This window comes from Tenrec ecaudatus, chromosome X (assembly GCF_050624435.1).
Source record: "Tenrec ecaudatus isolate mTenEca1 chromosome X, mTenEca1.hap1, whole genome shotgun sequence".
Taxonomy (NCBI): domain Eukaryota; kingdom Metazoa; phylum Chordata; class Mammalia; order Afrosoricida; family Tenrecidae; genus Tenrec; species Tenrec ecaudatus.
In genome coordinates this window covers 125720444-125792532 of record NC_134548.1, presented here as the reverse complement: position 1 = coordinate 125792532, position 72089 = coordinate 125720444, and the positions used below count along the sequence as shown (strand labels likewise).

Below are 72089 nucleotides of genomic sequence, written 5' to 3'. Positions count from 1 at the left end.
CAGGCTTTGGCTGTTCTTTCTTAGGCTGTTCCTCTAGGGCTTTCATTTCTTGTTCTTTCTTTTCCACTAAGTTCCCATTAATTAAACTCCCAAAAGTCTTTCTGAACCAAGGAATGAGTTGCCTCACAATAGGTAGCTTTGCTTCAGTGGACTTCAAGTTCCCCCACAATAGGTAGCTTTAATTCAGTGGATTTCAAACATCACGAAGGTCCTCTTTTTGCTAACCGTTCCATAAAACTTAAACTACTAAAAGGAACTTGTACACCTTCTTTGTTAACTATTCTATGCCATTTTCATTACAAGCCCCTGAATAAGGTAAATCAGTGCCAGGAACTTTATTTCTCTTTGGGTTATTTCCTGGAGGGGGGTGCCATATTTTACCCCCTACGTGGTAATAAATATAAGGAAAGAGAAAAACCTTGGGAAGAGGATGATAAACTTTTTTAGAGTCTTGCACAAAAACTTCCAAACGAGCCTCTGAGGTTTCCGTGGGTTTCGGTGGCAATAGCTCAGCCTGCTCAAGATCTAACGTAAATTCCTTAAGGGGGGTTACTGGCTTCCAGTTTCTAATTTTATTATACAGTACACTTTGTACGCAATCAGGGCATGGATCTTTCAAAGCTATAGGAAGAGGAGTAACCTCAACTTCTGAGAAATATTCCTCAGTTGACATCAGTTGTTTCCTAAAAGGGAAGTGATCAAAATGATCAGGTACCAGAGAGCAGCTACAATTATCAATAATGATATCAGGCCAATAATTTCAAAGGGTTCACGGAAGAGACCTTACTTGGTAGAGCCTTCTTTGAATGCTCCTCCTCCATGTGCTGACTTTGTCAAGGCCCATAGTTGGACGTGGTCTCGGCACTCTTTCATCACAAATTCTACATATTTACATTTTCCCTTATTAACTTTGGCAGTGGCTTGGCAAGTTTGTGAATTCTTTCAACAATGCAACTTCTTGTCTTGTTGATTTCGATCCATTGTGTTTTCTGTTTTCCAGTTTGTTTCTGCTCTAATTTTCTTTCATTGTTGCAGAATTCATGTTGTTGCCCTTGTTCTAGTGTATGCAAGTGCTGTGTGTACATGTTGATTTTAAATTTCTCCTATTTTTTCTGTGGATATTGATTGCTATAAATTGTCCCCTCTGTTTATGCTGCGTCCAAAACATTTTGGTATGATGTGTTATCTTTCTCATTTTATTTCAAGTAATTTATTAATTTTATCTCTGTTTGATCTATTATTTTAAAAGATCAGTTCTTAAAAAGATAACATCTTGTTCAGTCTCCCTGTGTTTGTTTTGATGTCCCTGTTCTTTCTGTTGTTGATTTGCAATTTTATAGCATTGTGATCTGAGAAAATGGATCATAGGATCTCAATTTTAAAAAATGTTGAAGCTTTCTTCGTGGCCTAACGTGTTCTATTCTAGAGTGTATACCATATGTGCTGGAGAAAAATGTGTACTCTGTTGTTGTTGAGTTATGATGCTTAGCTCTTTTGTTTCTTTACTGAATTTTTTTTGTGATGCTGTTTTTCCTTGACAGTGCCATGTTGAACTCCCCTATTATTACTGAGATGTTTATTTCTGTTTTCTATTCTTTGAGAATTTGATTGAAGTACTTCAAGGATCTTTCATTGGTTGCATATATGTTTTCTAAAGTTATATGTTTTTGTTGTGTTCCTTTACTCATGAGGTAGTGGTCATTCTTGTCTCTCATTATATTATTCGTTTTGAAGTTTATTTCATCAGAATCTGTATTGCCACCCTTGCTTTTTTATTATTGCCATTTAGCTTGGTAGATTTTTCACCATCCTTTGATTTTTAGTCAATTTTTGCTTTGAATTTAAGGTGTGTCTCTTATGGCAGCATTTAGATAGGTCTTGGTTTCTAATTCAGTTTGCTATTTACTGTCTTTTGAATGATACATTTATTCCATTTACATTCAGTGTCATTCTTTTATACCAGTTTTTTTGCTATCATTTTACTGTTTGCATGTTTGGTTGCTAACCCCCCTCTTTTTGTATGGTTTTATTGATGTTTTTGTTCTTCCTCCAATTCTGTGTTGTTTTGAGTGCTACTTTCATTGAATTGGTTTCTGGGTGGTGGTGTGTTGTGTGATGCTCTTATGTTTGTCTGCTATTGCTGTTGATTCTCTTCCCATAGAGATTTGGTTTATATTTTATAATGCTGTTATTTTTTTAAAAAAAGAATTCCTTCAGTTTTTCTTTGTCTGAGAATATCTTTATTTTTTCCTCATTTTCAAGGGATAATTTTTCTGAATATACAAACTTTGATTGACATATTTGGTTTTCCAATTTTTATTCCATTACTCAGCTCTTTTACTATGTTGTCTAATTCTGTTTTCCTATTCTTTCGTTTCTGGACACAGAATATAAGAAAAGGAAAACCAAATTAGTGAACTTTGGTGTAGGTTTCCTAATTTTTTAATTATTTTCTCCATTCATTGAAAGGTTTGTATTAGGTCTGGTTCTCTAGTGAAACAAACCAGTGACAATCATCTATGTACAAGAAATAACTTTATATCAAGAAGCTATTTTACATCAAGAAGGTGCCCCCACCAAGTCACACTCAAGTCCACAGGTCCAATGTTATCTGGGTTCCTCTTCAGACTTTTGTAGCTGCAAGCAAATAATGCCAAAAGATAAAGCAGGAAGCAGTGAAATCACAGGTCAGTAGGTGCAGAGTCATGTGAATCCAAGGTTGTTAGTAGCATGCAGGTGCCTAGAGCTCTTAGGTTTGGGCAGTCCACAGGACTACCCCGGGAGGCAGACACAGACTCCCTGCAAGGCTGAAGGCCAAGGACAAGACAGAGAGAGGTAATTAACAGTTTCTCCTGCATAGGAAGGCCATACCCCCAGGGAGGTATTATCAGACTGTGACCAGATTAGCAGGTTGGATTCCACCCCACACAAATTCAAGTTGATATAAAATCCAGTTACCACAGGTATCTAAATATCATTTTCCTGAATTGTATTTCTGGTACTTCCAGGACCTCTCTTCTTTTGGGTCTGGTTGTTGTTCAGTTGCTTGTGACTATTTTTCTAGATTGTGTGCGTGTGCTCTGTGAATGGCTACTGTTTTACTGGCATCATGATGCAGCTATTGATCTTGGCTGGGCTTCTGGGCCATAAGGGGACAGGTGACTTTTGCTGCATTGCTTGTTTTGCCAGGGTATTCCTTGACTGGGGACAGGCATGGTGGAGACCTTCTTTGCTAAGTATGCTATGGCCATCCTTGCTGCGATGTGGGGCTGCTCAAGACCATCAGTGCCATGTTGCTGGGATGACCAGTGCCTTCCTTGCCTGGGGATGGGGAGAGCCAGGGACTTCCTTGTCAGCTCACAGTAGCAGCTAGGGACTATTTAGCCAGGTCCTGGAGACAGCTGGGACTACCTTTATGGGGTTTGACCAGATGTTTGGGGTCTTCCAAGAGGCAAGGATGGCTGAAATCTACCTGGAAAAGGGGCAAGAATTCCCAGGGTCTTCCTTGATGGGTTGCTGTCATGGCTGGAGCTCCCCTTTGCTAGGGGTGGGGATGTGGACATTAAGGATCTATCTTGACAGGGAGTGGGGAAGATTGGGGGTTTCTTTGTTCTTTATCACTTTATTTCTCTTAAAAAAGACTGCTTAGATTTTTGTGTAACATGACTGATTCATTTCAAATTCCTTAGTTGAATGGAACATACAAACACTGATATAGAATATTTACAGTGTTAAAAAATCAAGAAATGGAATGATAAACGTGTTTTTTAGAGACATAGAGGTAAATGTTAGAGGAAATAGAAACATTTTAAGTGATGGCCTTTTAGGAATGGAGATTGGATAAAGCTTGGTGATATTTTTATGTTCTATTTGATTCTAAGAGTTCTTTGTCTCACTTCAATCGAGACTGGTTGGTCTTTATATGTGCTGTATAGTTGCTATATTGAAGTTTTCCTTCATTATCTCTTGTGGTTGTTCTTACTGTTTTCCAGCAATACATATTTTTTTAGTGTTGCTTTTTTGTTTTGGTTTGTTTTTTGGTCTTCCTGTTTTTTGATTTACTTTCTTATTCTGGTGGTGCAACTATACCCAGGGCCTGACTATTTATATTATCCCACAAAAAGCTGCTAAGGCGTCCACTAAAGTGGAACAGGGATCTATTTAAACCTTAAATATATGAAAGAATTTTGAGCTCCTACTTAACCAAAAGTTCTGCACCTAAGAACAATCAATTTTACTGATGTAGCCCTGTTTGTTGATACTAACCCTCATGAAGGGATCACTGAATGTGTGCTAGAGCAAAGCGTGGTGAAGAAATAAAATGGTGCCTGGCTATCAACTGGGATCTCACAAGGTTGCCTCAAAACAAGCAGCCATCTAAGTGAAGTGTCAGCTAATTCCACATGCAAGAAATACACAAATCCTGTGATCCAAGGATTGCAAATAATAATATCCAAGATCAGAATTATATTATAGTTCAAGTTCTGAGTACTCAATTTGCAGAATACTATGTATGGATACTACTGAAAGCCCCAAAATGCATTTGAGGAATCCCCAGATGGATTAGACCTCCACTGAATTCTCCCTGACCATTGACCAGGGTTGTGAATTGTCTTCCCCTAATAAAGAGTGTGTGGAAGTTACATTACTTCATGTCAAAGTTGAGTGAAGGGGTGGAGTTTAGCTTGGCATTCAAGTCTTGGCCTGATTGTGCCTCCCTGTGGGCTTGGCCTTCTCATGAGGATTCTGGGACTTCTTCTGTTCTTCCCTGGAGGCAGGACACATGCGCTCTCTAATTCACATTACTGTTGACAAACCACATAGAACCATGCTGATGGAAGTCAGAGCCCTGGAGGTGCTTACACCACCACTGGATCCATCAGATTTTCTACCCACAAGCATGTGATCTTCCTACATTCGGCATAATGTATTGTATGAGGTATCCAACATATGGCCTAATATCAGACTTGTGGACTTGGTCTGGATTGGGTTAGGATTTTTTAATATATAATTACTCTTTGATATAAAGCTCTCACACATACAAGAGTGCCTCTGGATTTGTTTCTCCAGTCAACACAGAGTGCATCAGAAAGTAAATGACTGCTGATATAGTGAAGTTAAAATTTAACATCTTTGTCACTTGTTTTCCCTCTTGACCTATTTGTTCTAGTTTTTATTATGTTCTGTTTTAATTTGGATTGGGATTTTTCTGTGTTTTGTTATTGTTGTTGTGGGCTTGTACAATTTATTTATATGAAATCCAGAATGGCTGGTTTATTGTTTATAGGTATAGCTGAGTCGGTTCCAACCCACTGTGACCTTATGCAAAACACTGCACCATCCTTACAATTTTTCCTGCACTTGAGCCCATTGTTGCAGCCACAGTGTCAATCCATCTTCCTGAAGGGCTTCCTCATTTTTTCTGCCTTGATACCTCCATTCCCAGTTTACCAAATGTGATGTCCTTCTGCAGGTACTGGTCTCTCCTGGCATGCTCAAATTATGTAAGGCAAAGCCTCACCATCCTTACCTCTAAGGAGCGCCCTGGTCTTACTTCTTCCAATACAAATCAGTCTGTCCTTTTGGCAATCCATGGTCCTTTCAACCTTCTTCTCCATCACCACAATTAAAAATGCATAAATTCTTCTTATGTCTTCTATATCTAATGTACAACTTTCACATGCACCTGAAGCAACTGAAAATATTATGGCTTGGGTCAGGAACTAGATGAATGGTTATGGTTGAGGGGAAAAGAGAAGCTAATAATAATGAATACAAAAATGAAGAAAATGTTCCCAAATTAATTGTGGTGATGATTGCACAACTCTATTGAATATATTCAGACCACTGAAATGTATAAAATGTGAATTATATGTAAAAAAAACTTTTTACAAATAATATTAATGGAAGGTGGGGGGAAGTGTTGTTTTTGCTTCTGAAACATTGTTTATGGTAATAGTAATGACATAATTTAGAGAAAGATAGTGAGACTAGGTATAAAACTTGAACAACATCAATGTAATTGAATTACACATGCAGACATTGTGAAATTGGCATATGTTTTGTGTATGCATATTTCATTACAATTAAAAACAACAAAGGAAAACACATTAAAGAAGCATACAGAAAAAAGTTTAAACAAAACAAGAAAAATTTTCCCTGGGATTTTGAGAAAGTTGTGTAGGAGGTAATTGTATTAAGACATACATAGCATAGCTGAAAATACCTCTATAACTTCACATTTGATTATTAAATTGACAGGGTATAATATTCTACATAGTAAATAGTCTTCCCTGAAAAATTTAAAGATACTCATTTTCTTAGAATTCCAGGATTGTTGTTGAGAAGGATAGTGCCATTTTGATCCCTGATCCTTTGTATGTGGTTTTTACAATCCCTGTCGGCCACCTATGGCCCACTGTCAAGAGAGACCAGTCCCTGGAGAAGGACAGCGTGCTTGGTAAAGTGGGGGAGGGAGGGAGTGGAATGATAAAGAAGAAGTCCCTCAACGAGACAGATTGATTAAAACAGTGGCTTCAACAATAGGCTCAGGCAGAGGAACAATTGCGAGGATGGTTCAGGACCATATAATGGTTCATTTTGTTATGCATAGGGTCACTATGGCACCTAAAAACAATGACCTGGGGATTTTAGGGTCTTCTGTTTATTCCATATATTCTAAAATTATGTGATGACATGTCTTTTCCTGTTCATTGCTGTTTTAGTTAGTTAGGATTTGCGTCAACTTGGCTGGGCTAGGATTCTCATTAGTTTGGAAGTAATCTTTCATGATATGATATGACCTAACATAACATAATTAACTTTATGATGGGATCAGCTTTAAATATCAAAACAGTTATTGGAATATCAGAGTAGAGTGCAACCCTCTTACTCAGGTCACAGCCCTGATGCAATTGGAAGGAATTTCCTTAGGGTTGTGACCTACTTCTCATATAAGTTGAATGTGTAGGGAAGCTAGCTTACTCCGTGTTGTTTCTGGATCCAGAATCTGGCTATTTGACTTCAATATTTTTGGCTTGCCACATTGTGAGGACCTTAGGAGCTATTGAATTCATTGGATTTTGCTGTCACAAGGCTTACTTTCTGACCTTTGATCCGTCTATATTGTATCATCTACCAGCCTATGGTCTTCCTGCTTCATATTCCTTCTTCTTGGTTTGCCTTCCTGTTTTCTGGCTCAACAAACTCCGTAGCTCTGTAGTACGGAGACATTTATGACCTAGAGACTTGAACGGAAGTGGACATACCCACTTCTACATTTATGTGCACAATTTTCTTGCTGTAACTATCTATCATTCTATCATTTATCTATCTATTGTTTATTATCTATATATCATCTCTTCCTAGGCATTTGATGAGCCTGTTACTGTGGCTTTTAAAATAACATACTTTAGTTATGGAGTAGTTTCTTGAGTTTTTAAAAAATGATTTCTATGAATTTTCTCCAATCTCTTTTTCTTGAAACATTTTCTTACTGGACTTCCTGAATTATTTTTTGAATTAAATTTTTTCTTTCCACTTTACAACTCTTTATAGTGCTTTCTATGTTTTTGTACTAAATGCTGCTAATCTTTTCACTTGAAAAAGGTGAATTTTATGTTACAGGAATTTTGTCTCAATGTTTTCTATTTTTAAGATGTTTCCTCTGCATTTCCCTTTTAAAAATTTCTCTATATATCTTACTGAAGTTTTTAATTTCTGAAAAATCTTTTATTTTCTTGTGTTCCTTTTTATAGCATCTTGATATATATATATATATATATATATATATATATATATATATATATATATATATATATATATATAATTCTCTCTCTTGTTGCTGCTAGGTTCTGTCAAGTTGGTTCTGATGCATACTAGCCCTGTGTACAATTGAAAAGAGCACCGCCTGGTTCTGTGCCATCCTCACAAACTTTGCAATATTTGAGCCCACTGTTGCAGTCTAAAAGTGGATCTCTCCTGATAATATGTCCAAAGTTTGTTAGACTGCATCTCATCATCCTTACTTTTAAATAAAATTCTGGTTGTACTTCTTCCAAGCCAGATTTGTATATTCAATATTCTTCACCAGAACTACAATTAAAATAATCACTTCTTCACTTTTCTTTATTCATTGTCCATTTTTCACATGCACAGGAAGAGATTGAAAAGACCATTTCTTGGTTCAGGCCCATCATATCCCTCAAGGTATCATGTTTGCTTGTTCTTTAACACTTTAAAAGGTCATTTGCAGCAGATTTTCCAAATGCAATACATTGTCCTATTTCTTCACTGCTGCTTTCATAGGCACTGATTGCACATCCAAGTAAGATAAAAATGCTTTACAATTCCAATACTTTCTCCATATATCATGATGTTGCTTAATGGTTTACTTATGAGAATTTTGCTCTCCGTACATTGACGTGTCATTAATTATAGCATTCATATACTACTTTACTACTCCCTGTATTGTTTCTATTAGTTCTGTGTTTTCCTAACCCATGTACAGTGATTCCTGGTCATCCTTTTATACATTAGAGTAAGTCATAATTAAATATGAAGGGATATGAAAGGGTATGCACTTGTAGATAGGAGTTTTCAACTTCCAGAATCACAATTGGTCAGGACAGAGATTTTTAAATAAGAGGACCCTATTGATATCTGTAGGGTTTTTGTTGTTGCTTTTAACGGACTACTCTGTATCCCCAAAGAGGTATCTTTCAGTTTCCTGCTTGAGGGTATAGTCACGTCTGCTGATGTTTAGGAGACGTTTGAGAGAAAAGGACTAAAGTTTCCACTATTCACTCTGTGGTCATTTATTTGAAGCTTTCTTTTTTTTTTTTTTTTTAGTAGTATCTTTCACTTACATCGTCAGTTGCTCCTGGTGTTCAAGACCAGATTACTTTTGGTTCAACCTTAATAGAAACGGAGATGGGAGTAGGAACTAGTTTGTTACCAGCCCCATTCTTTATTCTTCCTTGGATCTTGTATTCCATCTTTGGATCTCTAATTCTTGAGCCTTTCTAACATTTTTCAGTCTCATGTAAACTTCCTTCTTGATGATTACTCTTATTATGGAATTAGATTTAAATTCACTATGAGATTAGTTTTATCTGACATTACACTTCAGTTACTACCTAGTCATCTGTTTTCCATCTTCCTAAGATATTTACTTATCTTGTCTGCTTTCTCATTCTCATTGTACTTATGAGTTAATGCCTTTTGTTTTTTATTAATTTATTTTCATTTTATTTTAGTTTCAGTAGTAAATGGAGATAAACATGTAAGTCTAATTAATTATGTCTAACAGTATAAACATTTAATTTTAAGAATTACCATTATGTAAAAATGGCTCCTGTTTTGAATCAGAATTATCTTAATGACGGTGGGTGTGGTTTTTCAATGAATCTTCACAGGTGCTTTTTAACTATCAGAGGGTCAAGCATATCTCCTGTGTGAGTTTTGATTGATACCCTGTGTATTTAAAATTACAGCGCTCTCTTGAACTATGTTCTAGAGAAGAACAAAACCAAAATTCAAATATAATTTTTAGAGACATAGTTTTCAAGTTTTAAATGGGGCATAAACATGACAAAGACAAATCATTTGAATGAAGGAGATCTTTAGCATGAGGTCATAATGGTGTCCAAGAATTCTCAGTGATACAGCCTTTGAAATAAGACACAAACAACAAAAGAAACAACCACACAATCGTGAATGACAGCAGATCAATTCACCAGTTTCGGCCAAGACTACGGAAGTGGGAAATGGAGCACTAGTGTAAGTTAGAAAAACTTGTAGGGTTGGTTCAGGATCCTCTAAGCAAGGCAGCTATGCTATGAATCATTACTACAGGATCGACTTTCCATCAAGGACACAGTCAGGCAAGTTCTGAAGGATGAAGCTGTCCCACTCAATGATAGCTAGGGGAATCGTAGTAATCTACATGCAAACAGTGTGTCTGAGGGAAAAGCTTTTCACATTGCTGGTTAATTTGTCAGACCATATTCAATAAAGGCTGGATCTATGTAGAGACTGACAAGTGGATTTAGAAGCCTTACTGTAAGTAGTAGTTTTCTGTAAAGCTAGTGCTCAGAAGTTAAACTCTCATACATCCTTTCCTCTGCTAATGGATTTTATTAGAAATTCTTTGACCACACTTAGATTGATTTATTAACTTTTGCAGCGAGTGTTTGGTATCCTCTTCAGATAACCACTTGTTTTATACTGAGCGTTACTACAGCACCCACATCATCAGTGATTCCTCACGAAGGTAGTTCGTGAATAGCACCACATCTTAAGAATTAGTTGTTCTTAGATTGGGGCATAGGTCTTAAGGTGTGTGATCAAATTTCATTAAAGCACATGCCCTGTTCACTGCATAGGCTGCAAATTAGCTTCCAGAGAAATAATAATTAAACTCCATGCAATATTTTATAATTATTTAGCATTAATTCTAGTGATTGGTACAGATCTGGGTTACTAATAAGAAAAATATAAAAGAAGATTTTTTTGCTAAAACACATGGAAGGCTTCACTTATATAAATTAATAACACCTAAGTAACAGAATAACATTACTTAAGTAAACAGGGTTAGGCACAAAGCAACAATTTCAATAACAGTTATTCACTAAGACAAAACCACTAGTCAACAGAATGCAAATGCAGGTAGTAATTATATAATAAACCCAAACTGCCAATGACAGTTAACTAAAAATCAATAGAGATCTGAACAAAGTTCAATGACCATAAGGCCCATGACCTTGGAATAGCTGACTTCTCATTCCCAGTAAGGGTATTTCAGCTTCAAATCAAAAGGAGCATTTCAATCCCTTTAGTCTATGACAAGTCTGTTTAAAGTTAAACACAATAATGTTTGATTTACTCAGATGAGATTCCAATTGAATACTTTCCATATCTCCTGCAATATAAAGTACTTGGGGGTGAAATCAGGTAGACCTGGAGATGAAGTCTCATTCACCTTTGAAAAATTTTGTGACACTTTGTAAAGACAAATGTAAAATCCAGCCTAAGTCATGAGGCTTGGATCACCACAGGCAGAAGAAACAAATTTGGTTAAAAAAATAAATGCATAGCAAGATAATACAGGGTAGACCCTTGTGTAGGGGAGGTCTATATAAAACATCTGAAGTGTTTTTTCGAAAGCAAAGTGCCCCTTTAGCTCAGCCCTGAAAGTTGGATTTATACTTCTCATGCATAGAGGCAAAATCAGGGTGTGCCTTTTCCTATAGGGTTGCTGTGAATTGACTTGGACTCGATGATAGTGAATTTGTTTTTTTTGGTTCACGGATCTTCTACTCCTCTGATGATGAGTCTTTGTGGAAATTCTTTGAACACCACTGTAGGAATGTCTTACCAAAATAGGGTAACTGCAGGGCAAAGCCACATTAGAGGAACCATTTGGTTCACTCTCACACTTCCACCAAAATAACAACTACAACAACAACAACAACAACAACAACAAAACCCATCCAACTGACTTATGATGAGGTGGGACCTCCTCTGAAGAACTAGTATTAAAATAAGTACTAAGAAAGTCGCAGTTTCAATACAACTATTGCACTAGCCTATCATCACATTGTCTTGGAGTGATTACTGATTTGACCTAAACCTAACTAAACACCAAGTATGATTTTCCCCCCTTTTAAGCTTTTTTTAAATTATTAAGCAGATGGAATTCTTCAAAAGAGCACAATTCTCAGAGCAAAAGAGTCTCTCTCACTAGTGGTGAGAAATGACATCCTTGCCTAGCTCCTGTTAGCAATTCCTTTAAGTGCTCTCTGTGGAGAGTAATATTGGTTATTAACTTTGAACTTTTCCTTCTTAGTGTTGTTTTGCTATCAGATTTATGCTTGAATCAGAAAGTGAACTTGGTAGTTTTCAATCATTTTATATCTTCTGGCATAGTAGAGTTGGTATCTGCACTTCTCTGAATATTTCGTAGAATTCACCAGTGAAGCCTTTTGGGCGTGGACTGATTTTGCTGTTGGGAGGGTTTTAATGATATGTATTTGATCAGGTTTTCTACTTCAGCTTGTGCTAGTTTAGATAGAATATTTTTCCATTTCTTCTAGGTTATCAAATATGTTGGAATACAATTCTTCATAGTATTGTGTTTTTATCATTTTCCTTTCAGTTGATTCTGTTTTAACATCAACAATTTCATTTCTTATTTGTGTAATTTGTATCTTATTTTTATTTGTTTGAACTGCCAATCATTTGTTTATTTTAATACTTTCAAAGAACTGACTTATTGTCTTGTTGATTCTATTATTTTTTGTTGCATTTATTTCTGCTTGTAAAAGTTAAAAATGGCCACACCATAGCAAGCTTGCCAACTAACTAACCCACCTATCTCCTTTCACTGTTTTTTTTTTTTCAGTATCTTCTCTGAGTCACATCCACCTCACCAGGCCCTTTCTATCTTTGCTGTTGAGGGTCAGTGGTTCAAACCTACTAACTGCTCCACAGGAGAACAATGAAGGAGCGGGAGTCTATAAAGCCACAGAAACTCTATGGCACAGTTCTGCTTTGTCCTATAGGTTCACTTATGAGTCAGAATTGCCTCAATGCAGTGAATTTGGGTTTAAACACTTAAAAGGAAGAAACAATTTCAATTATAGTAAAAGGGGTTATACTCCAAATTTTTCTATGAAGCCAGCAAAACATCCATAACACAATCAGATAAGTATAATTAAAGGAAAATTCCAAGTCAAACTCTCTCAGGAAGACAATCCAAAACCTTAAACAAAGTATTACAAAATTAAATGTAACCAAGCATAGACTAGAAAATTCTTTATTAACATGAGTTATCCAAAAAATGTAAGGCTAATCTAGCATTTAAAAAAAGCAATTAATGTAATTTACCAATTTAGCAGAGAATAAAACATCTTAATGGATATGAAAAAAATAATAGACAATATTCAAATCCATTGATTAAAATAAAAACAAACTTAGCAAACTAGACAAAAAGAAATTTCTGTATCCTGATACAGGGAATCTGTCAACTTACTGCTTCAAGCATCATTTCTGATAGATAATGTGGTAGTTACATAATCTGGTGTCAATATGAGACTATTAATAGTAGAGGGGTGGAGTATATCCTGTCAGTCAGGTCACAGCTTGATGACCTCATTTGGAGGCACTAGGGAAATAAATTGCTCACTGGAAATCAGACCCCCACTCTCTGCTACACATTCCTGTTGACAAGCCACATGGAGTTACACTGATGGAGTCAGAGCCCTGAAGCTGGAGGGGTCACGTGGAGACCCCTGCCAGCTCTGAGATGCTTCCACCTCCTCTAGATCCATGAGGCTTTCTACCCAGTGGCCTGTGATCTTTCTGAATTTGGCGTCATTGCATGTGCTGCATGAGTCAGAAGAGGAATTTATAGATTGGTATCAGACATATGTGCAAATATCAGATTTATGGATGTGATCTGGACTGGGCTGGTATGTTTTCTTAATATACAATTACCCTTTGATATAAAGCTCTTTCATATACACATATGAGTCTCCCTGGATTTGTTTCTCTACTTCACCCAGTCTAACACAGATGAATATTGACAGCATTCTGTGTAAGTGTAGAAACAAGACAAGGGTACTGACTTCCAATACACTAATTCAGTATTGTGATAGAAATGTATATTAATATAAGAAAAGAAAGAAAAGACATGATCATCGAGAAGGGAGAAATAAAGCTGGTATGTGTAGATCATATGACATTCTACATCGAAGACAGTAAGATATATAAAGCTATATTAAAACAAATCAGAATTTAGTGAGATTGGAAAATTTTAAAAATCAATTTAGATAAATCAATGGCATTTCTATTCAACAGGAGCACATATAAAACGGTTAGAAAGTATTGTAAAAAGGCAACATTCATTAGCAACCACAAATATAAGGTAACTAAGAAGTTTTTTTAAGTTTGCAGCAGTTTATAGAGAATAGTGTGAAAATGGAAATCTATAACATACTCTTGAGTAGAAAGACTCAACAAGAAATAAAGAAATTCCCTCCGAATTCATCTTTTGATTCAGCAAATTTCATTCGAATTCTCACTAGGATTTTCAATTAGTTGAGAAACTAATTGTAAAATTAATATGGAAGAGCCAAGGGCGAATAGTAGCTAGGACAGTGACCCAGGACAAGAATCTGTTTGGGAGGAGTGCTTTAGCATTCCAGAACATTCGGGCATATTATAAAACTACTGTAGTTAAGAATGTTTAAGGAGACCCACTTTACTTAAGTATAGTTTACATACCATAAAGGGTATCGATTTTAAGTCTAGAGTTCAGGGGATTTGGGCAATTATATGTGCCTGTTGTGAGGATACTGGGAGAAAAATTGTTAAGTGCTTGGCTGCTAATTGAAAAGTCAGTGGTTACAGTACCAGCTGCTCCATGGGAGAAAGATGCGGCAGTCTGTTTCCTTAAAGAGTTTAACCTTGGATACTCTTTGTAAGTCAGCCGCTCTTCCCAAACCTCTGTCCCGGACAACTGTTGCTCTAATTTCTGACACTACATGTTTGTTTGAGATAACAACCCAGGCGGCATTATGGGCTGAGCATTGGGCTGCTAACCACAGACCCCCCAGCTGCTCTGTGGGAAAAAAGACGAAGCTACCCCACCCCGAAAGAACCCTATATAATTGATGTGGTGGCAGTAGGTTTTGTTTGTTTGCTTTTGGTTGAAACTCAGTTAAAGTTGAACTTTTCGTACCTTGTGATCCATAACCTTTATTCTTGGAAGTACACTCTAGGGAATCTCTTGCACATGTACAGACACCAGGAATATGGGAACCCATCATGTCCCTGCTGCTTACATTGCTCGGCTGCTGAAATATGTGGACCCTGCTTTATGCTCCTCCTTTTCAATGTCAAATTTGATCGTTGTTGGTCCTACTAGTGCGTTTGTGTTCTTATTTTATTTTAATTACCACGTAAGCTCCCTGAAACATTTTTCACTTTGAAGAATTTCATTTGACACATGGGAAGTTTTAGGCTCTAGGGAGCTCTGGGAGCCTAGTGGCTACGTGTTGGGTTGCTAAGCAAAGGGGAAGCAGTTGGAAACCACCAAGCTCTCCTCATGGGAAGAAGATTTCTACACTTGTAAAGAGGAGAAGGAGGAGGAGGAGGAAGAGGAAGAGGAGGACGAGAGAATTAGGCTCAGAGGCCCACAGCAACATTTCTACTCTGTTCAATAGGGTCAGTATAAGTCGGCATGGCTTAGAGTGAGTTTGACTTTTAGTGCTTGGATGAAACATACAAGTAGAGATGTCTAGTAGGCAATTGAATAGATTTAAGTAAAATGTGCCCGACACATAATATACACTCACTACACGTTAGCTGTCAACATTATCACCATTAAAATCAATAATCAAAAAAGTAGTTCATTATTTTCAGTCACATGTCCTCATCACATCAAACAACCAATTCTCTTATCCAAAATAGCTCTGTTAGCCTTCTTGAATCAGCTTGCAAAGAGTCAAGAAACTGAGGAATTTTGCAGCCCCCCAGGATTTGTGTGCCAGCAATGACTCCTTAAAAACAAAGCAAAATGGGACAAAATGGATCATCTCATAGTTGGCTTTGATTTCCCTCAAAAAAATGAACTCAGAAATAATTTGTGTGGCATTTAACAGCTCTCTTCCCACAGCTATGTCCCTAGCAGACCGAGGGAACAATGTGCTTGGAGGCTGTGCTTCTGTTCTCCGTAGGCAGTGGTAACTTGTAAAGGATGTTCCTTTCGCAGATCTTGTTAACACTTATAAAATTGCTGTCAGTTTGTTCCTGCTGCTTTCAATGACATCTTATCTCTCAGTTGGGTTGGTGACGCCTACATGTATACGAAGTGCTAGATAAAATGTGAAATGTATGGATGCGTCAGGATGCTTTCCATGCTTTAACACCAGCTGATAAATTCCAGTAAATTTGCCCTCTCCCGTGACATTTGTTTTTATGTGTAATCCATTAATGAGTAATGACGTTTCATCTTTCTCTCTCTATCTTTCTAGGAAGAGTTGCTTCAGAACATCCTTGAAAACAGAAAGAAAATACTTTATGTACTCATTCTGAAGTGTAACCACTCATGTTTACCTCCTTTTATGCAACACAGAGGCAGAAATGGATAGGTAGAATTCAGGGGATAGAAATTTTGTAGGCAAAATTCCAAGTTTTGTTACATAATTTGCTCTGTGGGCTTAGGAATGATTTTTAGATTCTCTGGACCTCAGTTTCCTTATCATGAAAAAAAAATCTTAACTTCTTAGATCTGGGAGGGTAGATGACATGGTGACATCTCATAGGTGCTCTCTGAGAAGACTTTTCTACATCTGTCTACTGAGCTCTAAGATTTTTTTTTCATGAACTGCCTCACAGGTACCCCACAGATTTTTCCCTCTATTATTAGGTATATGGTCAGTGCAATGCTCTATGAAAGTCTTCTTTATTCCATCTTAGCCAATTAAAACCACGCCTTTGATGTTATGAGTTTTGAATCATTTCACCTCAGTGATCACAAATTTAGAATTATTCTTCTTTCACCACAGCCTGTGAGCTTTGGGCTATCCTATTCAATGATTCACACTGACCTTGCTTTTTCCTACATCCCAATTCTAGTTACTCAGATCTTCCTAGCTTTCAATGTCCTTCTAGTCAGTCCTTACCTTCCCATCAGAGATCCCATGTTCAACCATATTAGTAATGGTGGCTCCACTATTCCTGAAGTCTGGACCATTTACCTTGGCTTATACTCACCAGGTAATCTTCTACCCTTGATGTTTCCCATGTTCTGCTTTCTCACTATTGGGATGGCAACATTTGGAGAAGAAAGGTATGGCCATTTGTTGACTAGATGCTTTGCAGAATCATCCCATGTGCCTTTATACCTTTATGTCACATCTTCCCTCTACTTTACTGCTCAACAGCGATTTTCATTTCATCTTGATTGACATCCTGTCATATTTACCACAATGAATGTTCCAGAATTTTAAATGTGTACAGCTTCTCAGCAAATAATCTTGCCTGGTACCTCATGAGAAAGAAGACTAAGCCCATTCATCTATAATACCAGATTTTCCTTTTTTCCATGTAGTTTTTAGTAATCTTTTTACCTACCCGGTTTTTTTTTTGTATCCTTCATTTCCAATAAATTTCAAAGCCAAAGTCATATTTTTTGTTCTTTATAAGACTAGTACTTCTACCTGATTTTGCAAAATTTCCTATCATTCCTGAGATGGGAGCACACTCCATCAATTTCTGTTCATTATATAACATTGTCCAGCTCCCTCTCTTCATTAACTTCTACTCAAGTCTTCAGTGAGGTGGAATATAAGTCCCTCAGTCATTCTGAGCTACTTTCTTATATGTTTGCTTCCTTTTACTGCCAACTTCTGAAAATACAAGTCATAATATCTGGCACTATTTTCTTAAAACACACTCTTTGACCCTTTAATGTAACTTCTTCACTTACTGTTAGTTTTCAAATACAGGTAGATGACAAGTTTCTGCACCACTCTCTCTCTAGTTTCCATGCAATTGTATATGTGTTTGGTTGTTGTTGTTCTTGTTTTGGGTGCAGGAGAGGTTTGAGATATAAGTAATACAGACGGACCTGTACCTTAAACAGAACCTTGTATATCATCAAACTAAAGATTTTGGAGGTGAGCAACATAGATAATGAATTTGCAATTATAGAATGAATGCTTACTCTGTGCAGGACCTGTGATGAGCATTTTGTATTGGCTCCCTTATTTAATTCTCATTGGTAAGTACTTTCAGCATTCCCACTTTTACAGTTAGGGAAACTGAGGCAGTAAGGGGGCAAATTACTCACTTTCTGCTGTAAGTAGAAGAGCTAAACTTTCAACAGAAATCCACATTTTCAGCCAGCAGGAAATACTGTCTTTTATTGTAGAATATCAGAAGTGAAGGTACCTAGCAAGTATTTATATGTGTTAATCTGAAGTTCATAGGATTGATCTGAACTCGAGAGGTACATGCAAGAGTCATAACCAAATAGGTATGTACTTCTGGTGGCACCATGGCTTCCACATTGTGCTGCTAACCACAGCTTTTAAACCACCAGCAGCTCTATGGGAGAAAGATGAGGCTTTCTATTCCTGTAAAGATTTATACTCTCAGACACCCACAGGGGCAGTTCACCTCTGTCCCATATGGTCACTTTAAGTCAGATTTACCTCAATGGCAGGGAGTTTAGTTTGAAGCAAATAGGTGTTAGTAGACTCTTGGGGAGTTGACGTGATTTTCCTTGCAGAATAAAGTGAGAAGGGAGCCATGTATGTAATCTCAAGGCACCCTCATATTTAAATATACAGGGAAGCCAGAAAGAAGATGGAAAAAGGGTAGCCAGAGAGGTGGGAGGAGAACCAAGAGTGCGATACATCATAGAAGCCAAAAGTAGAGAAGGGAAAAAATGAATCTGTCAAACATCATATATTGCTAAGAGGTTAACATAACAATAGAGAGGGTACATTTATTCATTTGATAAAACTAGAGAGACAGTTGTGACCTCAGTGAGAACAATTTCAGGAGATCAGTGCTAGTGACAATCAAGTTCAACCAGGTTAGAGGTTGAGAAGGGAGTAAGTGATAAGGAAGTAGAGTTAACAAGTACAGGTTACTTTGTTTTGGTTATATAAGAAAATATGAGAGATAGTGTCAAGAAAGGAAGAGGATCAAGGGGTGGTGGTGGTGGTGTAGACATTTTGTTTGTTGAGGATGAACACGTGATGATTTTTAAATGCAGAGGGAAAATAGCCAACAAAAATTTAAGACTATGGCAAAGATACAGGATACTCAATGGAATACAGTTTCTAGGGTGCTGGAGGATGAGTGTCACAGCCTAGGTGGATGCTTGGACTGAGGGAGGAAGGACCCCTAGTATAGATATAGAAAAATCCTGAGTGTTTGGAGGAGCTAATACTTGATGGATTTTCTTTTATCTGTGCTAGGACACAGACCATCTGCTGAGAAGTATATATTGGGAGAGGGTTAGAGTGTTTTGTACTACAAGTCTTCAATATTAGTTTGGGATCAAGGTTTACCTAACAGCTTAGCAGGGGCCCCTTAGTGAACAAACAGAATGTGATTGAATGATCAGACTGAGTGATCAGACCATCTGGCCAGTGTTGATCAAGAAATCGACTGCTTTCTGATCCATGAAGACAGTCATCGCTTATTTTTGAGGTAAAAGTACTACCAATCTTTAGCTGGAGAATTTTTTAAAATTTAAATTATTTTTTTTAAATCTTAGTTAACCAGAAGCAAGTGTGGAAATCTTAAAAATTAAAAAAAAACTGTGGTACATACATACAGTGGAGTACCATGCATTGCTAAAAAGCAGTGATGAACGCATGAGGCAAAACGCTGCATGGGAAGAAATGGAGGAAATTATGCTAAGTGAAATTAGCCAAGTGCAAAAGGACAAGTACAACATGAGTCCGCTGACATAAGTTTATAAAAGAAAAGAAGGAAATAAAGAAAGAAATGCAAAAGGAGCACAGGGAAAAAGCTACTGCATACAAACATTCCATAGGTAAGGTCCAGGTAGTATGACATGGGCCAGACCAAATCCAGGGGTAGACATCTTGCCAACTAAAAAAGATGGGGGGGAAGAGGAAAGGTAAAAAAAGTATTGAAATATGTAGTATGGGCATGGGACACTAACCCACTCAAGGGGAGGGTATTGTTCATGTCTCCACAGGGAAAGGGACCAGACTGAAATCTAGTGTTCTCGGATGGAAATGCAGCGTGCCAGCATGGAGAGGGGAACCAGTGGAGGGGTCTGAGAACCTGGCCCCAATCCCAGTTACTTGGACAACTGCACCTCCCCCGAGAACAATTTACTTTAGAGGACAGAACTGAAGCTGCAGGTCAGAGAGAGGGACATGTCTGACTGAAGCACACAGGAGCAAATGAATGGGGAGGAAGAGAGAGTGAAGTATGTCCTGGTCCACCAAGCCTGGAGGACACTATCCCCACTTAGAACAGCCAATGCACAGAGTGGACCATATGGCAAATCCTACTATGTGGCATGACATCCCTTGCTGGCCCATGGCTCTATGGGGGAAAACACTGGAGACTCAGTGTGGGTTTGGGCCCGGTCTGACCCCACCACACTGAGGCAAAACACTAAGGGCATGCAGCAGAGCAATGGGGGGAGCAGAGCATGGAGGTCCTGAGGGAGTGCAAAGGATAGATTTTGGGGCCAGAGTGTAGCACCCCCTTGACTGGAGGACACTCGTAGAGGTCAATAAATGGACCTTGATATATTTACAGGTTTTTCTTTTTCTCTATTTTTTAATTTATTATTATTTTTGTCATTGGTTTTCTTTGTTGCAGTCATTATTGTGTTCTCTTTTGTCACTTTGTCTTGGTATGCCTTGTTTTTTTTTGGTGCATATTATACTCTCTGCTGGTCTGTCTAGATAAGATAGGCTGAATGAACAGTATGGAAGAAAAAAACAATGGACCAATGGTTCCGGGGGGATAAGAGAGGGGGTGGGTGGGAAAAGGAGGTAGCCCCAACCCAGGGACAAGGGAACAACAAGTGATCCAAAATTAGTGGCAAGGAGGGTATGAGAAGCCTGGTAGGGATTGATCAAGGGCAATGTAACCGAAAAAATTACTGAAACCCAAATGAAGGCGGCGCATAATAGTGGGACAAGAGGAAAGTAAAAGGAAATAGAGGAAAGAGCTAGGAGGCAAAGGGCATTTATATAGGTGTAAATATAGTCATGTACATATGTAAATATATTTATATAGGATGATAGGGAAATAGATCTCCCTGCATATATTTATATGTTTAGTATTAAGGCAGCAGATGGACATTGGACCTCCACTCAAGTACTTACTCAATGCAAGAACACTGTCTTCTATTAAATTGGAATTCCATGATGTACACCTTCCCAACATGATCACTGAAGACAAATGGGCGTATAAGGAAATGTGGTGAAGAAAGCCGAAGGTGCCCGGCTATCCAAAGATATAGTGTCTAGGGTCTTAATGGCTTGCAGATAAAAAAGCAGCCATCTAACTCCGAAGCAATAAAGCCCACATGGAAGAAGCACACCAGCATGTGTGACCACAGTTGTCGAAGGGATCAGGTATCAGGCATCAAAGAACAAAAATTCATATCATTGTAAATGAGGGATGTGCAGAGTGCAGACCCAAAGCTCATCTGTAGGCAACTAGACATCCCCTTACAGAAGGGTCGCAAGGATACAAGCCAGTCAGCATGCACTCTAGCAACAATGAAACATACAGCTTTTCTCTAATTCTTAAATGCTTCCCTCCTCCCCCCCCCCACTATCATGATCCCAATTCTAATTTACAAATCTGGCTAGACCAGAGGATATATACTGGTACCGATAGAAACCAGAAACACAGAGAATCCAGGACAGATGATCCTTTCAGGACCAGTGCTGAGAGTGGCGATACCAGAAGGTTGAGGGAAGGTGGAGTAGAAAAGGGGAACCGATTATAAGGATCAACATATAATCTCCTCCCTGGGGGATGGAAACAGTAAAGTGGGTGAAGGGATACATTGGACAGTGTAGGGCATGACAAAATAATAATAATTGATAAATTATCAAGGGTTCATGAGGGAGTGGGAAGTGGGTAGGGTGGGTGGACAAAGAGGAGCTGATACCAAGGCCTTAAGTGGAGAACAAATATTTTGTGAATGATGAGGGCAATGAATGTGCAAATGTGCTTGACACAAGGAATGAATATATGGATTGTGATAAGAGTTGTATGAGACCCCAATAAAATGATTAAAAAATACAAAACACAAACAAACACACCAAACCCACTATTCCAACTGACAGCAACCATATAGGATAGAGTAGAACTGCCTCACAGGATTCCCAAGGTTGTAAGTCTTTATGGAATCAGACTGACACATCTTTCTCCATCAGAAGAACTGGGTTTGAACCTGCCAGCCTTTTAGATTATATCTGAGTACTTTAATGCTGTGCCACTGAGTCTCCTGATTTCTTCAAAAGGAGAAAATCCAACGGGAGTCAACTCACCTGCACCTAAAAACAACAGGGGCAGGGGCCGAGAAAGAGGGAAAAGCGACAGAAGTGAATGGCTATTCAGAATATACAAAGAGATTTCTCACCTGAACTATGTGGTGCAAAAGACTGACTAGTCTCAGATACCCCCCCTTCCTCCTGGTTCTTTCCTACTCCTTTGGTTTGAACATGCTGGATACTGTGAGGGTGACACAGGATGGGATATTGTGTTACATTAAAAGTCATCATGAGGTAAAGCCAACTCGGTGGCAGCTATTGATCTGGCACATTTGCAGCTGTTCAGCGGCGCTCTGGAGTTCCACTGTACGTGGATCATATTAAACAGCCCCATCTTCTTCACGATGAGATGTATAATCTTCAGTATATGTCGTGTTCCTTCATGTTCTTTTGTTACCCACACTAGAAAGCCCAATTCTTTTTCCTATGTAGCCAAAAAGTTGCTTATCAATCAAATCCCAGTACACCATTAACCTTCCCTCAGAAGCCTTTCTGATTATGGCTACCATGTGCTGACTGCTTCACACAAGTCTTCAGATTGATTTGATTCTCTGTTGAGAATTTACATTTCTACTCCAAATACAGCGACTCAGACTCAACATTTTAATAAGATCCCCAGGTGATTCCTATGTATACTGGAATGAGCCAGTTTGAAGGCCTGGCTGAAAATAATATAGTGCCTTACTCGTTGAAATCATATAGGAAACAAGTCCTAACACCCAGGGTCCACTCCAGAGATTCTGGGGGTAGTTCTTGAGCATTGGAGCATGTTGATTTGAATGGTCAGCTATGATTGAGAACCTCTATTTTAAAAGCTCTCTGTGGAAGAAGAAAAAAAGTAAACTGGAAAAAGAACTAGAAAGCCAGAATTGTTTCTTAGGCCTCCAAGTGACTTAAGCCAATCATCTTGACATATATCTTCAGCTCCTTTTGGGGAACTTCTGTCTGCTGCTGTGGCTGTTCCCTGTCGTCCAGGCTAATCCTTTGCCTGGTTTGCCCTTCCTTGAACTTTTTGGTTCTTGTTATTATATTTGTTAGTTTCTCTTTGAACAAATCTCCGCTATCGCTAGCTTTCTATGACTTTCTCAGTTTCCAGTCTTGTCTTCACCTAGAGTTGGATTCCAGCTTCTGATCCTGCCATGCCAGAGCAATCCCCTCTTTGGCTAGTCTTGTATCCACTAACTTGACCCTTGATAACTCCATGTGATTTTATTACCTTGGTCTCTTGAGACATTGTTTGGCTCTTGGGGTTCACCCTTACTCAAATGGTGCATTAGAACAAATCTTCAGTGTTTGGCACCAAGTATTTGTATTTCTCTCACCTCTACTTTAAGCTATTTGAAGGCATATCTCTAGCTTTTGTTGACGTGTTTTTCCTTCTAGAACCTAAAGTGGAGTAATTGCTTACTAAGAGTACAGGTTAATTCACAGACTTGTAAGTAGTGCCAAGTTTGTGTTCCATACATGGAGAAGAAGCTGATTGGTTGTCTTCTCATCAGGATATCTTAATTGCTTTTCCTCTAATTCTAGTTTCTGTGGAATTACCTGATCAGGATCGGCTACTGTTTGGCTACTGTTCTTGTCAAGTACTGGTCAGATGATTGCATCAGCATATGAGTGTGCTGACATGAGGAACCTGGTTCTCTTTCAGAGAAATATAAAAGAGTGCACGCTCTTCTTTTATTTGGTAGCAGGATGTTGGAGACGGCCTTAGTTAGCAGGAGCACAGGAAACCCTCTAATCTTCTTGTGCTATGACCAAGCCCCTTGCCACTCTTTTGCTGACCACAGGCCCTCTAGCTAAGGTTTATACTATGTGGAAAGCTAGTGTTCCCCCTTCCATTCCCCATTCTTTACAATAAACTTAAATCTTCTTTGTAGATTACACCTTAACATGCCACCCCTCCCAGAGGGATATGTAATTTAGATGTTGTTGCTTAGAGGCAGCAAAACATCTTGAAGTCAAAGCACTAAAGCAAGAAAATAACAGGACCCTTTTGTAACCCCTAGAAGGAGGGAGAAGTGACATTCCTAGTCTCCTTAGATCACATTAGATTTGGCGCAGTTCTGTAGTCCATTTTGTAAAATCTAAACGTACATGAAAACAAACACCACAATCCTCAGCCAAAGAGCATTTGGGGACCACAGACTAATTTTTCTAATGTAAGCTAAGCATTTTGATTTTACAATGAGAAAATTAAGACCCAGAGATTGAAAGTGGCTTGCCAAGTATTACTCAAAAGAAAGTCTAGAACCCAGTGTCTTTGAGTTACAGCTAAAGAAGAGTCGTTGTGCATCAGTTCTCAGATTCTCTACCTTTAAAAGTTGCTATGGAATTTTTAATATTATTTCACAGAATAAAGAGGCCCAGGAGAGTCGTGTTTTGCAGAAGTGCCTACTGGAATTCAGAGTAAACTCTCATAGGAAGGTCTCCTAATAACCAGGATAAAGTGGAGCAAGGAAGTGGGAGAAATAGGTTAAGCATGGTGGTTGGATTAATGCAAGGCCCACAAAGGTGTGAGAAGACTGAATTGAAGAGGAAGTCATGGTTAAGTTTACTTTTCAAAGTTTCCCAAGTAAGCACTGTTGGCTTTCGCTTAAGGGATATTTTAAGGAAGGCTATCTCTTGAAATCAGATCCGGGTAGCTTGGGCAAAGTTTCATTGTATATGAGTGCCCAGGAGGCTCATTTCCTGGTCATTATCATCTTCAGAAGACCAAATAGCCTGAATTGTTGTTCAACAAATTTCTGAAGCCTCCTCATCGTACTGTGGGTCCAGGCAGGCCAAGCCTTCTCATGCATTTTCAATTTATTGCTGCAGAATAGGGCAGAAGCCAGCGACTGTTTCTCTTACTGTGGAGGAGTAGAATAAATTAGGAGAAACCCATTTCTTCCTCTGCCTTCTTGCTTCAGGAAGAGGATGGTAGTGGTGATAGGACACTAGAAGTTCAACTTTGGGTATGATTTTAAAAATTCAAAATGTGAAGTTTGTAGGGAAGGTTCTGTTGAATGTCCAAGGTCAAGATATTAGAAGATTTAAAAGTCTTTGGTACTGATACTACACAGAAATATCTGAGGATTTTGCGCTACCACTATCCTTCTCTGTGCGTTTGGGTTGACTTTTCTTGCCCATCATACTTCCCACAAAATCTCGTCTTCCAAATGACTGCAGACAACCTCTGAAGGCTAACTGTCTGCCTTGAACACATATGTGTACCTCCCTCTGTACCTCGCATTCTCTCATTTGATAGTTGACAGGGTGGGTAAGGGTATTGTACTCACGGAGTCCATTTCCAATCAAAGCAGATTGACCCTGAGGCTGAGATTCAAATCTCCTCTTCTTGGAAGCCAAGAGAGCAGGTCACTGGTTTGCAGAGCTTTCACACTTACAATCACGTGTTCCTGACTTTCTGGCGTCAGAACCGTTTTGGGGGAAACTTGACTTCCTAGACTGGATCAAGTAGCATACCACTTCTGGTAAGTCACTTGATAGACAAATGGAGTAAGGCTGGAGTAGGGAAAAGACAGACTTGTGTCATGGAATGCAATATACCTCGCTGAGCAGAGCTTTTGATGCCCAGCATCTCAGTGGGCATGGAGTACTGGCAGTGCTGCCACAAGGGAAGGAGCAGATGGGACTGTGACATCGCTCTTAGCGACCAGGACAAGAGATGGGACATCTAAAGATGGGGCTGGGGAGAGTGTTTTGAAGTCAGTATAAAACAGTTTATTCAGAGGCATTCCTGAACATTCTGAAATTTCCACACAGATGAAGTAGAAAAGATGCTGATAGTTGCCATAAATTGTTGATAATAGCGAGTCAAACTTTACTCTGTATAAAATCAGAATGCTGTCTATAGCCTTGAGGCTGAGGCTGATCTAAAGTGTAAATTCAGTTGAGTTGCTTGTTCTAGACTTTTTTTTTTTTTTTTTTTTTTTTTTTTAGCTCTCAAGCTCTCAAGTTGGCTGTGTGTTATCCCTAGAATTAAACACTTTGGTAAAAGTAGAGTCTTCCATTTTCTGTTCCTTCTTTTTATGGCTCTTGGCAAAGTTGATAGATTTAGTGTCAATTAAGTAGGAAATGAGCATGGAATCGTTGATTTACATCAGGACCATCCATTAGTATTTTTTTTAATTTTAAAGCCTTTTGGATCCCAGTAAAATATAAATCATTGGGATGAGAATGAACCCTGTAATCTATATGAAATTTTAAGGAGTTCTCGTGCAGTTTGTCATATTTCTTTCAATGGAAATGCTCTCTGAAATTATGAATATTTGGCATCTTTAAATGAATAATATTGACCAACCCTCCAAGTGATATATCATACTCCAGAAATAGGGTTTATCACTATGAATTGGGGCGGTCGAGTATACAAGGAAGGGTTTCTAGGAATAATCCAGCAAAATCTTTAATGACAAGGAGAGCTGAAACAAGTGTCTGAGGTGGAAATTGTGGGAATTAAAGCGGCATAAATAAAAAATGACAATAAATAAAAGAAATGTAATAGAGAAACAGAGACAGACCCCAAAGAAGAGGATGGAAGAAGTGCATTTGGTTCAAGGATCACCTTAAGGTTCTAATGCATTAACTTTCTTTCCCTTGCTTTTAGATTTTTGGAAGCAATTGGGGCTTGTAACTATGCTAGGAATCATAACGTTGTACACATGTTGGTAGCATCAATCTGGCATCGGACTTAAAAATATCCATGGCATCTGCCACTTTCTGTCACCACTATCACCTAGAATTGGTTTATTCATTCACTAAACAAATATGTGTTGGGTTCCTATTATGTATGCAGCACTCTCAGAGAGGGTAGGGGTATAGCATTGAGATGGGGGAGAAGGTAAATATCCATCCTCTACTTAGTTGAGTTTTCATTCTGGAGGGAGAGAGAAAATAATACACATATAACAAAAGATAATTTCAGATAATGACAGATGCTCAGAAGAAATAAATTATATAACAGACGACCAGGGACAGTGTGTGCGTGTGTGTATACTTACACTAATTTAATGTGGATGGTAAGAGAAGAGATAACAAATGAGGTGACATTGAGTTGAGCCTTTAATGACAAGAATTGAATGACTAATTAACAGTCTGAAGGGTGGGCCTGACCCAGCTGCCAGGGGTGGGGGGCACCGTGGGCACGGGGAGCGCCCCTCAGAGTCTGCGAACCAGGGTGCCCAGGAAGTGGTCTTTCTTCGCCACCAGGGGTCCAGCCGGCGCCTGGCCTGCAGCACCCGTGGGCTCGCACTACTCCCAGCCGTTGTCCTTGATCATGTGGGCGAGCTCAATGATAAATTTTCCTTCCTTATATTTCTGACTGCTCTCAAAGGCATGTTGGTATTTCCAGCCCAGGACGGTTTTGCAGTTTTCACAGTAAATGTCCGAGACCGCGTGCAAGCCGGTGAGCAGGACTCGCTCCTCAGCCGGGCCGCAGCCCACATTCACCACAGAATTGAAGAGGTAGGCACGGCCCTGGCTTCCCTGGAAGCCCTTGGAGATGAGCTCATCGTGGTTGGCCAGGTGGGCCCTGCAGTGGAGACAGCTATACGTGCGATGGCAGTTTGGCAGGTAAGCTTGGAAGGTGTTGGATTTGCTCATCTGTACCAAGTCCGCCGGGTTTGCCTCGCTCAGGGCAGGGCCTGCACCGGAAGAATGGCAGTGAGCGGAAATGTCACCCGGGACGCCCTCTCCGCTCTGGCGCGCATGCCCATCAGCCCTGGCTGCTCGCGCAGCCCGGCTCTGGCGACCCCGGGCTAATGAACTGATTAACCCCAGGTGAATTTGCTGCGTCAGCAGGATGGTGTACCCCCTTCAGAAATAGGTTTGGCCTACTATGTTTGAGACAAAGAACAAAGATTTCCCAGAAATTGCCACAAGACTGAAGAAAAAAATTATGTCATTCCAGTCATTTATTATAAAACAATGAAGGATTTATAATTATGACCTGGTAGATATTGGGAATATGGATGAAACTGCCATGATTTTTGATCTTCCAAGCAGCAGAACTGTGGCAAGTTTAAGAAAAAACACCATTTTTTGCAAAACCACAGGAAATGAAAAAACACTTCACAATTGTCCTATCATGTTTGGCTAATGGAACTAAGCTGCGTCCTGTCATTATTTTTAAAAGAGATACCTTGCCTAAAAAGATCAATTGTCCCACCAAGAATTACTGTGTGTGCACATGTTAAAGGCTGGATAGATGAAGACAGAACCAAAAAAATGGCTGGAAGGAATTTGGAACCGACGACCAGGAGCAGCCTTAAAGAAAAAGTCATCGTTACTTGTTTGGGATATGTTCAGAGACCACCTACCGGATGGCATAAAAAAATTGGCAAAATCTAGTAAAATTACGGTACTTTAGCCATTATTCCAGGTGGGCTTACATCTGTACTGCAGCCCCTGGATGTATCTTTGAATAAACCTTTTAAAGACTGCGTGCGAAGGATGTGGCATGAATTGATGTCATCTGGTCAAGCCAGATTAACAAAAGGGGGAAATCTCATGAAGCCTGACATAGAGTTAATAGCAAAGTGAGTTCGAGATGCATAGGAAGACATTCTAGAAGACATGGTGCGACGTGCCTTCCAGAAATGTATGGATGGCAGTGAAGACTGCACTTTGAAAATGACAGCAGTGATTGTGATGACGGCGATCTCAGTGAGGACAGCGTCTATGATGACCTCACACCAGCTGAAGCTCTGCATTGGGATGCGGATGATGATGATGTATCCAGTTTTCAAGGATTTTAACTCTTTATATTTTAGCTTGGTTGCTGATTGAGCTCAAGGAATAATACTCTTAAGGTATCATTTTTGATACCTTATTGTTTTTGTTGAACCTATTTTCAACTTACTGTGCTGGTTTACTAATGTTAAATGACTTGTCCTTTTATTTATGTTTCTTATTTAAAATAAATATTTAAACACATTACCCCACTGATGTCTCAATTTTAGTAATTTTATTTTCATTTGTTTTGATTATTGAAATTCACCAATAGCTTCTGCATTTTCTACTCTAGGCTTATACTCGAGTCAATGAGTCTTTCTGGTTTCCCAGGTAATAATTAGGTACCTCAGTTTATACTCAGGTTGGCTTATATTCAAATATATCCGGTAGTTCTCACAAGGAATCAGTGGCTGAAGGTGTCTTAAAGCAGACAGTCTTATGTCACAAATAGATATGAAAATAAAATAAGTGTGTCTAGTAAGATCAAATTTTTATGTGGTAATTTGTGATCAAGGATATTTGAAAAGTATAAACTGGTTATTCACCTCAAGGATTTGATATAAGAGTGTGTTCTATTTTGTTTGGGGAGTGATGGAAGATTAACCATTATTTATGGTCCTTCTTTGTTTCTGTATCAATATATTAGGATACTGAGAACTTTAAAAGAAATAAAATTCATAAACTTTATTCAAGTCTTTATTTCTAACCAGCCAGTTGTTTCATTTAAATGGTGTTTTATTCACTGTTTCAATACTAGCTCTGGCCTTTAACCTATCCTTGCTGGGGGCTTGAAACATTTCTTAACCTGTAGCAATGTCATAATATGTAGATGCAACAATGACTACTATCAAGTTAATTCACGACTAAAAGTGGTTCTTAAAACACTTCTAAATAACATTTTAGGCACAAACACTGCAATAGTTCTATTGTTGAACTGGAGCAATTTTAAGAGCTTGACTCACTGGAATCTTTAAACACAATTTTGAGCCTGTTGCCCCATTTTGATAATGTCAGCTTGATGTCTTCCCAATTAAGTGTTTTCATGACATGTCAGATCTATTGTCTTATCCAGATTTTCCCCCTTTCCCATGTATTAGAAGATCATAGCTATAAAAATTTCATCCTATATAGCATTTGAATGTTTTGTAGTGCTCAAAGATCTACTTTCTCAGAATCTCTAGGAAAAGTCGATTCTAGATATAGTGCTCACATCTTTTCCCTGTCTACCTTACTCTTCCACACAAGCACCACATCACACTGCAGCCTTCAAACATTATCTGGCAGAAAACAATCAGAATCTGAAATTTAATTTTTACAGCAGTAACATCTCTTTCAGTGTCTAGTACTAATAGAAACATTGTAGTGTTGACTTATTAATTCCTATGTGAAGATTGGGAGAAAGATGAGGCTTTCTACTCCCATGAAGATTTACAGTCTCAGAAACCCACAGGGGTAGTTCCACACTGTCCAATAGGGTCACTATGAGTCAGAATAAATTAAATGGTAGTAAGGGAGGGAGTGATGTGAGTATTTCACATGGCTTCTACTTCCACAAGGAGAAATATGGAGCTTTCTACTTCCATAAACAGTTACAGTATCAACAACTCACAAGAGAAGTTCTACTCTGTCCTACAGGGACACTATCAGTCAGTATTGACTCAATAGCAATGAGTTTGATTTGTTTTTCCTGCTTCCAGGAAGGTGCTGTTCATTAACAAACAGTATCATGACTAAAGAGGCCTATTGAAAGGATATTTTGGATGTTGTCAATGTGAAATCTCACCCCAAATACAAAAAATGGGGGTTGGTTTTTTTAAAATAAATTTTAAAGAGTGGCCATTAAGAATGTTGTTGGTGAATTCTGCTTCACAATGATAGGAAGAGCCGACATCGAAGGATCAAAAAGCACCATTGCTATGAACGCTTGGCCGCCACAAGCCAATTATCCCTGTGGTAACTTTTCTGACACCTCCTGCTTAAAACCCAATTGGTCAGAAGGATTGTGAGGCAAAAAAAAAAAAAAAAAAAGAGGACCTGATGCAGAGGCCTTAAGTGGAGAGCAAATGCTTTGAGAGTGATTAGGGCAAAGAATGTACGGATGTGCTTTATACAATTGATGTATGTATATGTGTGGATTGTGATAAGAGTTGTATGAGCCCCTAATAAAATATAAAAAAAGAAAAGAAAATGATTAGGGAAAATAATGTACAGATGTGCTTTATACAATTGATGTATGTATATGCATGGATTGTGATAAGAGTTGTATGAGCCCCTAATAAAATGTTAAAAAAAAAAAGAATGTTGTTGGACTGACCCCATCACACTGGGGCAAACGCCAGGGGCAGGCAACAGATCAGCAAGGGGAACAAAGTAATGAAGTCCCCAGGGAATACAAAAAATAGACTTGACGACAGAGTGTGACACCCCATCAGATTCAACTGGAAAACGCTCCTAAAGGTCCGAAAACAGGCCTGGAACTATTTATAGGCTTTACCTTTTTTGTCATTGGCTTTCTTTTTGTTTTTAGTGGTGGTGGTTTTCTCTTCCTTTGTTGTTTTGTTTTTGTGCTTATTAGTGTTTCTGCCTGTTTATCTAGATAAGACAGGAAAGATAAACAGTTCTGAGAAGAAAACAACAGCAGGACCAACAGTTCCAGGGGAACATGGGAGACAGGGAGGTGGGAGAAAGAGGTCAACTAACCCAGGGACAAGGGGATGACAAAAGAACTAAAATCGGTGGAGAGGAGGGTGTAAGATGCCTAGTGGGGCTTAATCAAGGGCAATGTAACAGCAAGGAATTACTGAAACCCAAACAAAGGTCAAACATGATAGTGGGACAAGATGAAAGTAAAAGGAAATAGAGGAAAGAACTAGAAGTCAAAGGACATTTATATATGTTTAAATACAGGAATGTACATATGTAAATATATTTTATATAAAGATAGGGGAATAGCTCTAGGTACTTATATTTATATGCTAAGTATTAAGGTAGCACATGGACATTGGGCCTCTACTCAAGTACTCCCTGAATACAAGAACACTTTGTTTTAATCTGGCATTCTGTGGTGATGCTCACCTTCCTGAAATGATTACTGAAGATGAAATGGGTACCTAAGCAAATGTGGTTAAGAAAAATTATGATACCCACATATAGCATCTGGGTGTCTTAAAGGCTTGAAGATAAGTAAGTGTCCATCCAGCTGAGAAGCAGCAGACCACATGGAAATAGTACACTAGCCTGTGTGATCATGAAGTATCTATGGAATCAGGTGTCAGACATCTAAGACCCAGAACAAAGTCATACAAATGTGAATGAGGGGTGTGTGTGCATATGACAGAGTGGAGACCCAATGTCCATCTGTAGACAATTAGACATCCTCTTATAGAAAAGTCACAGGGAAGAGATGAGCCAGTCAGGGTGTAGTATAGCACCGAGGAAACAAACTTTCCTCTAGTTCTTTAATGCCCCCCCCACTATCATGACCTCAATTCTACCTTACAAATCTGACTAGACAAGAACATGTACACTACCACAGCTAAGTGAGCCTGCAACACAGGGAATCCAGGACAGATAAGCCCCTCAAGACCAATGAGAATAGGGATACCAGGAAGGTAAAGGGAAGGTGGGGGAGAAAGGGAGAATCGATCACTCGGATCAGTATATAACCCCCTCCCAGGAGGATGAACAACAGAAAAGTGGGTGAGGGGAGACAGTGAATGATGTAAGATATGAAAATAGTCATTTATAATGTACTGGGGATTCATGAGGGAGGGAGGGTGGGAGAGGGAGGTTGAAAAAAGAGGAGCTGATCTCAGGGGCTCCAGTAGAAGGAAAATGCCTTGAAAATGATGATGGTAACATTTATACAAATATGCTCGACACAATGGATGACTGTATGGATTGTGATAAGAGCTGCAAGAGCCCCCAATAAAAGTATTTAATAATAAAGGAAAAGAAAAGAATGGTGTTGGATGTGTCTGTGTTCACATCTCAGTTTAGCTAGTTACCAGCTATGTGACTAGGCAAGTTATCTGAGTTTTTGAACCTCAAAATCTTCTTCCATAAAGGACTATGGTAGGTCCCTCTGATGGGCAATTGTGTGGTTGGTTTTGATAATAAATGTAAAGTAACACATTGTGAGGCAAAATAGACATATTCCATAAATAAACTAAGTGCCAGCATGTCAAGTCCAACTCATAGCAGCCTAAGTAGGACAAAGTAGAATTACCCCTGTGTGTTTTGAGAGAGTAACTCTTTCCAGGAGAACACATCTTTCTCCTGCGGAGCAGCTGGCAGATTCAAAATGTTGCCCTTGTGATTAGCAGTCCAATGCGTAACCCACCAGGGCTCCATACTTATACGCCAGTATTGCTGCAGGTGGAATCCCAGATCAGCCAAGGCACCTCAAAGGGATAGAGCCTCATTACAATAAGGGAAGCTTAGTGACCTTAGAATGACAAGGAGACAACAAGGATCATCTCTATAAATTGCCCAGTGTTATGGTTCCCAGGGAACTGACTCATTCCTCATGGCAAGAGGTGAAGTGGGCTCAGTGGAATGCCAGGACCTAGGCCTCAGGGACTGATTTAGGTCTTAAAACGTTTTGTTTCCAAAGTGAGAAAAAGCGGGGGTCGTGTCCTTATTAAATGCCAAAAATCAAAACAAAAAAGACAAAGACCATTTATTGAGTTTAAAGTGTGAGAACAGAATCTGGGACAAGAGATGAAAAGAAAGAGTAGAGTAGGGCAAAATTTGGAGCTGGGAAACAGGAGAACAGGAGAAAGGTGAAAGAACTGAATTGAACACTAGAAATAGAGTATTCACAGCTTATCGTATGAGCTTTTGGCCGTGGATTACTGACATGATCTAAATGTGTATGGTTAGTTGCATAGCACGTGCTTAGAAGGGTCATAGTCATGTCTTTGCAAGATGCCTCATCGCCAAAATCCAAGCAAAGATGCTATTTATGAAATGGGTACAAGAGTCTGTTTGTAGAGGAGATGTAGTTTTGCCAATGACATCAAAACTCTCATAAATTAAAGGTATCCACCAACTTCCTACTTCATTTTAATGTCTTGTATTGGATCCATAAAACTATGGAGTTTTTTATTGAGTTCATTAATCGTGATGGAAATTAGTCTCTTCTCCCCCTCCCTTCTGTTCACATTTTAAAAATGTGATTGGCTTTTAGTTGTTGTGGGAGAAAGGAGCCAATTCAAGAAATAGCCCAGTTCTTATTTCTGCTAACTCTGCCTTTCATGGTTTCTGCGCTTTCATCAAGTGTCCTGCTGTTCATAATGTTTTCACTGGCCAACATATTTTAGAAGTATATCACTAAGTCCTTCTTCCTAGGTTTGTCTTTGTCTGGAATCTCTGCTGAAAACTGCCCACTGTAGTTGATCCTACTGGTATTTGAAATATTGGTAGCATTGTTTCCAACAATATTCAAGCCAGTACAACACGACAAGCTGTGCACTGCCAGAAGACTGAATCAATCTGTCTTGGAAGTCAGAATATGCCTGAGAAGTCAGAGTGGCAAGACTTTATCTCACTTTTTTTTTAGTTATCTTCTCAGGAGAGATTAGTCTCTGCAGAAGTAAATCATGTTTAGGAAAGTAGACAGTCAGCTAAAAAGAGGAAATTGAAATGGACTGGCACAGTGGTTTCAGCAATTCACTCAAAAATAGCAATAACTGTGTGGATAGCACACGTTGGGCAGTGTTTCCGTCTCTTGTACGTAGGGTCCCTATGAATCGAAATCGACTCAGTCACCTAACAACGATAACAATATCATGTCCTCTCTCAGTCTTTAGCTTTTGAGTTATTAAAAAAATCATACTTAGAACAATTTATTTGGCAGCTACCTAGTAATCCCAGTTTTACGTTCCTGGATAGACATTTCTGACCTACTTTACATCCAGCCCTCAGTAACCCAGGCCATGTGCTATGAACTAAGGTGATCTTAGACTCTGTCCTTTCGTGGAACATAACATTGCTTACAGGCCATACCAGAAGGACTCACTGTGAAGCCCCCACTGCCCAGTGAATGAACTGGGCTTCGCTTCAAACTTACTTGTAGCCTTTGGACTCAACACTCAAACTTCTGGATGTGAGAAGAAACAGATGATGGCCACCCAAGGCTGTGGAACTGGCAGTCTCTAGACCTGGGTTAGGACCCCTTGCTTTGTGTGTGCCCTGTGAAAAGTGGCCAGAACCATCAGAGCTTTACTATTTTAAAGCCCTCCTTGCTTGACTATGACATTTATCAATCTTCTGGGCAAAGTTCTTTTCTTGTAATCGAAAGTTACTGGAAAATTTCCTCCATCTCCATTTCTTCTGGTCAATGTAAACAGTGTTCAATCATTTAAGATTTCAATCTGTATGAATCAGTAACTTATGGATTGTGTTTTGGAGCCAATCTATACTGGCATAATGTCTCAACAGTGCATTGAATTGTATGCATTTGCATAAATTAATGACACTATCAATAGATTTACCTTATACCCAAAAGGGATGATTGATGATGTTCTTATTCATAAAATATCGAGACCTCAAAATTAAACTAGAGGCATACATAATCCATAGACAAGTGAACGGATTTGGGGCTTGCACTTAATTTTAGCCCCCAATCCACAAACAATTAGTTCTTATAACACGGCCTTCTCACTCTTGTGAAGATATCACTGAAACGAACTCTGGTGACGAAAGCAGGTGGTGCCTGACTATTAATTGGAATAGTGTGTGGTGTCTTAAAAGTTTATATTTAAATCAACAGCAATCTAAATGAGGCATCGACTAAGTCCATATGGAATAAGCATACTAGCCTGTGATAAATGATAAAATCCAAATAAAAAACAGGGAGAGGTATCAGAGTTTAAATTGTGAACACCCAGTTTGCAGAAGGCTATGGAGGACAATAGGAACCTACCTCCGTCTGCAGGGTCCCTACACAGAATTAATGTCTGGTGGATCTCCTCTGACCCTAGTCGAGGGACTTGAACAATCCTGCTATCAGAAGACTGTCGTAAACTCAATTATGGAACATGGGATTGGGTTAAAATGTGGCCTGTTCATTTGGTCTCCCTATTGACCCAGTAGGGATTTGTTCTAGTATTCACTATTTTCTGCTTTTTTTCTTGACAAATACTTTTCCTTTGACTTATTTTAATATTATTGTTGGTCTTTTCTTCCTTTTTAAATATGTTTACTGTTTCCATTTGCAGGGGGAGGGGTATGTTTTCCAGTATACAAAGCACAGGATGGGTAGATGTATAGTGACAATAGTGGTGCAATGGTTTATTGGGTACAAAGTGGCGAAGTTGGGGGGAAATGGTGAGCAAGTAATGAATATGGGAGGGGGAGAATGTTCTGGAATCAACTGTGGTGATGTATATTCAATTCTTCAAATACAGCTGAACTATAGACATGTATGATATGAGAATAATATCTCAATAAAACGATTTGGAAAAATCATATTAGCACATTCTATTTGGCAGCTAACCCCTTTCCTTTGCTCAGCCCACCATCAAGAAGCAATACTTTTTGTTCATTTTTCTCAGTTCCCCATTTCCACTCCTCACCAATACCTAGTACCCACATAATTTACTTTTGTACTCATATATTGTCCTCATTTAGATATTTCATATAAATCTGATCATATTATACTTGTACCTTTGTTTCTAGATTAATATAGATTTTTCAAGGTTATCTATTTTATAGCATTGTATCAGAACCTCCGTTTTCTTTATGGCTGAATACTATAATTTATTTATCCATTCCTCTGTTGATGGGCACTTTGGCTGTTTTGACCTTTTGGCTATTGTCGCTAAGGCTGCAGTGAACATTGGTGTAAATATGGCTGTTTTAATGGCTGTCCTCAATTCTGTTAGGTTTATACATAAGAATTGAGTTATAAGAGTAATTCTGTATTAGCTTCTCAAAGAATCTCCTGTTTCTCCATTTTATATTCTTACCAGCAATGTACAAGGCATTCAATTTCTCCACATTTTCACCAACCCTTACTTGTTAGTTTCTGTATTTTGATAACAGCTATCCAAGTGGGTACAAAATGATATCTCGTTGTGGTTTTGATTTACATTTTCCTAATGAATAATATCTTTTGGTGTGCTTATTGGACATTTGTCTCCTTTGCATACATATTTATTGAAATTCTTTGGCCATTTTAAAATTTGATTCATTTTGCTTTTGAGTTGTAAGAATTCTCTATATATTCTGAATATTAATTGACATTCAGTTCTCAAATATTTTCTTCCATTATGCAAATTGTCTCTTCGCTTTCTTGATATCGTTCCTTGATGCATGAAATTTGGTCCATTTCAGTTTACCTCATTTTTTTCTGCTTTTAATATCTATCTATGAATTTATTACTTGAAAGAAGGTTCTGTTTTCTTCTTTGAGTTTTTTTGTTTTACCTCTGATATTTATGTCATTGATTGCTTTTGAATTAATTTTGTATAAGGTAGTGTGGCAGTTACATAATCTACTGTCAACTTGAACGAAGTGGTGGAGTCCAGTCTGTCCATCAGGTCATAGCCAATGAGGCCTCTGTGTGGGCATGGCCTTCTCTTGGGAATTCTGGGAACACCAGTCTTCCTCCCTGGAGGTAGGACACACACGCTCCCTGCGAGACATTCTTGATGACAAGCAACATGGAGCTAGGCTGAGAGAGCCAGAGCCCTGGAACTGGAGTAGTCACGGGGAGACACATGCCAGCGCTGAGATGCTTCCACCACCACTGGATCCACAGACTTTCCACCCACTGGCTTATGATCTTCCTTCATTTGGGGACATTGCATGAGTCTGAGGAGGAATTTTCAGACTGGTATTGGGCATATGGGCTAATATCAGACTTCTGGACTTGATCGGTATTAGGTGGGGATGTTTTCTTAATATATTATTATTTGTTGATATAAAGCTCTCTCTTACATATATATGAGTGTCTCTGGATTTGTTTCTCTAGTCTACCTGGACTAACACAGATAGGAAGTATTGATCCAATTTTATTATTTTTAATGGGATGATCCAGTGGTCTCAGCACTGTTTGTTGAAGGGATGGCTCTTCATTCACTGAATGGACTTGGCACCCATGTTGAAGTCATTTGATTATAGACATATGGGTTTATTTCTGGATTCTCAGTTCTTTTCCATTGGACTATATGTCTATCTTTATACCAGTACCATATTTTGTTTATTGCCATAGCTTTATAGTACACTTTCAAGGTGAGGAGCATGCATTTTCCTATGTTGCTGTTATTTATGGTTGTAAAGATCTTGTGACTATTCAGGGCCCCTTGCAATGAATTTTAGGTCTATATTTTGTGTTTCTGCTAAAAAGGCTATTTGAGTTTTTAATAGGAATTGTGTTGTAGCTGTAGGTTGCTTTGGGTAGTATTGGCATCTTAACAATATTAAGTCTTCTAATTCTCGAACACAGAATATCTTTCCATACATGCAGATCTCCTTAAGTTTCTTTCACCAGTATTTTATCACTTTCACTGTAAAGGCTTTTACGAACAGCAATATATTTTCAGGTCCCTATTATGTTCCCATACCAGTGTTAGGCATTGTGGGGGAAATAATTGGGTGAACAAATATTGTCTTCACTTAAAGTAAGTGTAATAATTTGTTAGAGATTATTTAGAGAGAGAAACATTTCAGAGGCGATTGTAAGTCATTTGTCAGATACTCTAGGTCAGTGGTCACATACATCAGACATTCCTGTGAAGTGTACAGATTCCTGAACTCCATGGAGTCTGCAAGTTATGGGCGAGGCCCAGGATTTTACATTTTTATTAGACTTCCTATATAAATCTGGTGCTGGGAGTCCCTAAGCCATACTTCAGGAAAGAGTAGGCTAGGTTATCTATGAACATGGGAGACATTTTGAGGAAAGCCTAGATGGGTGGGCATAATTTTGAAAGGAGGTAGATGAGTGGAGGAGCCTCATGGAAGGAGCGTCAGAGATGGGGCTGAAAATGGAGCATGTTGCAGAGACTGGAGAGTTGTTATTCGCCATAGGTGGGGTCTTTTTTCTTTGGGGTGACTTTGCTTTTCCTAGACACACAGAATGTATTCCCTAGCCTCCACACAGTGGATGGTGTCACTTTTACTGATTACTGGCCAATGGATGTGGAAAGAAGTTATGTGTGCCATTTTAAAACCTGGCCGAAGAAAATCTCCCGTGTGAGCTATTGTTTCTCTTCCTTCACCTACTTGCTAGATGTTGATGCTCAGGGTGACCATAGAATTGGGGTCATGAAGATGTACAAACTCTCACCAGTGTGAGTACATGAATGATTGTGCAACGTTCTCTCACAAATAAGGAGCATCTGTATTGTAGATAATTTGAGGAAACACTTTTATTATGTTACGCTTTGAGGACCAGGATAACCAAGGCAAAGAATTTTCAGGGGCAATCATATTTGATTTTTCTTTGGCACTCACCACAACAAAGAATGAATGCATAGGCATCAGTGTTATATATGATCATCCAGGTAATTGTCTCATGAATCACATCAGCATTTTCAAGATGCTTTATGGCTATTTCTCTGTGACCCTTAATAATCAGGACTCCTCATTAGACATTTCCTTACTCGTAAATCCCTTTGCCAAGAAGTAGATGATCTTAAAATGAATACGTAACTGCAATAGGGAGTAGAGTTTCTTTGGACACTTCTAAACCTTCTTGGATAAGGCAAAGGTAGCTGAAAGCATATTAGCATGCATTAGAAAGGACTTAATTCATCTCCCGCCCACATCCTGCCTTTCTCCTGCTCCACACCTGCCTAAGGGCTCCTGGGAAGTAGGTTGGCTGGCTGCAATTAAACTTGAGCGCCTCCTGAAGCACTTGGTAAAAAACAGCTTTGGCATAACGATGCTCTTGCTCCTGCTCCACAGAAGGGAGCAAGAGGAGCGGAAAAAACATTAGCAATTGACTTAGAAACATGTGAAAGTCTTGTCATTTGAATTCTCATAATTAGGTGGTTGCTTAATTGTTCCTGGTAAAAGTGTCCTAGGTATGTCCCCACCTCCCAGAATCTATCATTTTAATATTTAATGAGCATTTTCTAGTTGGGAACAATAACCTTCTTTCAGTGGCATAGGTGTCACCTGGCCCTATCCCATTCATAGTCCATTTTGCCAGACACTCTCTCTGCTCTCTGCTTTTCAAGCATGGTTGTGGCAGAACCCTGCTGACAACTCATCTGCAACTGGCTTGTGATCTAGAGCTATCTTACTATTAGATGCTGTGAGTTGGAGATCACTGTGCTACCCTGAGTTTCCTCTGACCGGCTGTGTCTTTCCATGACCTGATGACAATGCCTAGAATTTTCATTATTGGAGTAACTCTTTCAGGTCCTGAATATTATCTTCCAAATTTTTCCATTTAAAATGCTAGCACACATGACTGTATTAGCATTGCACAGAAAATAAGGCGTCTCTGGCTATCAGATAATATAGTGTCTGGGGTCTCATAAGCTTGTCTCCGAACAGGCAGTCAACCAAGTGAGATGTCCATTAAGTCCACATGGAAGAAGCACACCATCATCAGTCACCAAAGTAAATCATTTAATCTGAAGTCGAATAAGAGATTAGTATCAGAGCCTAAATGGTGAGTATTCGGTTTGCAGAAGGCTAAGGATGACAGTGGGAGCCCGAGATTCATTGGTGGGAACTCCATAGGAAAGAAGCCTCCGGCAAGCTCCTTCTATCCACAATTGAGGGATGGGAGGGAAGTGGTTGCTAAACAGAGTGCATTGGAGAGCTCACTTGAACCGTTGAAATCTTGTCCGTTGATTCCTTCTCTGGTGCATACTGGACCTAATCTGCTTTTCAACATTTCCTGTATTTTGTTTGTTTGTTTGTCTGTTGTTCATATTAACGTTTATCTCAGATGTGTAATGTCATTGGGGGGGTCACCCTCTTAAAGTTGTGTGATATGGTTTTTTCTGTTTTTTGATATATGAAACCCATGATTGATGAACCTATAGGGACAAAAAGCAGAATAAGGGTTTTGTTTTGGGTTTATTTGTTTGGGGAGGTAGGGGTATCCAACGGTGTAAAAGGAAAATGATGTCAAGGAATTCAGGAAGGAAAATAATGTTTAGAAATGGAGTGTGGTAGCAATTGTATAATACTGCTTGATATGATTGAACTATGGAATGATATGCTATTGACCTCCAATTAACAGTACATTTTGAAACAGAAAATAGAGCATCAGTAGAATGATATACAAGACACAAATCAAAACCAACTGAATAAGGTGTTCCTGAGCATCTCTGGGGCCAGGAAGTTGGGGAAAGTGAATGTTGGGCCCTATCTTGAGGAGTCTCCAGAAGACTGTATTCTACAGAGGACCAGCAACCGTGGGAAGCCATAGACTTTAAAGGGAGGGATGGAATTTTGAATGAAGCAGAAAAGAATAGAAAAGGAAGACGGGATGAGAAGCTGAAAATGGAAATAAAGAAGGAGAATTAAAAAAAAACAACAACAACTATGAGGGCAACAGACCAAGCGCTATCCTTGGGCAGAATTACTGGGAAGAATAACAGAATAGCAGAATACATCCCTGGCCTGCAACACTAGAAAGAGTTAAAACCATTTGTCTCATTCTCTCCATGAAACCACGTACAACTCTTACCCTCATTACCTCAGTAACCCACTTTTCCTTTGAACTATAAACCATGCAACATTTAATGTGACTCGTTGCTTGACTTCTTAGTATCTCCGTGGAATCTTCTGAGGTCATCAGGCAACAAGCCAGACTCCCTTTAAGGCTCATACCATTAGTTTCCTGGAGCGGGACCTGGTGATACTAGATAAGCAATTCAGATGCAAACTTTCCATGAAAATACAAGACTATGTTGCTGTCAGGTGCATTTCATTTGGTTTTGCCTCAGAGGGACCTTATAAGATAGTGGAACAAAACACTGCACTGTTCTCACAATTCTTGCATTTGAGTCTATTGTTGGTTGAATGTCTTCAGCTGTTTATTTTAATTTTCAGTTGTGCCCCATCAGCAAATGAAGGGCCTAAAGGCTTTGCTCCATCTTCATCACTACTATGTACTCTAGTTTCAGGAAGCAACTCTTCCCTAGCCATAATTTGAGTGCCTTCTCATCTAGTAGTTTTTGTGATGGTATGCCGATGCTATTCCAAGGCTTTCACTGGCTAATCCCTCAGAAGTTATCAGTTTATTCTCTCTTCATAGTCTTTTCTTAGCCTGGAAGCTCTGCTGAAACCTGGGTGCCCTGCAACCACCTTACCCAGTAGATCAAAATGACAGTGGAGTGAGTATCTAAGATAATAGGCACTGTCATATGTAGTTGGAGATAAAAGCTTATTCCCCAACTAATGTCTATCAATCCTGATGAACCCTGTGCTGACATTTCTCTTCTCTCTAAAGTTCCTTTTGTTAATTAATGGATGACTTCTTAGGAAATATTGGCAACTCAGAATAATGGTTATTGAGCCTGGCAAGTAAACTGGGCTTGTGTTTTATTTTTAGTTGTCAATGATAATTGTTACTATCATTGTTGTTACTGTTACTTTGAACAAAATGGTTCTGTAATCTATTCAGGGTCTCAGTGTCACAGTTATGTCCATGAAAAATTAGGATGAGAATAGGATACCATTATAAAAAGATACTAATCTCATGTTCTTCATTAATAGCTATTAGCCCCTATCTGTAAGGATATTATTCTTAGTAGATACATGTCCCTGTCAGAGATAAGCAGAGTGGTATGCAAAAGGTTAATTTATATTCCGGGAGCTTGTTGCCAACATAAGAACCACAGAAACCTGAAGATCTATGTTGTCTTTATATCAGGATCTACTTTCTTATTTTAATTTTCAGTACTTTATTGACTCTACCTTTGGCTTAACTCAAGCAATAGAATCTTGCACTCAGATGAACACAAAAAAAGAGAGTCACAGTTTAGCCACCATGTATTTATATATTGCTAGGATGAAAGAGACTTTTGCCTGTCAGGGAAATATAAGCATTATGCTCCTATGTGAATATTTATTACTTGCCTGTCTGGAAAAGGTTACAGAAATTTACCTTTGGGGATAATACTTGGAACATTTCTTTTTCTCTCTCTCCTACTCAATTTCTTAAAAATGGGCCTCTTCTGGTAATGCAGCTGTAATTTCCTTTGGAAGTTCACCTGGCACAAATACACGATGAAGGCAAATTCCCATCATGATAAAAATATTGCAGGATCCCCCCCCCTGGAATGAATATAGAATGTTTTCCTTTGGTTTATGTGTGCTTGAAGCAATGTGAAATGTTACAAGTTGACTTGGAGCGTCCTGATATGTCAGTTCACTATGGACCTTCTTAAGGCTGCAGCTAGGAGACCTAATCAATCTCCTTGTTGGATTCTAGGCCTGTTCAAGAAAATTGGGAATGGAGTTATATTTTGGGGAGTTGCATATAACTTGTAAATGATAAATCTGGAAGAGAGGAAAATCTACCTTGCCTGTGAGTGCCCAGTGTATCAGATCATAGGCAGACTGAGCAATTAAGCAAATATACTGATGCTGGGAGCATATTGGTTAATTTTCAAGGTGATACACAGATTGATGGCTGCCCACTGATTCATGTAAGAACTGTGCCATGAATTGCTGCTCTAGTGACCATCAGCCTCAAAACCCTCTCCAATTCAGCCTTTACTATCCCCACTTTTCATCAGAGTTTTAGCTAGGCCACCAGCATTTCATTATATTTTGCTGTGTTGCTCCCAGTTGATGTCACTGTAAGCTGCTATCTCTTTCATATAAATTTATTGATATAGGCAGAACAATCAATGGAGTGTTCACCAGCGAACAAAGACCAACAACTATAGTTACCCTGGAGAAGTAAGCTGACCTGAACCAAGGACCAGAACTAGTATAGACTATACCTTGACAAGATCAAATTAACAGCAGAAATAATAGGGCCTTAGATTCTTACAACAATAATGTTGTTAGCTGTCCTTGAGTCAGATCTCTCAGTGTCACTATCTATGTACATCAGAACAAAACATTGTTTAGTCTTGTACCATTCTCACAATTGTTTCAGCCTATCTTTGCTGCAAGTGTTTCGATCCTTCTGGCAGAAATACTTGCTCTTTTGTTGTTGTTGTTGTTGTTAATCCCCTACTTTAACAAGCATGATGCTTTTCCGGGATCTGGTTTCTCCTAATTATATGCCCAAAGTATATGTGACCCATCCCACCATCTTCCCTTCTAACGAGCATTCTGGCTATACTTTCTCCAAGACAGACTTGTATGTTCTTCTGGCATGGTATTTTCATTATTTTTGCAAACATTGTAATTCAAAAGCACAATTCTTCTGTGGTATTACTTATTAATTTCCAGCTATCACTTTTATGCAAGGTGATTGAAAATATCATAACTTGAACCCATTGCACCTTAGTCTCAAAGCAACCTCTTTGCTCTTTAACATTCTAAAGATGTCTTGTGCAGCAAATTTGTCCAATGTAAGAAAACTATTTGACTTTTTAAATGCTCTTTCGATGAACATTGATTGTGGGTCCAAGTAGAAGAAAGTCTTTGGCGACTTGCGTCTTTTCTTCATTGTCTCTTTGCTCAGTTGTGAGGATTTGCGGTTTTCCCACATTGAGTTGTAATCCATATAGCTGAATGTAGTCATTGATCTTTATCAGGAAGTGTTTCTAGCCTCTTTGGCTTTCAACTAAACAAGATTGTGTCGTGAGCATACGGCATATTGTCAATGAAACTTCCTCCAATGCTGATGCCTAATTCTTCTTCATATAGTTCAGCCTCTCAGATAATTTGCTCAGCATACAGATTAGATAAACTTAATGAAAGTATGTAAATCTCGTGCACACCTTTCTTCATTTTAAAGACACATTATATTCTGTTAGCCCTTGCCCATGCTAACCTTGTTCGTGCACAACATTTTTATGAATACAGTGAACTGTTCTCAAATTCCTATATTTTGAAATGCTAGCCACAGGTTGTTTTGACCTACATAGTGGAATATATTTGCACAATCACTAAAAAACAGAAGTAAACCTCTTTCTGGTATCTACTACTTTCAGCCAAGATCCATCTGATATCAGCCATGATATCCCTCAATCTCTGTCCGCTTCTGAATCTGGCTTGAATATCTGGCAGCCCTCTGTACTGCTACAACTGCTTTGGAGTGATTTACAGCGGTTTTTTTTTTGGTACTTTGTGGAATGTTAATTATATTATTCAATAATCTCTGTATTCTGCTCAATCACTTTTATTTGGAATGGGCACACAAATATAGCTCTTCCAGTTCATGGGTCAAGTAGCTTCCTTCCAAATTGCTTGGCATACATTAGTGAGTGCTTCCAGCTTTGCATCTATTTGTTGAAGCATTTGATTAATCTGCTAAAAAATTCCTAGAGGCTTACTTTTTGCTAATATCTTAAGTGCAGTTTGGACCTCTATACCATTGGTTGTTGTTCGTATGTTACCTCCTGAGATGGTTGGACATTGATCAATTATTTTTGGCACCTTGGCTCTGTGTTTTTCTTCTTCTTTCTGATGCTTTCTACGTATGTACTATATTTTCCCCTCCCCCACTTCCATATGCAATATTTTGCCCATAGAATTCTGCGTGGGTGAAATGTGAACTTGCAATAATAATAGGTGCATTTATTAAACTCTTAGTATGTATTAGACACTGGTGTTTGCATTTATTAGTCTAAACAACCCATACTTATGAAGACTTCTGTTCCTAAAAGTCCTTCCGAAGTTTATTCAAATGGAAGTTGAATATATCTTTTGTGTTTAGTTTTCATCATCATTTACTTTTTCTATACATATCTTCACAAATCCAGCAGTGTTTTTGATAGTAAGTCATAACACTGAAGATCTACAAATGAACATATGATAATGATAAAATCAGGTAAGTAAGCACTACAACATGGAAAAAATCTTTCTTTTGATGTTTATGTATTTCCTTTTTTTAATCATTTTATTATTAGGGGTTCATACAACTCTTATCACAATCCATACATACATCAATTGTGCAAAGCACTTTTGTACATTCATTGGCCTCATGATTCTAAAAACACTTGCTCTCCACTTATTGTGAATTGTTTGAAAGAAACTTATTGTGAATTGTTTGAAAGTCTATGGACAGGTCAGAACTTTCACATCAAGCAATTCATACACAGTTTGTTTCATCCTATTCATTGCAATCTCCTCAATTCATTGTAATTTCCATAACTTCTCCCACTTCCTCTGTTTCCGTTGTCTTTTAGTTCTATTTTCCACCAATATTTTGAAGCTCCCTATTATTACTACCCATATTACATACAAACAAACAAAATAGGGACACACACACAGATGCACAACTGGAGGTCACATATGAGGTTCATTGTAACGTGGAAATATCAGTATGGATAGCAATGCAATGTACAGGAAACCAAAATCCAAACGACTGGACCAAGAGCTATCATCATGTTGACTGGAGAAAAGATTGAGGTTGTCAAGGATTTCATTCTGCTTGGACCCATAATCAGTGCTCAAACAGAAGCTGAGAGATTAAATGAAGCGTGGCGTCGGGTAGATCTGCTGCACAAGACCGCTTTAACATGTTCAGGAGCAGGGAGGTCATTTTCAGGACTAAGGAGAGCCTGAATGAAGTCATGGTCTTTTCTATCATCTCATTTGCTAATGAAAGTTGGATTTTGAATAAGCCAGACCCAAAAAAAATCGTTGCATTTGAATTATGGTGCTGGTGAAGGATATTGACAGTACTGTGGACTGCCAAAAGAACAAACAAATTGGTCTTAGAAGAAAGCAAAACACACCACAGGCTGCAACTTAAAAAGAAAAGAAATATTGGCATAAGTTGACACTAAAGAGAGAAGAAAGTCTGCTGACCTTCCCACCCTCAAAGGAGATATAATAGAGAGCCAACTGGAAGGTCAATGCCAGAGAGAAGAAAATAAAAATCAGAAAGGCATGTCTGAAGATGATCTTCCCTTTCATCATTTATCTTAGTGGTTTGCCTTTCTTGGCAGAGCTGCCTCATTTGAGGGCAGAAGGGACAGGGATGGAAATCAGACCTACAGAGAGATGCAGACACATGGAGGAGCTCCTTGTCTACGACAGACACAAGAGCAAGGGACTCCTTCATGCAGACTTGTCCTACTAAGAAAAAAGGCATACAAATAGCCATTGTCCTCAGAGGTGCATCATGAAATACAGTGAGAGTAGATGGCCCCACTGAAAGTCGCATTACACCTACACATGATCCTTAAAGGATGAAGAGGTAAAATATTTATTTTAAAAAGCCATTACTTCATCAGAGCATTGGGTCTCCATGCCCTGGTTGGATGCTGAACAATGTTTAAGCACCCAGCTTCCAATAGAAAGGCTGGGGGGTTGGAACCCAACCAGTGGTTCTGCAGGAGAAAGACCTGGCGAGCTGTTTCATTAAAGAATAAAGCATAGGAAATGCTGGCGACAGGTCTGTCCTATCATATGGCACCGCTGTGAGTCAAAATAGACACAGTGGCACCTAATAGCCCCAACAAGGGTTGTTTTTTACCATCATCATTATCAGCAGCATATTTTCATTCTTTAAGTGCCTACAGTATGAAAGAGAATATACTACATTTTTATATGTATTATTTCTAACATTCAGAGCCATCTTTGTGTGTGTGTGATTTCTTTATTGTGAGTTAGGTAGGGAGTTTACATTTCAGTTACCACTTCTGCACACACCAGTTCAAACCACTTGTCCACCCATCAGTAAAATACCGAATCCACCCATCCCCGCTACTGGTTCCTCTTCTCCTTCTTGTGGAATTCCATCCTCATTTCCTTTTTCCATTAGTTTGATTGGTATATACTTCACGTATCACACAAGTTAATCATTTAGAGATATTATGAAGAGCTATGCAATCATCACCACAATCAATTTCAGAATATTTTCTTCTCAGACTCATTATTATTAGCTCTTGATTTCCCCTAATTTCCCCTGCCCTGTCCCTAGGTAATTATTAATCCACTTCCTGTCTTATAGATTAACCTATCCTGGGATTTCATATAAAGAAAACCATATAGACCACAAACAGGAGGCAAATAGGCAAACAAAACCAAATAACAATGACTAGACAAAACATGGAAACATCTCAATGGAAAAGAAAGCAGAAACTATTAAAAAACTGAAATAATTTTAGGTCAAAAGGGAGACCTAGTCATAATGCATTGGCCCCCTACATCTGCTATCATTGACTCTACTGATTCATGTCCTTGGACTATACTCAGAGGAAGCTCACTGGAGGCTTTCTTTATGTGGGCAGGCTGCACATGGATTTTGAGTTTCCACTCTCATCCAGGTTGTTATTGTTGTGGTGCAGTGGTGGTTATGGTTATGTGCCCTAAATTGGCTCTGACTCATAGTAACCCCATGGGCAACAGAAGAAAACATAGCTTGGTTCTGTGTCATCCTCCCAATTGTTCTGATGTGTGAGCCCATTGTTGCAACCACTGTGTCCGTTCATCTTGTTGAAAGTCTGCCTTTACACTGTCCTGCTACTTTACCAAGTGTGATGTCCTTCTCCAGGGACAGGGCTCTCCTGACAATATGTCCAAAGTGCATGAGTTGAACTCTTGCCGCCTTTGTCTCTACGGAGCAGTCTAGCTGTGCTTCTTCCAAGACAGACTTGTCTTTTGTCAGTCCATGGTACTTTCAATATTCTTCACCAGCACCCTAATTCAAATGCATCAATTCTTCCATAGCCTTCTGCAAACGAGGTGGTCACCATTGACGCTTTTAAACCATTCCCTCCTTCAGATTTGATTTTTATTAATCAAAATTCTTGGATCACACAGGCTAGTGAGCTTCTTTCATGTGGACCTAGCTGATGCCTTCCTTAGATGGCTGCTTGTTTGAATACAAATCTTTAAGACCACGGGTGTTATTCTTTCTGTTAGGTAGGCATCATCTAGTTTCTCTACCACACTTTGCTATCACACCAATATCTTCAGTGATCTCTTTCTGAGGGTAATCATTGACCAGGGCCATACCATAAAAACTAATTGTTCTTAGAATTAGGCCAGAAGTAACTGTGCACCCTCCCTTTCTTATGAACTCGGAACTATTATTATTATCACGATAGAGACGAGACAACTGAGCCTCAGAGATTAGTAGTTTACCCCTTGTCACAGCGCTAGTTAGAAGTTTTACATTTAAGAGAGTATCCCCTCATTATCCTCCATTTCCCTATCTGCTTTCCTTTCTTTTAAATGATTACAACCAATTATCGAAAATCATTTCTTGTTTATGTATTTATTTCCTTGTTTATTGTCTTTATCCCATGATAGAGTTGAAATGCAACGAGGGCAGGGATTTTGTTAACAACAACAGCCCCTCATAATGAAAACAATAACCCCTTACTGATACAGTGGCAGAGGTGGGATTCCATCCCCAATCTAAGCACCCCAAATTCTCTGCTTTTTCCACTACTACAATTTGCAGACTGCTTTCCATACCTTTTAATTTAACAGGATAAATAATGGAAATTTATAGCTCTGTGTTTTCACTCATGCACACAATATCCTCAGCAGTGACAGGAAGACTAATCAACTGAGACTTTTTCTTGACTTAAAAAAAAATCAAAGTAAATTCTGTTTCCCATGAAATAAAATTACCTCAAGAAAGAAATGTAAATATAATAACCAAAAAAATTAAAGAATTTGATTATGAGCTGCATCACAGGAAATCTGAATTCTTGGGGGCTTCTATATATTACTATGTTATGTGTGCATGTGTCGAGGTTTGGGAAGGAATTTGGTTTTCCATTGTCATCAGTAGGGGGCAGCAATTTTCTTAGACTGGCGATGAGCTGAACAATTCAGAGGGAAGCTAGCAAGCCTGGTCCAGATGCTGATACATAAAGAGGTGTTTGTGTGTGAGAGTGTTTTTAAACCTGAGTTTATAAGTTCACCTTTCTTGGAATCTGATTAACTTCTAATTGAGATCTAATTTGAAAACGCCATCTGTTGAACATAATGCCAATACATGAAGATTTCTAACAATCAGATCCATCAACGCTGGTAGCCATTTTGAGTAGTCTGACATGACTTACACAACTCTAGTTTGAGGAGATGCAGCAGAAATGTGATATAATGAGCATTCAAGACCTACTTATGTAATGTCCATTCTCTATCTCCACATAGTGCAAATGTTTTTTTTTGCTGTTTTCCCTTATGGGTATGACAAAGCTGGAATGTTCATTCCAGGTGGAGGTGCATTTTGAGAGTGGTGTTCAGAAATTTCAATGTACAGAAATCTGTAGGTCAGAGCAGACTGGGAAGTGGACATCGGTCTTGGCATTCCTGTGCACCGCAGCCTTCAGATGGTAGGCTCCCCAAGAGACAGTCAATAGTTAGTGATGTGCTTGCGTGTTTCCTTGAGCAGTTTGAAGGTTCCTTGAGAAAATGGATCATGTTTTGATTCATATTCTATCCCGGTACCTAACCTAGAATTGGAAGTATAACAGTCTGTCAATAAATGCTTGTTCCATGGATGTTTGATGTCATTTTTCTAAATCTTGCATAGTAATGGGAGCATTGTTGGACTTAATACATTCTAGTTTAGTGGTTTTGATTCATTGCTATTTGCAGGACATTGATTTTAAAATGCTAAATGAGCAAACCTCTGTATAAATCTGTGCAAATGTAAGATTATATTTGGTCAGTATATTTCTCATTTGTTGATCCCTGAGAGCCTAGACAAACATATTGATATGCTCACATTCTCATCATCAACATCTACTAAAATCAGCTTTATGCTGGATTTTGGTGGTACAAGCTATAAATACAGTTCCTGCTACTAAGGAGCTGTGGATGCAAAGCGTGTCTATAGAATCAGGAGGAGCAGTAGAGTTACTGCAGTCTCCAAGTGCTCAGTGAAGAGGAAAAACTCAGGTAACAGTAAGAACTTTAGCAAACACAGCTGCTACAGGATATAAGTAGTCTGGTTATTTGAAACACCCTGGAAAACGTTAATTTTCACTGTGATTAGAATGTTTGTTGCAGAATCACAGCCATGCTGTGCTAGGTGCTGAATATTCACCTCCCTTAAATATTGTATAATGCATAAATTAGCCCTAAAGAGACTAAAAACCTACTGTTTTTTTTTAAAAGGAGCCCTTTGCTGAATCAGTTATTTTTTTCATGTGCTAATAATAGGTGGACGAACCTCCCATGAATAGCTTTATAAAGTGATTGTGATTTTAGTTTTCATAGTTACTTTTAGCCTTTGCTAGTTGAAAACAAGTAAAAAGCTACAATATTGAAACCATGGACAAATACGTACATGAAAAGCAATTGTTTGACTATTTATACAAACTATTTAGATAAGAATGATGGTTCTCGATTTAAACGGAACTGCATTTTCAAGATCCATTAATCTGTTTTAGTTTCTTGAAAAGAAATTTCTATTTGTAGTATAGAAATTTGCAAATAAATAATAGAAAATAAGGATAATGCCATTTAATTATTAAAAAATATAAATTGGGCTTAAGGACATCACAACAGTGATGAAACCAGATAAGCTTCATCAACTTTAAGTGAACACTCCAGTTTCTTTAAAAGAAAAAAACTTAAACAAATAAGGCCCGTGCTTTGTGTTTCTGTTAGCAAATAACATGTGGGGATAAAAAAATGTTCAATGTGTTTGCTATTGTAAAGAATTGAGGTTATACCCCTTCCACTCTCCACATACTTTTCGAACATCATTACCCAGGGGCTTATCAAAGATGCATTGTTTCTCTATCAGTAATTTCTTCTGAATAGCTAATTCCCTCTTTAATTTTACAAGAATAACTGCATATTCAACTGCTATGGCCAATTTCTAAGGTTTATGGTCCATTTCATAAAGTCTTGTCAATCAGTTCTTACTTCCTTTTAATTATGGGTCCCAGTAGGATGCATGTGCCAGCATTGCTTCAAATATAGATGAGGCCAAGAACCAGAAAATCTTATCATGGGGTAATTGCTTATAATCCTATTAAAGCATTTTCTGTGTTAAAATGGGTGAGGTTCGGAATATAATAGCAAATTTGACAACCAGATGTATTCCTTTTCATTCAAGGTCTGTCTCACAACTAGGAAGCCTCCCTTGACCATTCAAATATCAAGAGCATAAAGAACATGCTGTATGTGAAGAGGTTTTAAAAAGTTGACGGGAAAATTGCATTTTCTTTTTTTTTTTAACAATTTATTGGGGCTGATACAATTCTTTTCACAGTTCATACATATACATACATCAACTGTATAAAGCACATCTGTACAGTCTTTGCCCTAATCATTTTTTTTTCTCTTTTCTTCTTTTACATTTTATTAGGGACTCCAACAACTCTTACCACAATCCATACATATACATACATCAATTGTATAAAGCACATCCATACATTCCCTGCCCCAATCATTCTCAAGGCATTTGCTCTCCACTTAAGCCCCTTGCATCAGGTCCTCTTTTTTTCCCCCCCTCCCTCCCCTTTCCCCCCTCCCTCATATGCCCTTGGTAATTTATACCTCGTTATTTTGTCATATCTTGCCCTATCCGGAGTCTCCCTTCCCTCCCTTCTCTGCTGTCCCTCTCCCAGGGAAGAGGTCACATGTGGCTCCTTGTAATCAGTTCCCCCTGTCCAACCCACTCACCCTCCACTCTCCCAGCATCGTCCCTCACGCCCTTGGTCCTGAAGGTATCATCCACCCTGGATTCCCTGTACCTCCAACCCTCATATGTACCAGTGTACAGCCTCTGTCCTATCCAGCACTGCAAGGTAGAATTCGGATCATGGTAGTTGGGGGAGGAAGCATCCAGGATCTGGGGGAAAGCTGTGTTCTTCATCGATACTACCTCACACCCTAATTAACCCATCTCCTCTCCTAGGCCCCTCTATGAGGGGATCTCCATTGGCCGACACTTGGGCCTTGGGTCTCCACTCTGCACTTCCCCCTTCATTTAGTATAATATATATACACATACATATATACATATACACATATATACACATACATACACACACTTATATCTTTTTTTTTTTGCATGATGCCTTATATCTGGTCCCTTGGGCACCTCGTGATCGCACTGGCCGGTGTGCTTCTTCCATGTGGGCTTATTTGTTTCTGAGCGAGATGGCCGCTTGTTCACCTTCAAGCCTTTAAGACCCCAGACACTATCTCTTTTGATAGCCGGGCACCATCAGCTTTCTTCACCACATTTGCTTGTGCACCCATTTGTCTTCAGCGATCCTATCATGGAGGTGTGCAGTCACTGATATGATTTTTTGTTCTTTGATGCCTGGTAACTGATCCCTTTGGGACCACTCGATCACACAGGCTGGTGTGTTCTTCCATGTGGACTTTGTTGCTTCTGAGCTAGATGGCCGCTTGTTTATCTTCAAGCCTTTAAGACCCCAGTCACTATCTCTTTTGATAGCCGGGCACCATCAGCTTTCTTCACCACATTTACTTGTTCACCCACTTTGGCTCCAGCCGTTGTGTCGGGAGAGTGAGCATCATAGAGTTCCAATTTAATAAAAGAAGGTATTCATGCATTGAGGGAGTGTTTGAGTAGAGGCCCAAGGTCCTTCCGCCACCTTAATACTTGACCTATAAATATAGACACATAGATCTATTTCCCCATCCTCCTATATATATTTGCATGTACATGTCTTTGTCTAGACCTCCATGAATGCCCTTTGACTCCTAGCTCTTTCCTCCATCTCCCTTGACCTTCCTCCTGCCCTACTACCAAGCTTCATCGCCACCTGGGCTAGAGTATACCTCTTTTCTAAGCAACCTTACCCTCGATCATTTCCCATCAGGCCTGCCACTCCCCCTTCTCTACCCTTTGGGGTCCCATGTTTTTCCCTTGTCCCTGGGTTTGTTAACACCACTTCCTTACCCCCCCTACCCCCTACCCCAAGTCCCCCCGGAACTGTCGGTCCCGTTGTTTTTCATCCAGATAGTTCATCCAGCCTGTCCTATTCAGACAGACCTGTGGAGTCACTAACATGCACGAAAACTAGACAGAGGAACACAAAGCAACAGTATACAACCAGACAACAAAACAACCAAAACAAACCACTGAAAAAGAACAGAACAAAACAGTTCACAAGAGAAAAGCTTGTAGTTAGTTCAGGCATCTTTGCTGGCCCTTAGGAGCGTTTTCCAGTCCAGTCTGTTGGGGCACCACGCCCTGGCCCCAAAGTCCACTTTCAGCATTCCCTGGGACCTTGCCACTCCATTCCCTTGCTGTTCCGCTGCACTCCCCCAGTGATTTGCCTCGGTGTGGTGGGATCAGGTCAGGTGCAATTCCCACACTGTGTCTCCGGTGCTGTCCCCTGTATCGCCCTTAGTCACTGAACTTTCTGAAGCCTACTCCTATATTTACATTCTCTATTTATAACTCAAACTCTGGAGTCAAACTATCAGGATTTGATGCTAGCTTGTCCATAAGGATTAAATTAATCAATTTATGCCTCAGTTTCTTTACCTAAAAAAATGGAGATGATAATAGTAGTACCTCTCCCATAGGATTGCAAAAGTTATAAAACTTGAAATACAGAATGTATTTATCACATATCTGGTTCATATTGTTGTTAAGTGTCACTCAGTTGTTTTTTGACTCATGGAAATCCCATGGAGACCACAAGGTCACCTGTTCAAACTCACCAGTCATTCCATGGGAGATGTTTGAGGGTTTCTGTTCCCATAAAGATTCACAATGCCTCATAACCCTATGCATCATCACTGTAATTGACTCGATGACAATAGGTTTAGTGGTCGAGGTGACAGAGTAGAACAGCCCCATAGGGTCTTCAAGGATATAATCTTTGTGGGGGCTTATCACCAAGTCTTTTACTTGGGGAGCTTCTGCCTAAGTTCTAAATGCCAACCTTCTGGTTAATAGCTGAGTGTTTAAATGTTGCGCCATCAGGACCCCTTACCTGACCCATCTCAAACCAGAAACCAAACATACTGCCCTTGAGTCAAATCTGACTCATAATGACCGCATAGGACAGGGTAGAACTGCCCCTGTGGGTTTCTGAGATTGTAACTTATTACAAGAATAGAAAGCCTCATCTTTCTCCTATGGAGCAACGGGTGGTTTTGAACATTCTGAACTTGTGTTTAGCAGCCTATTATGCCAACAGAGCTCCTCTATGTATCAGAGGCAATAACTTATTAGGACTTGAGGATGTTGGGAATACCCCCCAGCCAATTCACCCAGCTCTGAGGAAGCAGACAGCAGAGTCCACCCTCAGGCAGAGAGGCAGAACAGAGTAGGGTGGGTCAGCAATGGTCAGTAGCATGTACATCAGCCCCACATGGGATTTCAAACTCAAGCGCTGCATGGGCGACAAGGTGCAGTGAAGCAGGTCTTGAAGGAGCCTCAAGTTCAAGGGACATGATCCATGGGTTGGCTTGGCCCACAGATGGTGCAGCACAAGGTTGAGGTAGGAGGATGCTAGTCCAATCACCAGAGAGGAAGAGAGGATGGAGTGGGTCATGGAAAGCCATTTATCTCTTGCTCTCCAATCGAGCTGTGAACTGATTACACTCCACCCTCATATTCCTATTGGTCTAGTTGACACAGTTCACCTAACTGTCACAACACACCATTTTCAAATGTTCTTTCTTGCATATTATTTTTCTCCTTCTCTATCACCACCAGTTCTACCATTGCTTGATTATAAGCCACCAGAGCCTCGCATTTGAACATTTACATCGGTCATATGGCTAGCCTCTTATACTTCTATTCTTGCCTTTACATAAACTCCACACTACTCAAAGTGATGTCTTTACATTTAAAGCACGTTTTATCACTCCTTTGTGTAAAAGTATCCTTAAAAGACTTCCTATGATCCTTAGACTAAAACACAAACACCTAATCATCTCTGGCAAGACCTTTCACGATCCTGACTATGTGTATGAAGTTATGCATTTATTGATTGAGTCATTTGGAAAGTGCTTATGAAATGCCTATCATGCACCGGGTGAACAAAACAGACTAAAACCCCTGCTGTGATGGAGCTGGTGTTTTCTTGGGAAGAATAGACAACAAACCAGCTAAAAGGATAGAATGCATAGTAGATCAGACATAAGTGAGGCTATGGAGAAAAAAACCTCCCTCACTGCCATCTGGTCGACACCAACTGCCCTGTGAGTTTCCAAGACCGTAACTCTTTATGAGAGTAGAAAGCCTTGTCTGTCTCCCTCAGAGTGGCTGGTAGTTTCAAACTGGCAGCCCAAGATGTAACCATTATACAAAAATAAGGACGGGAAAACTGTAGGGGGTGGCAGCATAGAGGCTGTTGTTTTTAGGTACCTTTGAATTGATTCTGACTATATTCATTTTGAAATTAAGGGGCCAGGCACAATTTAGAGACTATCCCAGTGTGCTCAAATTAAGGTGAAGGGGAGGATTTAGAGACTTCCCAGGACATGCGTCACTCTTGCCAAGATCCTGATGGTGACCTCATGTGACAGATAAGAATGGTCCCATAAGATTTTCTTGGCTGCAATCGTGACAGGACGTTTTTCTTATGGGAGTCTGAGGGAGGCCAACCAGTCAGTGTTTGTATCAGTCACTCAGTGCATATCCACTGTAGGAGCTCTGGTGACACAGTGGCTACATGTCGGGCTGTTGTATGCAAGCTCTGCACTTGAAAACCGCCAGCTGTTCCTTGGGAGAGGGGCGGGACTTTCTATTTCTTATGGAGTAGTGGTCTCAAAAACTGCACAGGGGGCAGTTCTTCCCTGTCCTACAGGGTTTCTATGAGTGAGAATTGACTCAAGAACAGTGAGTTTGGTTTTCACCATTGTGTAACTATAGCTCCTCAAGAAGGACAGTTTGTTTTAAGGAAGTTCTTGGCAGGTCATAAAAAGTATCCCTTCTGTGGACACGTCGAAGGATATTTCAGGAAGCAGTAATGTACAATGATGTGTACAGGATGTAGGGAAACTGTAAAAGAGAGTGGGTAGCAGGGGGCAGCCACCACCCCTGGGTGTCGAAGGCACAAGAGGGAAAAGAAGTTGCTAGAATGAGGAGAGATTGAAGTTTGTATGGAGAATCATTGTGGCAAAAACTGTGCTCTTGGACCAAGATGTTAGGCAGCCTAGGTGACTCTGACGGGAGAGAACTGGATGAAAAAATGATCTCATCATCCTCTGCCCTTGTGCCGGTGTTCCTCACTGGCCATTGTAGCTTTACTGGTCAATCACGGAAAGAATCGGGAGGGAAAAAAATAGGGTGGTCAGGGAGGGCCTTTCTGCAAACTTCACTCCCTTTTTGCTCTCTATCCCTCCTGGTCTTCATTCTCATACTGGACTTTGTCTCGAGCAAGGCTTCTGTATATGTGGACTACTCTATTTGAATTACTTCTCTCTTCCTCCTCACTTGAACATTCTGAACTTAACTCCTGCACCATCGATGCCAGCTTGAGTGCCCTGTCCTCAGGGAAAGCTTTCCCTGACCCATCTGAGCACTCAGTGTCCTCTTCTCTCTGTACTTGCTGTTCTGAACTTCTGCATAGTATTGATCATAGGGTGTCATTCCATATTTATTTGACTACTCTAATCAACATCTGTACACCTTGCTAGATGTCAAAGTCCATGATGTTAAGGAATATGTCCATGCTCTCTTCTACAATATTCACAGTGCCTGGAGCACAATATGTAGTGAACACATAGTTAATGAATGAGTGATTGAAGATTAGTATACAACAAAACAATCACACTGAGAGACTATTTCTTATAACTTCCCTTCTGAAGTTTTCCCCAACTCTACACTTTGGGTTATTATAGCTTCACATTGTCCATGAAAAAGCTTTGGATGTCTTCATCTTACATTCATGTAATCTTTTCCTGTATTTCCAATTGAAAGAATCTCATGTTAAGTAACTGGAAGTGACAGCTTAATATCTGAACATTTTCATTTAATTATAAGTTATAAGAATACCAAATGAAACAGACTTTTTGTCAAGGTATGGTGAGGACAAGGGCAGAAAAATAAACCAATGGGGTAACCTGTGGAGCAGTGTTGATTTAGGTGAAATGGAAAAGAGCAATCTATAAGAAGGAGAAGACAAATCAAGGAAGAGGTTAAGGATAAACTATCAGGGGTGTTGATTGGTAGTTTAAACTGTTAAATACAAAGCTGATTGTCTGAAGTGCAAGCCTTTACCTGACTTACAATAAAAATTTGTTTTAAAAAAGAATGGGATATAAATACATGCATGAGAAATTTTACCAGTGAAACTAGTGGTTGGAAATGGAATAAAAGGGAACAAATAAAATGATTACTGAGTATAACACCATACAATAAACCAAGGAATAAGATTAACTCAATTATCTGTACCTAAAATTAAGACACACATGCAAAAATCACAGTCAACCAGAGAACACCAGGACTGGGGTAGGCTAGGGAATACTACCCTCCTATCGCCCCTTTTACCCTTGGAGAGCTTCTTTATTCTATCACAATCAGTGATTTCTGAGATCGGTAGATGATATGTACTTGGCAGGCTAAAAGATTGTTCAACTTAAAATGTTCTTGCCCTGGACAGCCCAAGATAATAGAATATGGCATTTTCCATCCATACTGTAGAATTTGCATGCTTCCTTGGATCGCATCTGCTTTTATTCAAGCCAACATTTTTCTGATAGAAGTTGGTGCTTCTCTCTCTCTGTTTCTCTGTCCCTCTCTGTCTCCGTCTCTCTCTCTCTCTCTCACACACACACACTATGTGCTTCGCATCCAACAATACTTCTATCATTGTTTCTACCTGCACAAGAATTATATAAACCCATTGCATGGGATAAAGGAAGATATCTCAGTTGTCCAGAAACTATTCATTGCTGATGTTTTCCCCTCCTTTTATTCTTTTTCTTAGAGTTTGAATTTTATTTTCCCCTACCTTGTTGTGCTGCTGATATTCATGATTTTTCACATGCTACTTTGCCTACTGTACTTCAGATTCCCTCCACATTCTCTGTCTGGTATAAGCTGCCTCTGTACTCACATCCACCTTGGTCACTAGGCTCCATGTCCTTCCCAAGGACTGACTTTTCCTATGTCCTTGGCTTGTCTCAGATCTCCTGATCCTAGTGCCCACATTTACATTCATGACACACACACACACACACACACACACACACACACACACACACACATCTTTCCCTAAGGTGACTATCTAGAAGAACCCACACCCATCAACAACCATCAAGGACAGAAGTTTCTATTTGGAAGCAGGGTGAGTACCATGCTGTGAGCTCTTGGAATAAGGACACAGGATATGGCCTCTTAGCCTAAGTGAACAATATTGTCACTTACCAAATGGGAAATAATAGCAATAATTACTAAAAGAGATTTTTACAAGTGCTTAGTGCTCCACAGGCCAGAAGTTCATGGTGTCACACGGGGTCAGAAAGAGCAGAGGATTTGGCTGAGAAAGAAGGTTTTAAGGGGTATGTCACACTTGTATTTCCTATTCTGAGTTTGCTCAAGGAGAAAAAGAACTTTATTTATTTCCATAATAAAAAAATATGTTTATCCTCAGGGGTGGCAGGGGTACAGTCAGGACAGTGAAAATCAATTAGCTGGGAATCTCAAAGTTAATAGAATATGTCAATGAAAGTCCTCCAGATTGCCTGGCTTTTTCTTGATATGGAAAACTTACACAGTCCTAGAACTCCTATTAGCATTAATGAGGATTTCACATGTAAATTCCCAGGAAATCCAAAGGAGTGTTAATTCTTTACACCTGGATGGTGTTATGAGAAATCTTAATTTTTTCCTCTTTAGCTGTTTTAAAAAAACGAAATGGATAATAAAAAGCACAAATTTGAAAACTGTCCATCCAAATGGCAAAGACACAGTGTTTGCAAGACTCCCTTTGCTTCTAAGACAGCAGGGGCACTGACGCCAGTCTCAGTTGCTGTTGCTGCCATTCAGAGCAAAAGTTTTACATCTATTCAAGACCCTTGTCATTCCCTGGTACTATCACTATATGTTTTTAAAGTTGTTAAATTATGTTGATTACTGGTATTATGTTTCCACAGCATACAATGGCAGTTACCTGCCTCTAGGGATGAAAGACTAAGGTTTCACGTGCCTAGATCATTTCCTAGTATATGTAGAGAACTAGAGAAAACACTAAGGTACATATTAGGTTTGTATTTTTTCACCATATTTATTCAATGTGTGGGCTGAGTAAATTATCTGGAAGCTGGATCACATTAAAAAAAACACAGCATCAAGATTGTAGGACTACTTATTAACAACCTGTGATATGCAAAAGATACAATCTTGCTTACTAAAAGGAAAGATAATTTGAAGCACTCACTGATAAAGATCAAAGACTACAGTATCTATTAGACTTCAATATAATAAGTAAAAATCCTCACAACTGAATAAATGGAGAAAATATTAATTTTGTCAAGAATTTCATTTGACTGGAACCCACAATCAATGCTTATGGAAGCAGCAGTCACGAGATCAAATGACAACTTGTGTTGGGCAAATCTGCTGCAAAAGACCTCTTGAAATTTTTACAAAGCAAAGATCGCTTTGAGATCTAAGGTGCACCTGATCCAAGTCATTGGTATTTTCAATGAACAAGGAAAAATAAATAATTGATGTCTTTGAATTTTGATGTTGGCTAAGAATATTGAATTTACAATGAACTGTCAGAACAATAAACAAATCTGCAGATGTAGTGCTACTGGATGCTCCTTAGAAATGAGGATGGCGGCGCTTTGCATTACGTTTTATCGGGATGGAGAAATCACAGGACACTCACATGTTTGGGAGAGTAAAAGGTAAGTGAAATAGAAGACCCTCAAGGAGAGGAATTGACAACAATGATTTCAAATATGAACAAGATGGTGAGGGTGGTTCAGGCTGAGACTCAAGAGCATGTAAGAACGACACACACACACACTCACACACACACACACACTCACTCACTCACACACACTGAAAAAAAAGAGCATGTAAGAACAACAAAAGCACTGGTGATAGTTGCATAAAACAATTGCGGTAATAGGTGTAATTGAATTGTACACAAGTAAAATCTTAAACAATGTACTAGCAATATTTTTACAATAGTACAATACACATAAAATTATATAAATGGAATCATTCAGTGTGTCACTTTTCAGGGGTTAGATTTTCAGTAAATATAATTCCTGGAAATTCACCCATGTTACTTTATGGAGCAATGATTTCTTTTAATTGCTTAGTAATATTCCATGGTAAGGGTATAGCACAGTTTATTCACCTAATGCAGAACAGCTGGGATGTTTTTAATGTTTGGCTATTATGAATAAAGGGACTAAAACTTTAATGGTTTTAAAGGGGTGAGATAGTTAGATTTTATTGTGCCAACCTGGCCAATAAACACATGTGGGGTTATTGAAGGGTAGAGGGAGAAATGGCTCAGTGAGCCTCGCCTTTCTTGTTCTCCGGTCTTTTGCTTTGTAATGGTCGGACCTGGGTGCAACTGCCTTAGCTAGTTCCTGCTTCAGCTGGTAAGGCTCACTTCCTATAATACATCCCTGAGGAGAAGCCACATGGACCTACCATGATGCAGCCTGGGTCCTGGAGCAGCAGTCTGGAGACCCCTGCCACTGCTGGGATGCTTACACGTTCACTGATTCGGCTTTCCTCCTGCAGTCGGCATCATTGCGTGTGTTTTGTAAGATAGAAGAGAACTTTGTGGATTAGTGTCGGACATATGGGCTTATGTTGGAGTTGTGGGCTTGGGAAGCACTGGGTTGGGATTTTTTTCTTGATGTGCACTTACCCTTTATGTAAAACAATCTCTTATACATGAGTTTCTGTGGATTTGTTTCTCTAACGTACCAAGAGTAACACAAGGGGCTAAGAACATTCACATAAAAACCTTTTTTGCAGGGGTGGGGGGCAATGCAAATATTCATTTATTTGGGACAAATACCAAAAAGTTCAGATAGTAGGTTGTATAACAGTTATATATTTAGTTTGTTCAGGTTCTGCTATATGCTTTTTGAGAGTAGTTTATCATTTTCATTAATGGCATTTTAATCAAATGGTCACTTATGGAATGATAACTAGGTTCCAGGTACCTGTTCTAAGTACATAACATGCATCATCTCTTTTACTCCCCAACCCTTCATTTTGTGCGGAACCTAGGGACAAAGGAGGTAAGCAACATTTTCAAGGTCACATAGCTGAGACATGAACCTGGATATTCTTTGTTGTTGTTGTTGCTATTCAGAATATACGCAGCAAAACTCATCCCTTCCTTGTGAGGGGATGTCATATTGCCAACAGATGGGTTTTGGGTCTCTGTTATTCCCCTCTTACCTCTCAACAATGTTTTCTGTTTGTTTGTTTGAGGACTTCTGGGGCCTGTTACCTGATTCCATGGTCACCTCATGATCACAGAGGTTGGTGTGCTTCTCCATGTGGACTTATTGCTTCTGGGCTAGATGGCTGCTTGTTTAACTTCAAGCCTTTAAAACCTCAGACAGTATACCTTTTAATAGATGGCCACTATCAGTTTTCTTCACTACATTTGCTTATGCATCTATTTTGTCTTCAGCGATCATGTTGTGAGAGTGAGCATCACAGAATGCGAGCTTGTTAGAACAAAGTGTTCTTGCATTGAGGGAGGGTATGAGCAGAGGCCCAAAGTATGTCTACTTCCTCCAAGTATTGCCATATAATATATGTTCATAGGTCAATACCTCTATTTTTATGAGTTTATACATATACATAAATGCACATCTATGTTTATACCGCTATCTAAAGCTTTGCTTCCTAGATTTTTCCTGTTTCCATTTACCTTCCTCTTGCCCCACCATCATGCTTGACCCTCTTCTGCCTCTTAGTAATTCCTTTCAGCTGCATTTCTGTTGCTCCAACACCACCAGAATCTCTATGTCCTCTGCATCGTGGCTTTTAATTCCCTAATTGCTCCCATCTATGTTGTTGTTTGCTCACTGCTCCTTTCCCCTACCTTCTCCTCTCCTAAGGTCCCTCTAGAAACTTTGGTCCATTGCTTTCTCCTCAGGCTTGCTTACCAAGCCTATCTTATATAGGTAGGCAAAACAACAATAAGAGACAAACAAAAGATTGAATAAAAATTGAAAAAACAACCCCCCCCCAAAAAACTAGAAAAAAACTACAACAATAAAGCATACATAATTCCAGGTCTGTCTGCTGACCTTTATGATTATCTCCTCACCGGTCCTAGGGGGTTCTGGAAACTGCCCCTCCTAGCCTGAAGTCTATTTTGGGGGCTCCTCAGGGGTTTTGTGACTTTGGTTTGCTCTCGTTGCTGGTCTGTTATGTTCTCTCTACTGTGGGGGTGGTCAGGCCTGACACACTCCCTGCCGTGTGTCCCCGGTATCGTGCCCTGTCACGGTATTCTCCAGTGAGGAAATATCATGTCTCACGCTGTTGTCAGCTGCAAAGTCCTCTCTGTACTTTAGCAGGTCCATGCAGGGGTGTCATCCTCGGGGCTTGGTGCGCCAGTTTCGGGTCTAGTCCCTCGCTCTCTCTTTTCTCCTTATTGGTTTGCTTTTGTATGGACATGGCTGGTCGACCCTTCGCCACAACCTATACACTAGGCCCTATAAGTTTAGTGTTGTCCTCTGTAGAAATCATTTTGGGAGGGGGGGAGTGCCAGTTTGGCTCAGATTGGGGTCAGACCCATGCTCATGGTTTGGTGCACCATGGTGCCATCTGCACTCACACGCCCATTTCTGTGGAGACATAAATAATTCCCCCTGCCCCCTGGGTGCATTAGTACCCTATTCCCCCAATGCCCTCATTTCCTTTTTGTTCTCCCTCGCTACCCCCCCTTCCCCTTCTTTGCTTTGGAATGACATGTACCTCCATGGGTTTGGTCTGTTGCCCACCCAATTGCCTGGAACTCAACCTGTCCTGTGTGCGATACGTGGCTTTTCTTCTATACCTACTGTGCTGATTATACTTACCTCAGGGGACTCTTGTACTTGTCCTTTTGTGATTGGCTAACTTCACTTAGCATAATTTCCTCCAGTTCTTCTCATGAGACAGTGTGCTTCAGGCGTTCATCAGTGCTTTTTAATGATGTGCAGTACTCTATTGTGTATATGTGCCAGAGTTTGCTTGCTGTCTTTGTTTCTTTCTTTGTTTCTTTCATCATCTTATTGGGAGCTCTTACAGCTCTTATCATAATCCATACATACATCAATCGTGTCAAGCACTTTGGTACATATGTTACCATTAACATTTTCAAAATACTTTCTTTCTACTGGAGCCCTTGGTATCAGCTAATTTCAGCCCTCCCTGCCCCTCCCTTTCTCATGAAACCTTGATAATTTATAAATTATTTTTGTTTCATGTCTTACACCAACTGCTGTCTCCCTTCACCCACTTTTCTGTTGTCCGTCCCCCTAGGAGGAGGTTATATGTCAATCATGGTGATCGGTTCCCCCTTTCTCCTCCCATCGTCCCCTTACCCTCCTGATATTGCTAATCTTATTATTGGTCCTGAAGGGTTTATCTGTCCTGGATCCCTTGTGTTCCAAGCTCTTATCTGTATCCGTGTACAAGCTCTGGTCTCGCCGGATTTGTAAGGTAGAATTGGGGTCATGATAATGAGGGGGAAGAAGCATTAAAAAACTAGAGGAAAGTTGTGTGTGGTTCATTGGTGCTATACTACACCTCTTCTTTGTGACCCTTCTGTGAGGGGATGTCCAATTATCTACAGACGGGCTTTGGTTCTCCACTCCACCCTCTCCTCATTCACATTAATATGATTTTTTTTGTTCTGAGTCTTTGATGCCTGATACCTGATTTCTTCGACACCTCATGATCACACAGGGTCCTGTGCTTCTTTCATGTGGGTTTTTTGCTTCTCAGCTAGATGGCCACTTGTTTATCTTCAAACCTTTAAGACCCCTGATGTTATATCTTTTGATAGCCAGGCACCATCAGTTTTTTTCAACACATTTGCCTTTGTACCCAGTTTGTCTTCAGTGATCTTGTCAGGGAAGGTGAGCATCACAGAATGCTGGGTTATTGGAACAAAGTGTTCTTGCATTGATGGATTGCTTGAGTAGAGGCCCAATGTCTGTCTCTTAACATATAAATATATGTACATAGATCTATTTCCCTATCATTTTATATATAAATGTATTTACATATTTACATGCCTGTATTTAGACCTCTATCAATGTCCTTTGCCTCCTAGATCTTTCCTCTATTTCCTTTTACCTTCCTCTTGCCCCACTATCATGTTCACCCTTCATTCCGGTTTCAGTAATTCCTTTCGGCTACATTGCACTTGATCAAGCCCCACTAGGCATCCTATGCCCTCCTCACCATTGTGTTTAGATCACTTGCTGTTCCCTTGCCCCTGGGCTTGTTGGCATCCCCCTTTCTTTGCACTGTATCCCCCTCTCCCATGTCCCCCTGGAACCATTAGTCCAGTTGTTTTCTCCTCTGGATTGTTTATCCTTCCTATCTTATCTAGGTCAACATGCAAAAACAATAATAAACACAAAAACAAAACAAAGCAAAACAAAACAACAAAGGAAAAACAAAAGCAAAACAACAACAACAAAAACCACCTATAAATAGTTCCAGGTCTGTTTGTTGACCTTTATGAGTGTTTTCCAGTCAAGTCAGATGAGGTGCCCTGCCCTGGCCCCAAAGTCTATTTTTGATATTCCTCAGGGACTTCATTGCTTTGCTCCCCTTGCTGTTTTGTTGCATAACCTTAGTGTTTCACCCCAGTGTGGTGGGTTCAGATCGCGCACAATTCCCGCACCGTGTCCCCAGTGTGGCCTCTGTAGAGCTATGGGTCAGTGAGGGACATCATATCTCATTGTGGGGCTGTCCCTGTGGTCTTCTCTGTGCACTGACTGCTCCGAGGAGGAATATCATCCTCGGGGCTTGGTGGGCCAGGATATGTTCCACTCTCTCTCCTTCCCTCTTCTTTTGTTCCTGTGTGCTCAGATCAAAAGTGTCCCTCTCCTGGTCCTGCAGCTTCAGTGCTGTCCTCTTTAGTGTATTCTGCATTCTTCTGGGAGGGGAGGATATCCATGTAACTGGGATTGAGGGTGACCCCATCCACAGGCCTCTCTATAGGTTTGCTACTTCATGCTGGCACATTGCATTCATGTCTTGACACACACAGTTGAAATCTGGTCCTACCCTTGATCTCCTGTGGAGATGTAAACAATACCTTCCCATTGGGTAGATTATTGCCCTTTTTCCCTGCTATCCATGTCATTTTTATTTCTTTCCCCCACCTTTTTAGTTGGCCACCCTATGTATCCCTAGATTGGATCATGCCAGAGTTTTCTAATCCACTTGTCTACAGATGGAAATTGAGGTTGCTTCCAATTCTTTGACATTGTGAATTGCCTGGTCCTGATCCCTTTCTTTCCTCTTCTGGGTCTATGCCCAGTAGCAGAATGGCTGGGTTTTAAGGTAGCTCAATTTCCATCTGCTTTAAATATCACCTGATGGCTTTCCACAGTGATTGTGCATATCTACATGACCATCTACTCTGGAGGAGAGTTCCTATCTCGCCACATCCCCTTTAACATTTGTTGCTCTCTGATTTTCTGATTTGGGCTAGCCTCATAGGTGGTATCTCATAGTTGTTTTAATTTGCATTTCTCTGATGTCTAATGACCAGGAACATTTTCTCATAAGTTTAGTGGCAATTCAGGTCTCCTCCCTAGTGAAACTTCTGTTAGAATCTTTGGCCCACTTCCTCAAGGGGTTAACTGTTTTCCTCTTTCTGCAGGATGGGAGGGTGTTTGGGATTTTAGTAATCACCCCTTCGGGCAGGCCATTCTTATTACTAAGGTAAACTATCTTTCAGGTATAAGAAATTTTCAGGAGAAACTTTTGGTTTAATGTATAAAGTTTATTTCAGTGCAATGGTTTCAGAGGTTCATCTACTTTCTTGGATTCCAGAAATTCTAAAGCCATGAAAATTTGAAATTCTGTTCTGAATTTTCATCCTTTGCATCAGAAGTTTTCTATGAAATTTTTAATTATGATTTTCGATTATAATAGCTAGACACCATCCAGTGTTTGTATGCATTCTTCACAATGATATTAGTCTACCTGTACAATTAGAAAAGAGTTCCAAATAAAATAAATAGAAAATTCTCCCATTTGCCATACGGCAAATAAATAAAACAGCAAATTATTTGGAAGACATTCAGAGTTGAAAAATCTACCTTGACAATTGAATAACCAGTTTCTACTTGTAGGGCTACATTGATTCTTTGATTGAGTTGAAATTGACACTTCTAGTGAGTTTGGCTATGACAGGGTGGGAAGTATAATTGACATATAATTGTAGCACCTTAGCTCAGTGTCCTGGCTTTCTTACTTACTAAATGCATGCACTTAAATGTCACTGGGATTTAACTATACCCTTGTCTGTAACATGGGGCTGATAGCATCTTTTTCACAAACCCTTTCATAAAACAAATTCTGTAAAGATTAAATATAATCAATTGATATGAATGCACTTTACAAGCTCTAAAACATGATTATGAATGGTTTGGAGAATATCTCCGTCTCTGCTACAAATTCCTACTCAATTCTGTTGTACTGGAAAAACAGTCTTACACAATATGGAAATAAATTAAAGTGCATGGATTCCAATAAAACATTATTTACAAAAGCAAGTGGCCAATTTGGCCTTGGCAATACTGCTCTAGTAAAGAGTTATAGCCTGGGAAACCCTGCAAGGGTAGTTATGAGTTAGAACCAGTACTATTTCTTTCTGATGTAACAGGACTAACTCAACAGCAAGTGAAAACAAAAACAATAACATGAGTTAGAATTGAATGGGAGTGGCAGCAGGTTTTGCTTTGTTTTTTAGGTTGGTAGTTTTCTGACCTCTGATGCAAACATTCTCATTAGATAGTAATCAGTTTCTCTTTAATAAAATGTTCTCTTGATAAGCTTTCTTTTCTCTCTAAAATATGAAACCTGAGTATATGAGGAAAGGCTTATGAATAACAATGACTACAAGGAAGAAGAAAATGTACTAGAATTGAACATGGTGACAATGGTAGAATTTTTCTTGATGTTATTTAATTATTGAATTTTATGATATGTGAATGCAATGCTAATAAAATTTTTAAAAGTAACAAAATGAGTTGAATAACTAAATGTTATAGCTAAAACTGTAAGATTCCTGGAAGATAACAAAGGGATAAAACCACAGGAATTTTACAGAAATAAATGTCAAATAGACTACAAGTACACACACACACACAGACACACACACACACACACACACAAGAGGAAGAAAAAAGGCTTATGGAATGAACTTCTTGTAGTTGACAAGATTGAGGGCAGGGGTGTCCTTAGATCCATGTGGCCTTCATATTATTCTCTATTTCATCTCATGGCTAACTTCTGTTCCTTGTCATCTATTTGCTGTTTGCTCTCTTGGCATTTACAGCTGAAGTTTAAAGTTTTATCAGTTAGGTTTTGGTCTTTACTTGATTTAATCAGAGCCTGGCAACATGCCCCATTGACTCTGCTGCCTTTCAATCCCCATTGTTTATAAATTCCTGTATCTCCCTTATGGTTCCATCTAGCTTACTGGCCAATCTCTGTAACCATGTCATCGTGCCATAGTGGTCTTCAGGACAGAATCAATGGCTTTGGCTTCAGTGGGATTCTCCAGGAGAACGGTAGGCAGTTGGGGAAAGTTAAACTTCAGGAAACTCTCTGCTTGAGGATGTTGACTTTTGTGTAGCAGACTCTAGACTGGAAGTTATCAGGAAATCTGTGAGCCAGGCTCTTTTTTTTTTTAAAAGTCAGGCTCTCCTATAGTTTCAAGTGAGGAATAGTTATCTTCACTTATCTTGCTGGGATTCTCCTTATAGGCTTCAGGGTACCTGTTATATCACTTCTCTTTTCTACTTATCTCTCACCCTTCTTCCTCATTCAATTGTACAAGGCTGGACAGTTTTTGTACTTTTTATAGATCATATCTTGCTTCTATGATAGAATCTGCCTAGCTGTCATAGGGAGAAACATTATTTTTCCTGAGTACTCTATGTAAAGAATCCTTATAACTTAGTCCTTGTGCTGCTAAAGGAGGTCATACCATGTATGTTAACATGGACTAACAAAATATAAAACATCCATGTGCCATGGTGGGTTAAGTTTTAGCCTACTAAGAGCAAGGAAAGCAGTTTGAAAACCACCACTAGTCGAAAGGTGGGGCTTTCTACTCCTGTAAGGATTTACAAGGCCAGTTCGACTTTGTCCTGTAAGGTCACTGTGAGGACAATGTGACGTGATGGCAGAGAGTTTGTTTCTTGCACAGTATATAAATACAAATACAACCCATTAAACCAAGCCCATAGCTGAAATGTTGATTCCAACTCATAGAAACTATACAGGACAACCACCACAAGTGAGCAAATGGGCAGGTGAGTGAAAGTTCAAACAGCTGTCCCTTTTGTCATTGTGCCAGCAGGGATCCTAAGTAAATGCAGAAGAAGCCTTCAAAGAGTTCACAGAAACATGGCATTAAAAGAAAAAAGAAAATCCATGTCTCTCTCTCTCTCTCTCTCTCTCTCTCTCTCTCTCTCTCTCTCTCTCTCTCTCTCTCACACACACACACACACACACACACACACATGCGTGCGCAAGAGGAATAAAAAAAGTAGACGCTTTTAAGAGCTCTTAAGATACTAATGCAATTTACGTGACTTTTGCATTACTTCATGATCCTACTTTGAATATCAGAAATTAAATATTGTCCCTGTTAAAAGTTTCTCTTTTGCTTCTTCTCCTTCTATAATAAATACTAATCCCCTCAAGTCCAATACTTACTGGCTATGTGATGTGGGACAAGTTACTGAATGACTTAATGCCTTTCCAGAATTGGAAAATAGAGATCATCAGAGAATGAAATGGCATAGAGCCTGTAATGTGCTTGGCACAATAAGTAGTTAATGATAGCCTTGTATCCTCTCTGGTTACAAAAATAAAACACCCATTGGACACCTGAGCTAGATTCTGTATCCAGGTTAGTATCTGAAGTTCTGATGTCTGCGTGCAAACCACAATTCAGCTTCGAGAAGTTGCACACATGCCAGTTTGCATGTGGAACTTTAGTGAGTGGGAAGAAAACATAAAGTATATATTTTCTCATGTGTTTCTAAAGCTCACATCTGCCAAGATGGTAGGAAAGGCAAATAGAAAGGAGAGAGAAAAAAAAGTGAGGCAATACAGGGTGGCTTGATCTCAGAATCTAGCCAGTTACATGGATGCCTTCCCAGATGGACCGAGAGCACAATTCACATATGTCCTTCCAGAACACCTACCCGGGGTCTTGGTACCAACAACAATTAGAAAGACAGCTGTGACTGTGGCTAAAACATCACAGCAAACTAGAGGCTGTGGACCACTTGAAGGCCAGGCAGGATGGTTGCACAAAGCCTATTCCAATGAAAGCCATGGAGGGAGGGGGGTGCAGGTGGAAGCAATGTTTGATGTTTGCAAATAGCTACTTACCCAGAGAGAGATCTAACATGTCAAGGAAAGAGAAAACAATATGGCTTTGATGGGTTTCATTACCAGTGTATCTTGTCAGGTGAAGGAACAGTTGTTTTTAAAAGAATGGGCTCTGATGAAACTGGTACTTAACTAGTGCTTCACTTCTGCCCTTGATACTAAGCCCTATTTTACAAGAGATGAAAAGTAGTGTCTGTGTTTGGTTTTGCTTTGTTTTTGCTTGCATCCAGAACGCTTATTTTCTTTAAAATTGTCTCAGGTTCCCAGGAAGTGAAGCTCATTTCTTCTGCTCCCTGCAGCAAAAGGGGTGGGGGTGGGGGGACGGATATGAAAGAGATGGAAGGTGTAATGTCAAGTACCTACGGTATTCTAGTCTAACCTTGGGCAGAGGCCAAATACTGAATGCAGAGGTAATAAGGCAAACTCCAGAGTGTGTTTTTATAATGGGATAGCTCACAAGTCATGCAGATAGCGGGCTGTGCTCTCACAGCTCTATTTATTTATAGCTCCCCACCCCACCCATATGCTACCAAACAACAAATACTCTGAAGAGATGGAATGCTAATACTTCACGCAAAAAAGCAAATCAATTAAAGACCCACTCCGATATGTGTGCCTTCCCCAGTAAGTAGATGGGAAAGGAGGGGCTAGGGATTTTTTTCCTCTTTCTGTGACGTTTAGGGATCCAGAGGGGCCGGTGAGGATGGGCTTGGTGAGCATTCAAGGAAGGATTCAGTGATTTCTTGAGAGGCTCTGACTGGTATCTGATAAGCTCAAGAAGAGGAACACTTGTGAGCAAGATGCTCGACCAAGCTGGGTTTCCTTCTACTGTAAATAGTGTCGCTGAGGCGGAACCAACTTGATGACATCCACCAACATCATTTTGGTCCAAAGGAGCGTTGGAGTGGAGTCAGTTGGGTCTTGAACCCCCACAACTTCTCCAAGAGAGCACAATAAGGCTGTCTGTTCTTGTAAAGATCTGCAGTCTTCGGAAACTAGAAGGGGCAGTTCTGCTTCAGTTTGGGCTTTTGGAATTCTGATCAGTGCCTTCCATCGCACTGATTCCTGTAGTTCGTGCGTACTCTTGGAGCCCTGCTCTCTGTGTTATGCTCTTTGAATGTAGCCAGCCCTGCATGTTCCCACCTAAGAACCAAGCAGCTGTGCCGTGATTCTTTCAACATGGCCCTCATTGGTTGGTGTTTCCTCCCTGATTTTTCACTTAGCAAAAGTTATTCACTGTATAGACAGATGGGGCCATGGCAGATACACGAGGGTGTCTACTCATTAGGGACATCTGCTTCAGGTAAACGCCATTTGCAGATGGTAAAGAAAAATTAGATTATGCAAAATTTCTCAAAATAACTTTAAAAAAATCCTTTAGCAGATCAGGCTCTTGTGGTGTGTTCCTGAAACAATGATGCTGCAAAGAGTAATGAGAAGAATGAGCCTGCGTGGTGGCTCTTCATCCCTCACTCTCCCCCTTTTCAGACTGCTGGCTTGGGAGATTTTGAAGACTGGCTCAGAAGGCAAAATACCCCTAAGTGGAGCAGGCAGTCTGCTTGTTTGTTCTGGTTCCTGTTAACTAGCATCATGTTTTATGAGGCTGTAGCATGAAAACACGTTATAGCATCCAAAATGATGCCAACCTGGTATTTTTTCTCCTATGTCCT

The 72089-nt window shown here is 39.5% G+C and overlaps 1 pseudogene; it reads right to left on the bottom strand.

Annotated features, from left to right (window-relative positions):
• Positions 1-27332: 27332 nt before the first annotated feature.
• LOC142433699 (protein yippee-like 1 pseudogene) lies at positions 27333-62282 on the bottom strand (annotated as a pseudogene).
• Between the last annotated feature and the right edge of the window lie 9807 nt (positions 62283-72089).